The 72,089-nt window shown below is 43.5% G+C and overlaps 3 protein-coding genes across 3 annotated transcripts in view; all 3 read right to left on the reverse strand.

Moving 5' to 3' along the window:
• Positions 1-14,773: 14,773 nt before the first annotated feature.
• On the reverse strand, positions 14,774-32,894 carry LOC141182845 (uncharacterized). The gene is made up of 2 exons (XM_073660974.1): positions 32,783-32,894; positions 14,774-17,131 (listed from the first exon to the last, which is right to left on the reverse strand). The coding sequence occupies exon 2, from the start codon at positions 17,043-17,045 to the stop codon at positions 16,188-16,190; it is 858 nt and encodes a 285-aa protein (XP_073517075.1). The 5' UTR covers positions 17,046-17,131; positions 32,783-32,894; the 3' UTR covers positions 14,774-16,187.
• A 152-nt stretch (positions 32,895-33,046) lies between these two features.
• LOC141182908 (gastrula zinc finger protein XlCGF66.1-like) lies at positions 33,047-37,277 on the reverse strand. Its single transcript, XM_073661018.1, has 5 exons — positions 37,219-37,277; positions 33,768-33,911; positions 33,459-33,638; positions 33,252-33,375; positions 33,047-33,168 (listed from the first exon to the last, which is right to left on the reverse strand). Exons 2-5 carry the CDS (start codon positions 33,843-33,845, stop codon positions 33,047-33,049), a joined length of 504 nt encoding a protein of 167 aa, XP_073517119.1. The 5' UTR covers positions 33,846-33,911; positions 37,219-37,277.
• A 26,283-nt stretch (positions 37,278-63,560) lies between these two features.
• The window catches only part of LOC141182840 (uncharacterized), a 10,483-nt gene continuing 1,954 nt past the window's right edge, over positions 63,561-72,089 (reverse strand). The window contains exon 6 of the mRNA XM_073660971.1: positions 63,561-67,194. Within this exon, the coding sequence (XP_073517072.1) occupies positions 66,110-67,194 (1,085 nt within the window). The 3' untranslated portion in view covers positions 63,561-66,109. The remainder of the gene's footprint in view (positions 67,195-72,089) is intronic.

Consider the following 72,089-nt stretch of genomic DNA (forward strand, 5'->3'; position numbering starts at 1 on the left):
TGCTAAGCATCTCTGGGAACTCCTTCAAGATTGATGGAAGACCATTTCCAGTGACTACCTCTTGAAGCTCATCAAGAGAATGCCAAGTGTGCAAAGCAGTCATCAAAGCAAAAGGTGGCTACTTTGAAGAACCTAGAATATAAGACATATTTTCAGTTGTTTCACACTTTTTGTTAAGTATATAATTCCACATGTGTTAATTCATAGTTTTGATGCCTTCAGTGTGAATGTACAATTTTCGTAGTCATGAAAATACAGAAAAATCTTTAAATGAGAAGGTGTGTCCAAACTTTTGGTCTGTACTGTATATATATCAGATATCTGTACTCATGTGTCACTATATAAATATCCTGAAAGGATTAGTTGGAACTGGTTATAGAAGTAGACTTTAAAATTGTTTACAAGAAGGAGACGAGACAAAGGATTCAACATGACACCTCCCAAGACAATATCCTGACTAATGAGGAGAATATCTGGGGAGGAAACATTTAACCCCATAGGACAACATAATGAGACTTATCTATACCATGGGCCAGAGACTACTGTGATTGCTCAATTGCCTCAAGGCGACACCCTATTGGGACCTTCCTTTATACTGAACATATATATGTTATGCTGGAATAATAAACACATCTTTCCTGCGCCATTTCTCTTCAAGAGAAGTTCAGTATCTGACTCTATCTGTCCGATATCAAAGCTTCACGTATATGTAGCACCCCGAGGGCTCGGCTGCTACAGGGGTATTGCACCTCAAACCAGAGGTGTGATATCCCACTCCCGGGTAAGGACGGAGTATGGATCAAGGCTCAGTAGGCTGCATACAGCACACACACCCCATTTCCGAGGGACAGCTCAACGGTGCTCCCACTAGACAGAAGTGCAGGCACGACAGCATCTGTCCCTGGCTGGAGTGGGGAGGGGGGTGGAATACCCAGTGCTGTAGGGGCAGATAGCGGTTGTGTCCTGAGCATAGGAAGGAGCCCATTGGTTGCTAGTCACCTGGGCTCATGGTCTGAGGGAGGTATAAAAGGTGGGCACCATCTTAGATCAGTGTTCAGTCTGAGAGAGGAAGTGACAGAGCAGGGCCTTTGTGGAGCTCTGCTCCGGAGGCGGGCCTAGCCTGTGAGGCCCAGCCAGCACTGAAAGAAAAAGAAGAAGTTCAGTGTGTGAGGAGAAGTGGAGAAGGCAGGGAGCAGGGCTACTGCATGGGCTCTGCTCCCTGGGCAGGCCTAGCACAGAGGCCAGGGCCAGAGAGAGAGAGAGAGAGAGAGAGGAGAAGGAACAGTGGAAAGGAAAAGGGAACAAGACCAGAACAGAAGTAACAAGTGAAACAGAAAGGCTCAGGAACGAGAAGGAAGAGAGAACCCTAAGGACCCAGGAGATTGCGGGTGACGGGTTGGCAGAACAGGGTACCGGATCCCAAATTGGTGGAAGCAAATCATCTTCAGCCAAGAACCGAAGGTCGTGACCAGCCCTTGGTGCGACCCCTCGTTACACCTTGCTAGGAAGGCATACCATATAGGGTCAGGGACGTGGGCATGTAGCCCTCCCAAGAGAAGGCCCGCGGGAGCTGGACATAAGCTTGGTCACTGGTGGGGCACGAGCCAGAGAAAGGACGGAAAGGAGCTTTGAGACATACTCCAGAAAGACCTGGGAGTTGACCGAGTCCCTTGCCTGGTGGACGCAGCACGGCTTGGGTGGTCACTGCTTCGCGAGAGTGACCTGGAGAATACAAACTGTGAGTAAAGGACATTGGATTGCAACACGTTGTCTGTGACTTTTTGCTCCTCCGGCACTATTGGTATTGGGACTATCCGCACTATCACCCCCACCATCCACACTAACTGCCCTGGGGCTGCACTCTTCCCATGGGGAGTCACACTACCTAAGCTGCTTACACCATCAGCCCCAGCGGTCTGCCTTGCAGCGGCGGTCCGCAATGACCGCAATCCACGGGTGGCGTAGTCGGACTATTATCACACTAATAAGACTGCCACTGGTTTGACCGCCCTGGGCACGGACCGGGTCACAGCCACGGAGGACTACAACCCCCAGCGATCCGGCTCCGGGTATCCCCTGCACAGCACAGGCCCAGGGGGTGCGTCAACTTTGGCGTAGTCGGCAGGATTCAAACCAACCCGCCACCAACGGGTATTGCGTGCCTGAAAAAGACTTTTGCACTTACCTGAGAGAAGTTTCCCGCCATCGGACGCCATTTTCGGGACACCGCGCGGGAAGAAGAGGGGCGTGGACGCCGAAAGCGCGCGAGATCCGAAGCTCCGCCCCACGCACTGACGCTGCGTAAGGTCCTGGAAGGGAGAGGGAGCGACGCTGACGTCACAGGAGCGCGACGCAAGGTCCTCAACCCCTACGATCGACTGCGGAGCCGCGGCCTACGGAGGAAGATCATCGCAAGGTAGGCCACGGTCCACCGGGGGGAGGAAGACATCGGGAACGGAGAGCAAGATGGCGGACCGGCAGCAGACTAAGCTGCCCAGCATTGGCAGTGCCCCAGTCGTCGCAGGCCCCGACCAGCGCCAGTAGAAGACGCGTGACGCAGGAGCGGTCGCGGGAGCAGGTAAGAGGAGTCTCTCTGTCCCGGACGCTGCCAGCGTCAGCCTGCTCCCGGGCCCCCTGGTGGAGCCGCCGATCACGGGCGCCGCAGACACCGACCTGCTCCAGACCCCGCAACAAGCCCTGCAGCCGAGCCCTCCAGCCCTGGGCACCGCCACCACCAGCCCACGCCCAGGCCCAAAGTCGCACCCTCTGACCCCGGGCGTCATCAACAGCGGCCTTCTCCAGACCCCGCCGCAAGGCCTACTGCACAAGGGTGCCAAGGGACAGTACGCCCTCCACGTTTACCGGCTCACGGAGGAGAAGCTGCAGTACCACCAGTACGAGGAAAGCCAAGGGGACCCGGACGGGTCTGAAGACTGCCCTCAGGAGGGAGCTCAAGGAGGACATAGCTATTAAAAGAAAGTAGCGTGAGTAAGGAACTGTACAAAGTTACCCGTCAGGGTACAAGGACTGTTTTTCTTTTGAACTGTTAATAAGTGTGGTCCCCATTGGGACAGCTAAAAGACTGTTACCCGTTTCCAAGATACCCCCTTCCTTACCTGGTTGAGGACTGAGAACAGCCATTCCCCCTTTCCAACCGGCCGAGGACTGGGAACGGCCAATCCCTTGTAAATAGTTGCGCTTCTTAAAGCGCCCCCTACTGGTTTTATAATGAAACTGCACCTCTACCTCAAGCACCTTTGAGAACAGTGAATACCTGGTTGCCAGTTCCACAGCGGCCAGAAGTCAAAAATGTGTTTTTGAAGAATGTTTTACTTGCAAAAGTTTTATAATGTGTTTTATGGTAAAAGAGTTCCGGAAGTAATAACCAAAAGTGTTTCATCAGAGTGTTTCCCATGAAGGGAATTGTACAAGTGTGTCTGTTTCCTGATGTAAGCAGTTATTGAAAAAGTTTTTGCATACCCTGTGAATTGTTTTTGCTCTGTTCCAGCCCGAGGACGTGCTGTGCTTTACCAGGGGGGAATGTAGCACCCCGAGGGCTCAGCTGCTACAGGGGTATTGCACCTCAAACCAGAGGTGTGATATCCCACTCCCGGGTAAGGACGGAGTATGGATCAAGGCTCAGTAGGCTGCATACAGCACACACACCCCATTTCCGAGGGACAGCTCAACGGTGCTCCCACTAGACAGAAGTGCAGGCACAACAGCATCTGTCCCTGGCTGGAGTGGGGAGGGGGGTGGAATACCCAGTGCTGTAGGGGCAGATAGGGGTTGGGTCCTGAGCATAGGAAGGAGCCCATTGGTTGCTAGTCACCTGGGCTCATGGTCTGAGGGAGGTATAAAAGGTGGGCACCATCTTAGATCAGTGTTCAGTCTGAGAGAGGAAGTGACAGAGCAGGGCCTCTGTGGAGCTCTGCTCCGGAGGCGGGCCTAGCCTGTGAGGCCCAGCCAGCACTGAAAGAAAAAGAAGAAGAAGTTCAGTCTGTGAGGAGAAGTGGAGAAGGCAGGGAGCAGGGCTGCTGCATGGGCTCTGCTCCCTGGGCAGGCCTAGCACAGAGGCCGGAGCCAGAGAGAGAGAGAGAGGAGAAGGAACAGTGGAAAGGAAAAGGGAACAAGACCAGAACAGAAGTAACAAGTGAAACAGAAAGGCTCAGGAACGAGAAGGAAGAGAGAACCCTAAGGACCCAGGAGATTGCGGGTGACGGGTTGGCAGAACAGGGTACCGGATCCCAAATTGGTGGAAGCAAATCATCTTCAGCCAAGAACCGGAGGTCGTGACCAGCCCTTGGTGCGACCCCTTGTTACACCTTGCTAGGAAGGCATACCATATAGGGTCAGGGACGTGGGCACGTAGCCCTCCCAAGAGAAGGCCTGCGGGAGCTGGACATAAGCTTGGCCACTGGTGGGGCACGAGCCAGAGAAAGGACGGAAAGGAGCTTTGAGACATACTCCAGAAAGACCTGGGAGTTGACCGAGTCCCTTGCCTGGTGGACGCAGCACGGCTTGGGTGGTCACTGCTTCGCAACAGTGACCTGGAGAATACAAACTGTGAGTAAAGGACATTGGATTGCAACACGTTGTCTGTGACTTTTTGCTCCTCCGGCACTATTGGTATTGGGACTATCCGCACTATCACCCCCACCATCCACACTAACTGCCCTGGGGCTGCACTCTTCCCGTGGGGAGTCACACTACCTAAGCTGCTTACACCATCAGCCCCAGCGGTCTGCCTTGCATCGGCGGTCCGCAATGACCGCAATCCACGGGTGGCGTAGTCGGACTATTATCACACTAATAAGACTGCCACTGGTTTGACCGCCCTGGGCACGGATCGGGTTACAGCCACGGAGGACTACAACCCCCAGCGATCCGGCTCCGGGTATCCCCTGCACAGCACAGGCCCAGGGGGCACGTCATATACACTTGAATAAGTTAATTTGGCAAAAGGATAAGCAAAGGGTTGGGGTCCTTTGAACCTCACTTCCACAATTGGCGCAACCAACGTGGGGCACCACACGGGCACCACACCAGGGCAGACCGAATGAAGGTGTCCAGCTGTGGATCGTGGATGACTGGATGGGCCTGATCACCCCCATAACACGGTAAGTCTAGTTAATTACACTGTAATTACAGACTTGCTTGTGTTTCCAGTCGTTCATAGATTAGCAGAGGGCACGAGTCGGTCTGTTGTGGTAATCCTTAAGTGGGGGTAGGTGTGACCCTGCTGGTGTTATCGAAACCCACTTACATTCCAATCCACTGTAACCTTTGCTTATTCTAATTTGTTTGTGTTTGAGACTGACTTAGTGGATGGGCTGTCGTGTGTGACTTGTGAATAAAGTACTCTCCTAGGTGTAATCTCACATTGCATCTCCATATACCTCCTGTTCTTGAGAGAACGTAGGGAGGATGATGTGAGGGGAAAAAAAAAAAAAGTTTTGCAGTTCTGTATCGCTCCCTAGAAAACGTCCTGTTCTTGGAAGATAGAACGCACGAGGGTAGGAAACAGAAGCTAGGCTGGTCAGCTAGTATCTGCGGTTATTATAAGGAGATTATTCTGTTTCATTGAGTCATACTGACACAAGAATTCACTTTGTCTGGTCCGTCTTTCTGTTTGTATTGTGTCAACATTCGTCAGCCATGCAGAAATTCTTGAGACTGTTCACAAAGAAAGTTGGTGTCGAATAACAGCTATACGGCTCAGACACTGGTGGCTGGCCGACAGGGAAGGGGTTAAGTATGTTGCTAGAGTTAAACAGTTAATGGACATTGTAGGAATGAATAAGAGGAGAAGACTTCAGCGGGGGCTGTGGAAAATAGCTTTAAAGAAAAAAAAAAAAGTAGGGTAAACTAGAGGATACAGGTTTATTATCTGCGGCTATGTCCTGGGGTCGTATAGCAAATGACATAGCAAAAGAGGGATGGGAAGCGCAGGAGAGAACAGATGATAATGATGATGTATATTACATGTATGTTAAGCGCCATGTTTTTAATGTTGCTTTGAAAACTGTTGAGCCACCACCTTATAATGTTCTAGGAGTGATGTGCAAACTTTAGACTCTTGGGACAATGGTTTACATTGTGGAGTTCATAGACCATCCCCCCTCCCCAATGACTTTGTAGCCACAGCGCCTACTCTTGACTGCTCTCGGACAGACACACCACCCAGGTGCCCTCCCACCTTTGGAATGCATGACTCAAAGGAAGTCCCACCCACAGGTACTTCCTGTGGCGGCCATCTTACTCCACCTGGAAGGCCTGATAACAATGAGACAACAGATATTCCAAAGCCTAATGCCCAATTAGTTTCTCCACCAGTTTCTATATATCCGGTTGTGACTATGCAAGGACAATATTACACCCCACCTCAGCAATTTACCTCAGCATCTCCCCCACCTCCAACACCAATGTTCCCAGCTCTTACATCACCTGTCCCTCAGTCAGGTGAAGGGGCTCCATCTGTTGCCCCATCATATCAACATGTGGATAATGGTAGCTTTGTGTCAGGCCCCCTAGAGGACTGGGATCCTATTTTTGAGAAAATGATTACCCAGGGACAGACAGGGGCTGGGGTACTAATCTCTGTGGGTGTAGGGAACATGGTCACTCAACGGGTGGATGCTATAGTGAATGCTACCAATAGCCACCTGCAGCACAGGGGTGGCTTGGCTAGAGATATTGTTATGGCAGGGGGAGACAGTATTCAAAGGGAAAGTGATAATATTGTACTACGACATGGTCCTTTCCAGCCAGAAATGGTCACAGTTACAGAATCAGGCAATTTACCCTGTAATACTATTATTCATGCAGTGGGGCCCATCTATGACCCTTCCTATCCAGATAATAGTGCACTGATCTTGCGCCAGACTGTACATGCAGCATTAGACATTGCAAATAAGACTGCTGGCATTAAGACTATAGCACTTCCTTTAATTAGCTCCGGTATCTTTGGATACCCAGTCAGAGCATGTGCAAGGGAGATACTACAGACAGTGATAGAAGAGGCCTCTAAGCCTTCTTGCCATCTAACCGAGATACGTCTAGTCAGTAAACAGACTGACACTGCAAGGGCGATGAAAGATGCTTGTCAAACACATGTGACTCCCATCACATCAGTACCAATTAAAAATGATGGGGATGAAGAAGAGTTGCTGCCAGGCCTACCTAGACCACCATCTAATTTAACCCTTAAACCTATCACGCCACCACCTGCTCTTGGCAAACCAGAACCGATCATGTATGTAAAATTCACACCGACTCAGGCCATGACACTCTGCAACCAATTGCCAGACCCAGAGAAACAACCCATGCCTTTCTACCGTGCAGTTTTGGCTATTCAGAAGACATACTCAGCTACGTGGCAAGATTTGTCCTCTGTTGTGTCTATTAAAGCAGAAGAAAGCAGTCACTGCCATGTTAACTACAGATGAAGAAGATTATCCCATGATGCCCTAAGAGAAAGTAATCTTATCGCCTATGGTCATAACATACCCAGCCAGATGTATGACTCCTTTGAGAAGCTAAAAGAATCCATCGTATCTGCCCCAGCCTTGGGCATACCTGTTTATACCAAGCCCTTCTACCTGTTTGTACACGAAGTCAAGGGACATGCCTCTGGAGTTCTCGCCCAGAAACATGGAGGCAGCATGAGACCTGTTGCCTACTACTCAGCAAGGCTTGATCCTGTTGCCAGAGCTGCCCCCTCATGTCTCAGAGCTGTTCAGGCTGCACACTTGCTTCTTGACAAGACGGCTGATGTGATCCTTGGACATGAAACCCGTGTTATGGCTCCTCATGACCTCAAGGCTATCCTTGCTCAGACACAGCCAAGATTCCTATCTGTGCAAAGACATGTCCGTCTTGAGTGTTCCCTTTTGCTTCCTGAGAACATCACTCTCCACAGACGTACAGTACTCAACCCTGCCACTCTGCTGCCTCTTTCCAGGGGGGATGATGTGGACAATTCTCCTCCCGTTAATCTAAGGCCACATGATTTTGACCCAGACGGCCCGAACATAGAAGATCTTCTTGAGCATGATTGCATTGAACAGATGATGTCAGAAGCACAACATAATTTGAAGATCCAAGAAGAGCCCCTCCCCAATCCAGACCTCCAGATGTGGACGGATGGCTCTAGGTTTGCTGATAAAGCAGGAAGATTCCACACAGGCTACGCAGTAGTCACAATGGACCAGCCTGTCTCGGTAGGCCCATTGCCCCCGTCCATGTCAGCTCAGGAGGCGGAGCTAGTTGCACTCATAGAGGCTTGCAAGGCAGGGGAGGGCAAGAAGCTTAATATCTATACGGATTCGAACTATGCTTTTGGTGTGGCACATGATTTCTGTTATCTGTGGAAGAACAGAGGATTTCTTACAGCCACCGGGACACCCATCAAACATGCAGGTCTTGTAAAAGACCTTTTGGAGGCATTGAAGTTGCCAGAAGAAGTAGCTGTAATCAAAGTCCGAGCACACAGTCGCTTGGATACAGAAGAAGCCCTGGGTAATCATTATGCAGATGAAGCAGCCAAGGACGCGGCCCTTCAGTGTTGCCCAGGGAAAGAGACAGCAGAAGTGGCACGGCAGGAACAACAAATCCCAGCCCAAACAATGGTTATGACAAGAAGTCAGAGACAAATCCAAGACCAGAATGAGAGTGAACATATAACACCACCGTGGACCTTACTATACAAACATCAGGCAGAAGCTGGAGCAGAAGAAAAAGAAGAGTGGAAAAAGTCGGGAGCCAAGCAGGACAAGTATGGCCTATGGATGTTAGGTCCAAGAGTATGCCTTCCACGAACACTATATCCAGCGGCAATCTCATGGGCTTATGGAGCCACACACTTGGGAAAAGATCAGATGTTCCAAAAGATAAACAAATTATACTTGGCACCTGGAATATCAACACCCATTCTGCGATACACAAAGGCCTGCTTGATCTGTGCAACTTGCGATCCAGGAAAAACAGAGAAGACTCCACCCAAACATCTGGCAAAAACCATTGTACCCATTTCAGAGAATCCAAGTTGACTATATTCAGATGCCCAAAGTAGGGAAATATGAATATGTTCTGGTAATAGTGGATATGTTTTCAGGTTGGCCTGAGGCCTACCCAGTCACTAACATGACAGCCCGCACCACAGCTAGCTAAGAAACTGATGACAGAGGTTGTGTGTAGGTTTGGGGTACCAGAAGTAGTAGAAAGTGACCAGGGACCAGCATTCACGGCCCAACTCTACAGGGATCTGTGGAGTATGGTAGGAACTAGCTTAGGTCTTCATACGCCTTACAATCCCAAAAGTAGTGGGAAGGTTGAGAGACTGAATGGTACTTTAAAGTCCAAATTGTTGAAGATTAATCAGGAGACACAAATTCCCTGGCCAGATGGTCTTCCCATTGCCCTGTACTCAATCAGAAACACCCCGACAGGCCAACACAAACTGACTCTTTATGAGATTTTGTTTGGAGGAGCCCCAAGGTTGGGAGGGTATTTCCCCTAAGAGATGGTTGCAGGTAGCGATACTATTGTTAACTATGTAATACAATTGTCCAAAGAACTAACAATAACACACGCTGCAGTCTTGTCTTCCATCCCAGATCCTGACAGTGACGAGCATACTCACTCAATCAAATCTGGAGACTGGGTGGTTGTTAAGAAGCACGTCCGGAAGTCCTGCCTGGATCCCAGATACGAGGGCCCATTCCAAGTGATCTTTGTGACACCTACATCAGTCAAAGTAGAAGGGAAGGCCACTTGGATCCACTCTTCACATTGCAAGAAGACCCCAGCACCAGCACAGCCATGAGACTGTATATCCTTTACTGCATTGTTTTTGTGAGCGTTCAGAATCCCGAGTCTCAGGTAGCAATTACTCAGAAAAGAAGGGGGCGTATGTAAGATGTTCGGGGACTCTTGTTGTACCTATATTCCAGATAATGTTGGCCCTACAGGCAAAGTAACAATTGCTCTAAAGAAACTTACTAGTTTATCAGAAGAATTTAAAGAAAATTCAGGGATCAAGGATCCATGGGACCAGTATTTCTCATGGATGAGTGGCTGGCAGAAATGGTTAGTTCAGGTGGGGATGGCAATTCTTGTAATAATGATTATATTAGCGATGATGGCATGTTGTGTTGTTCCTTGTATACGGAAATTAATATAAAAACTGTGGATCCTATAATGGTAATGACTGATGAGGAAACTAATAACTGGACAAAAGAATCTTTGACAACAATCCAGATTAAACAGTCAGTCTTAAGTAATAAGTCTAAAGGCCCCGTCACGCAGTAGCGATTTCGCTGGCGATCTCGTTATGTGTGAAGGGGCCTTAACACTTGATTGTGGCAGCTGTATAGTTCCCTTGTTTGTCGTGGTTTGTGTGTGTTCATGTCCATCCGGCAGTGTAGCGGACAGGCTGGTCTGGGGAATCTGGCCTCGGCTGGCTCCTCCCACTAGGGGCGGAGCAGTACGTGGGCGGGTCTGTGTGTTTGCACTTCGGCTGGAGCGTTCACCCACTGCCAAAGGAGAAGGGAGCTGTGAAAGCCGTATTCATTTACTTATATCTAGAATTTATATTATTAAATGTAACCTCTAGATTCTTTTGTGTGGAATTTTTGCTATGTATTTCTACAAGTGCTAAGCAGAGAGGGGGTCTGATGAAGGGTTTCAAAAATGTTTTTAGGGGGGACTGTTAAAGATAAGATTCTAAAATCTACTAAAAAACATTATATGAAACTCTGATGTATACGAAATATCTATACTTATATTCTGTTATATGTTATGAATCTTGTTTTGCATATATCTGTTATATTGGATATCATTTAGTCATATATATACCCTCACTTTAATATATATTATGAGAACCTTGATATATATATATCAGATATCTGTACTCGTGTATATATATATAAATATCCTGAAAGGATTAGTTGGAACTGGTTATAGAAGTGGACTTTCAAATTGTTTACAAGAAGGAGACAAGACAAAGGATTCAACATGACACCTCCCAAGAGAATATCCTGAGGAATGAGGAGAATATCTGGGGAGGAAACACTTAACCCCATAGGACAAGATAATGAGACTTATCTATACCATGGGCCAGAGACTACTGTGACTGCTCAATTGCCTCAGGGCGACACCCTATTGGGACCTTCCTTTATACTGAACATATATATGTTATGCTAGAATAATAAACATATCTTTCCTGCGCCATCTCTCTTCAAGAGAAGTTCAGTATCTGACTGTCTGTCCGATATCAAAGTTTCACGTATACACTTGAATAAGTTCATTTGGCAAGGGATAAGCAAAGGGTTGGGGTCCTTTGAACCTCACTTCCACAATATCACCAACAACTCGGGGTATTCTGGTGCGGCCAAACATTTTACCATAATACATAAAGGGGACTCCTCGTGTTTATCATTTTTCAGACTCGAAAAAGTCAATTTTGTGGCCTGTGGTGGCAGCTGGAAAAAGCAGCCGGCCCTGAGGGAGGCGTATTGGATCTTGACTTTAAACACAAAGTACCACCATGGTGTGGACTTCAAAAATGATTTGTTTTTCATCTATGAACATTTTCCCCGTTTTTCGGCTCGGCGATGTATATTTAATTTCAATTTTATATCAAAATAATGTGTTTCCTTATTCAGGAATGTGGACATTTAATCTATATAATGTCTAATGATCAGCTGTGATTCACTATATGTATCTCACAGTCGCACCCTGTGCACACGTTCAGTTTTCTTCTGTAAATGATGTATCTGCTTCCTGTGAATCACTATCTGATTCACCAATCACACTTGTTTTTTCTCCTAATAATTATCTGGCAATGCGTTTAGTAAGAGATGATAAAACTCCCTTATGGACTTTGTATATATTTCCATCTGTGTCTATCGCAGTAGTGTAGACGGCCGGTCCATTGGATCGTTGGCTTTTGTTGTTTTACAATGATTCACATTCATTCCACTCACCTGCAGACAAGTTGCAGCATTCAGTTACATTGTCCGCCATGTCTGCTGGAATGGTTCGTCGATCAGGACTCCTGGGACCAGTTGTTCCTCCGAGGTTCCAGTATGGTGCCGGCAGATCCGTTCATCCAGGCCGCCGGTATAGATTGCTATAATCATTTTACTTACGTGTGGTGACGTTGTGGTATGAGTTGCATCGCTGGCCATGCTCGCAGTGTCCGCATTGGTGGACGTTTTGCTGGGACATGTTGTCCTTTAGTGTTTCCATCGCAGAGTCGGTGTATTTGGATGTAGTATCATGTGCCCCTATAAACCGCACTTTATTCCTCGTTGGCTTGGAGTTAGTTACCCTAATCTATACCGCTTATGTCAATACAATGCAGTCTTTTCTTCTAACATTGCTGGTTCTTCTAGTTCATTCTTTGCGTGTAACATGGCGTTTGGCACTTGTGTTGCAGTGTTGGCCGTGTCTGCTGTGTTCGTATTTGTAGACGGCTTTCCGGGATTGCTGGGACATGTTGTTCCTTGGTGTCTTCGGCGGGATATTGGTGGTTTTGTGTGTGGTGCTATGTGCCTCTTTGAGCCGCACTGCTTCTCTTGGTAGTTGTGAGTTAGTCAGCTAGGATCCATACTTCTGGTGTTAATACAATCTGCCCTTTTTCTTTCCCAAGATCGCTGGTTTCTTTAGTCCATTTTTGAGTGTGGCAGGGTGTTTGGTTTTCTTTGGTATCCAGTTGTGTGGTTTTTGGGATGGTGTTAGGTGGTGCTGTGTTTCCCTGCGGTAGTCTTTTTGTTTTTATTTAATATATCTATGTCATTCATGTCAGCTTATAACGCCATGTACTCACATTATGTGTATGCGAACACCTGATACCTCAGTATTGATTAATTCATTATCCAGTCAATGGACATTGTTCCTTAAGATATATAGCAGCATTTATGTGTTACCTCTGACATCCTATGACTAAGGGTGCGTTCTGCACCTGAAACGCATCAGGATTTCCTGAGGTTTCTGAATTTATTTCCATGATTTAACTTTTTTCTTCAAATAAAATTTTTTCCCTTTAATATGTCCTGGTTGGATGTGCCGGTTCTACTTTTTTTTTCTCCATTCATGGTCTGTAATCACCGATGGGTGCGGCGCCCTCAGGATTTCTCCAGCTGAAGTCATTCCTTCTCTCAACATGGTAAGCCTCCACATTCCCTCCTTCCCTATCCATTGTCTTTTCTCTCAGTCTATCATGCCGAGTCTAATGGTCAAACGGAATGAACCAGGAAATAGAGCAGTATTAGGGATGTTTTGTCTCCTCTAATCAGGAAGACTGACTGGAATTTTTGCCCCTTACCGAGCGTGCTCTAAATAACCGTTCCTCTAAGGTTATCGGGACTTTGCCTTTTTTTTAGCTGCGGTAGTTTTCATCCGGTGTTTGGGAATTTTTCAGGATTACAGTCCTCCATGCCAGAGGAGGAGAGATTTTGTTCCCAATTAGTCCACTACTATTAACATTGCCCCTATGGATTTAAATAGTGGCAACAAGTCTTTTTGTAAATACATTGCTTGTTCTTTATTGCCTGTGGGTGGCGCTATCACCAGGCATCACGTGACCCCAGCTGCAGCCGGCTCCGACATCCGCTGATGTCACGTCAAGTTCCGGCTGCAGTCGGGCGTGAGCAAGTGACACACTCCCCCTTGATTGATGGGCTGTGGACGGGATTTCACTGCACGTCACAGCCCAGCATCCACTGCGTGCTTTACCAACGAAAGCAGAGAGGGAAAGACCGCGACACCAGAACCACCACACCTATGAGGGGCAATTATTCTGCATGGAGGACTTTGTGGGGCCCATTATACTGTATGGAAAGCTATGTGGGGCCCATTATACTGTATGGAAAGCTAAGTGGGGCCCATCATACTGTATGGAGTATGGAGGACTATGTGGGGCCCATTATACTGTACACTGGTTGTCTGACGACTTTGTCCACATTTTTCATTTTGGCCGTCTGCATGTTTTGAGTTTTATATCCCTGATGTAGAGAGTCAGTCTGGGTAAATGTGCATGGAAATGGCAATAATGGAAAGCTGCTAATTGGACTTTGCCACAAGCCTCCTAATATAGCTGAACACTTAGAGGATGATATGCTGCAACAAGTTAAAAAGGCAACAAAAACATGTCATGGTCAAAAGTGTTGGATCCCTTGAAATTCTCCCAGAAAATTATTGCAATTACACGTTTTGTTATACACGTTTATTTCCTTTGTGTGTATTGGAACAACACAAGAAAATAGAGAAAAAAGGCAAATTGAACATAATTTCACACAAAACCACATAAAATAGGCCGGACACAATTGTTGGTAACTTGCCAAACTTGTGGGTAAATAACTTAGTTTCAAGCATGTGAAGCTTCTTAAAATGCAATTGCGGCAAGTAACAGGTGTGGGCAATATGAAAATTACACCTAAAACCAGATAAAAAAGGGAGACGTTGATTCAATCTTTGCATTGTGTGCATATGTATGCCACACTAAGCATGGAGAAAACAGATAAAGTAGAAGAGAACTGTCTGAGGAGTTAAGAACCAAAATTGTTGAAAAATATCAACAATTTCATGGGCCATCTTCAGAGATCCAGATGTTCCTTTGTCCATGGTGCGCAACATAATACATTTACAACCTATACAGTCAAATATGGTGGTTCAAAGATGTTTTGGGATTGGTTTGCATCATGAAATCTGAAGATTAGCAAAGGATTTTGGGTCACAATGTAGTGCCTAGTGTCAGAAAGCTGGGTTTGCGTCCTAGGTCATTAGTCTTCCAGCATGACAATGACCCCAAATATACTTCAAGAAGCACCTAGAAAATGGAAGGAAACAAAGTGCTGGAGAGTTCTGACCCTCAATGAGTCCGGATCTAAATCCCATTGAACACCTGTGGAGAGATCTTAAAATTGCTGTTTGGAGAAAAATATTAAAATTTGAGAGTCATCAGTGGTTGATACCATCTTTTCAGTTAGCCATTAAAAGGTAAGAAATTTCAAGCTTTCGAGACTACTCAGGTCTCTTCATCAGACATAGCATAACACAAAATCTGAAGAGTCACATATTTATACACAACAGGGCACAGGAATAATGCAATAGATAAGACAAGTGACGTGAAGCAGAACTAGGAAAAGGGAGAAGCAGTTGTGGCCGTAATTATTAGAACAGTTCAAAGATAAGGAGTATGAAAGTTTTATTGTCCTGTGTCTGAGGTTTGGTTCATGATTGTGATGCCCTTAAATGGTCTGAGGAGCACATACCTTAGCTGATGTAAAAAGACAAATCCATGTGACACATTCATTCCTGCTCTGTGTCAAAGGTTGTCATAACTCTGTCTCTCTGAGATTTGAAGTTACCTTTTAATACAATTAGTTTCATGTCCATGATGCTGTGATCAGGGATACAAAAATGTTTGGTAACAAGTAGGTCTATTCTTTAATTGTATGGTGATGAGAATTCATCCTTGTTCTAAGTTTTTACCCTGTCTCCCCTACATACAGACCCCAGTTGGACATTTGCTACATATAATTAAGTACACTACATTAGATGTGATGCATCTGAAAGTCCCTGGGATCTTGTGGTCCTGATGTGAGTTGGGAATCTTTATCTTGTACATGGTCATTATAAATGGACAGTTTTTACATTTACAGTTGGTGAGGATGAATTTTGTAAGTTTCCCAACAAAAGTGAAACTGTCCTCCCGGTCAATTTGCTTTACCTCCCAGTATCATTTCATTCTAACAATGTTAGGTTTCTGGGAGATTATACTTGTTCCTTTTATTTTTGGTTCTCCTTAGCTTGCCTTCTTTGCCCTATATGAATGTGTTTTAGTTTCTCACTCAGTGTTTTCATATATTTCTTCATACTTTCCTTTCCCCTTGTTCACAGTGTTGCGACCTCCCCTCTGGTTCCTCCGAAGGCATGAGAAACTCATCAACAGCCTATTAGGGAGTTAGGTCCGTGGTGGCGTTTTTAGTTGTGCAGCTAGTGCCTTTCTAGTCTGTACAGAGACTGGATGTGGCTGCAGAATTCTTACCTGGGTGGTTTCTCCGGTGGCTATCAAGATGCCCTTACGGGTTAAAACATTTTCCACATTCTGAACATGAAAAAGGCTTCTCTGTACGGGTTTTCTGGTGCTTAACAAAGTCTGATTTCTGGTTAAAACATTTTCAGCATTCTGAACATGAAAAGGGCTTCTCCCCTGTGTGGGTTCTCTGATGTGCAATAAGATTTGATTTCTTTGCAAAACATTTCCCACATTCTGAACATGAAAATGGCTTCTCCTTTGTGTGAGTTCTCTGATGTGCGATAAGATTTGATTTCTCTGTAAACCAGTTCCCACATTCTGAACATGAAAAAGGCTTCTCCCCTGTGTGGGTTCTCTGATGTTTATTAAGTTGTGATTTCTGTACAAAACATTTCCCACAATCTGAACATGAGAAAGGCTTCTCCCCTGTGTGAGTTCTCTGATGTCTGATAAAAGTTGATTTCACTGTAAAACATTTCCCACATTCTGAACATGAAAATGGCTTCTCCCCAGTGTGAGTTCTCCAATGTCTGATAAAAGTTGATTTCTGTGTAAAACATTTACCACATTCTGAACAGGAGAAAGGCTTCTCCCCTGTGTGGGTTCTCTGGTGCCTAACAAGATCTGATTTCTGGTTAAAACATTTTTCACATTCTGAACATGAAAATGGCTTCTCCCCTGTGTGAGTTCTCTGGTGCCTAACAAGATCTGATTTCTGATTAAAACATCTCCAACATGTGGAACAAGTAAATCTATTCTCTGCTGCGTGAATTTTTTTATGTTTATGAAAATACTTTTTAAGGGAAAAACTATTTCTATATTCTGAACCTAAAAATGAGTTATTTGCTTTATGAGCAGTTCGTTTTTTAATGCTTATTTTGTGACTCTGATTTTCCTGAGTAGTCGGTAATGAATCAGAAGATAGAACCTGTTTCATAGGATCAGATGACAGATCTTTGCTGTGAAGGGATGATGGTAAATCTGGAGAAATGTCATTCATTTCAATTGTATTCTGTTGGATATCAAAATTATCTGATTTGAAAATTGAAGATGTCAGCTGTCCCTCTGATCTCCTGGTACAGTCATCTGCCAAGAATAAAACCAATTATTATTTTTTAATAAAAAATTGTTGAATTTTATATTTTTGAACATTTCTATTTAAACTGTCTGAAAAATGGCAAGTTATATAAAATATTGAATTATTCATCAAGACAATAACAGTTCACAGTCTAATAGAAACCTCATAGCATGAACCAGTATAGCGTGGTGTTCAATTGTTTGTTCATTCTGCCTCCCAAATATGGAATAAAAAGCCACCAAACAATGTTATGTAGGCGAAAATAATACCAATAAAAACTTCTACTCATCAATAAACCGATCCAGCAATATCCGCTCTCCCAAAGTCAAATCTCCCGCTCGTTCTGAGCCTTGCAGTGTGTCCAAACCACATTTAATCTCCATGTATTTGGCATTGATGTAGTGAGAAGAACCCACTTAATTTACGGTGTATGTCTCCTGGAGCACAATCTGAGCATAATGTGTTGGGTTATAAAACGGCAAATGTGTAATTTTCACTCTCTAACGTCCATTGCGTGGTAATTTCAGGAAAGTGACTGTGAAGTCAAAATAGTCATTACTCCGATAGATTAATTCACTGGGGGTTATAATTTCCAAAATGGAGTCACTTTATGGGGATTTCTACTGCTCTGGTTTTCTGCCATTTTGTAACAATAGGGCTTCTGAAAATGTGTGTGTCTCATCTCCTCTGGGAACTGCTTGAGCGACGTCTGTTTCTGTCACCAGGAGCCGCCTTATTCAATATGTAGGCGGCGCTGGAGGAGACATCAGAAAAAGAAGCTCTGGGCGGTGCAGGCTCTGTTCAGCCACTAATAGCCCCAGGCCCCTGAGGAAGCCAGACATGGTGAAACTTGTTGGGGATGATATGTATATATTTTAGTTAGCACTAGGGAACCTGTGTATGTCCTAAATAATCTGACCAACCAATCTATGAACTACAGGCATAGAGTAAGACTATAATGAATATAATGAGCTCATGATATCAGATGTATCCTAATACTATACAGTTTCTAGAGACTTATTATTATAATAAGGGCACAGACAAACTAGTGTAGTTTTAATTTACTTCTTTACCGCATTTTAGTAAAACAGTAATAAAAGTAATGTTTTAATATACCCATCAACCATGTTTTTTTTACCCTCTGGTTAATTTGTCAATATGTATATGACCGAAAATACCCAAAAGTGACACCATTCTAAAAACTGCACCCCTCAAGGTGCTCAAAACCACATTCAAGACCTGCATTAACCCTTCAGGTGTTTTACAGGAATTAATGGAATGTGGAAGGAAAAAATGAACATTTAAGTATTTTTCACAAAAAATTTAATTTACACCCAATTTTTTTAAGTTTTACAAGGAGACAGGAGACAATGGTTGTGTAAACATAAATCCTCTAAAACGTATCATTTTTATTGAGATACTATTAAAAATACCAAACCCATGTGATCAAAGGGATAAAAATCATGTCACTGTATGGTGGTCCTACTAAAAAAACAATGTCCCCATGGGACTAAATAGAGTCAATGCAATACATAAAGACATGAACACAAGTGTACTATATATGATAATCCCCTTAACTTGCCTTCTCTGTAGCCTGTTCTGATACTGCCTATCATGGCGGTTGGCACCCTAGAGAGCGAGTTTGGCGCCCTCGTCCCTCACTATCCCAGTCTTGCCCTGATGGAGTGAGCTATATACAGGAAATGAGTGACGGCCTGCTCTAATACATATATAACACTAAACTACTGCATAACAATAAATATATCCAGATAGTAAAACTTATCTCTTATTCTGGAAACCGCCTAACGCGTTTCCCTGTTCGGTCGGTTCATCAGGAGGCCATATAGTGAGTGATCCAGAGAGGTGTCAATCTAAATGCATGGTAGATGAAGGCAAGCTATATTGATTTGATGGAAGGCGGTGTTTAAATAGGTTAATCCATCCCTCTTTAGTGAGTCCCACATACTCATTCTCTCTAGCTCTCCCCCTTTAAAAAGGCAGTCTCCTGTCCTCATATATGGACTGCGCATATCACATACCTTTGGGCACTAGAGGCTGCAAATTCAAAAATGTTTTTAGCGCATCCATGTCACTTCCGGTCCATTCCGAAAGTGACGGTTGCGTCTCACATTGGCGCGCACAGAAGAGATACTGCACATGCACTAGAACGTCACCTCCACCCCGGAAGTGACACGTGTGTCTCACAATAGAGCGCAGAGAGAGGTACCACGCATGTGCCATCGCGTTATCTCCGGGGTGTGACTTACCAACGTGGGGTCCGGATTAGACCAATGCCCCGCATTTGCATACACACAACCCCGCCAGGATATGGTGTATATATTTCAAATCACGGCACAGCCTGGATACATTGAGATTAAGACTTGAGTTGCAGTATTCACCAGCGCACCATATAAAAACATATCATTCACTACCCCCGCTGACATAAATATATATACAGTTTCATTACAGTGAAATTCATATAAAGATTTAGACCTTTAGTATCATAGCAAAACATAGTCTTCTGAACAAATGAATAAATCCCCTCTCTGAGAATTAATATGGACCTTGCATGTATTTTGTATAGGATCCCAGTCTGTCACATGTCCCTAATGTTATACAGGGATCAAAGTCAATTTAAAGGGGAGGATGGGGCTTGGGCAAAAACAACTCCAAAGGAGACTGGTGGCAGATTCTTGCCAATCTTAAATAGATATAGATAAATCAGATACAGGATAAAGTTATTTCCCAATGGAGAATTCTGCCAGATTGGAGGAAAAAGAATGGCATCCCGTCACGAGTACACCCATATTGTCACAAGGGTAAAGGAGGCAAAAATTCAGGAAGTGCGAAGCGAGGGGGGCGACAGGTATACATTCAGATGGTATTTATATATCATATAGCCTTTTACAGAAAGCACAAATATGAGAGCTGCTCGTTTAATCCTCTTGGGGATACCGATTGTAGTCTCAATATCCATTCAGATTCTTTTCTAAGAGGTGTTTTATCTAATTCCCTCCTCTCATTTAGGTCTTATGAGTTCAATCATGTTAAATCATACTTCTCTAAGTCGGCCCTCATGGATTTCATTCATGTGATGTGCAGTGGGAGTATCCCGCTTATTTCTAATTTCCCCTAAATGTTTCCCCACACGTTCATATCTCCCTCGTGGTTTTAACCACGTAGTCTTTCGGGCATGTACATGTAGCTTTGTATACCACCCCTGATGCCCTGCAATTACCAAAATCTCTCAGAGAATAAAGCCTGCCCGTTGTCGAGCTGCTAAAAGGTTTTAAAAACAACCATCCAGTCGCGCCTACTGCAATTGCCACATCTATAATAGCCACAAGGTTTTCTATCAAGCCAGGTTCCTGGTTCAGTAGGTCTTTGATATAGACTATGCATCAGATGGTCGCCAATAGGCCTACCCCTTCTGCATCTAATGCTTGGAACAGGAGGAATCAACCTCTTGACATTTGGATCCGATAATAGGATACCCCAGTGTTTTCTTAGAATATGAGAGACTCTTTCAGACTCATTATCAAAAGTGCCTATTATCCTTGCAGTCTCTTTTTCCTGTCTTTTACTATTGGGGTTGACTAGAAGCGAACGTCTGTCCCTTCCCAAGGCCTTCGAGTAGGACATCCCTGTCACGGAACCTATGGTACAAATCATTGGCCTGTTCTCTAAAGGTGCAGATGTTAATGCAATTTCTCCTTATTCGTAAGGACTGGCCTTTAGGAATACCCCGCTTTAGATTCTCAAGACGATGACTATTCCAATTCAAAAGGCTACTTGTTGCAGTAAGTTTGCGATACGTGCATGTGCCTATGGAACCATCCTTCTCCTTTTTTATTTTAACATCTAAGAATATTATGCTGTATTTATGGTATTCAGATGTAAACCTGAGTCCAAAGGAGTTTATGTTGATGGCTTCCATAAATCGCCTAAAGTCGACCTCTGAGCCAGACCAGAACACCAGTTTGTCATTGAAGTATCTGGTCTAATGGCCAACATGGAAGTGCAGCCATCTCTCCTCATCCCCAAAAATGATGGTTTCCTCCCAGCAGCCCAGGAACAGACTGGCGTACGTGGGGGCACAGGGGCTCCCCAACACTTTTACCCTGAGCTGGTGGAAGTACCTACCATCAAAGACTAAGTAGTTATTGGTAAGTGTGAACCGCAACAATTCCTCCACCAGTCTGTTGTGATTGTAGCACTCCACTGCCCTCGATTTTAGGAAATGTCCAACTGTCTGTATCCCCGCCTCATGAGGGATGCTGATGTAGAGGGCCTCCACATCAATGGAGGCCAGATAGGTGTTCTCCGCCACAGCAACACCCTCAAGTTGAGTAAGCAGGTGAGGTGTATGCCGAATATATGAAGGCAGGGAGATCTCAAAAGGACACAATATTCAGTCAATGTAAATTCCGACATTTTGTGATAGCGAATCTATTCCAGCAACCATAGGGAGACCCTTTAATGGACTGAGGACCTTATGGACCTTCGGGAGGGAATAGAGGGTAGGTACTGTTGGTGTTTCAAGTTTGAGATATTCAAATTAATAATTTGATAATAGACCTTTTTCTGCCCTCTTCCAAGTTATCAAGCAAGATAAACCTTCAGGTGTTTCACAGGAATTAATGGTATGTGTAAGTAAAAAAAAAAGAACATTTAACTATTTTTCACAAAAATTTTAACTTACATCCAATTTTTTTTAGTTTTACAAGGGTAACAGGAGAAAATGGACACCAAAATTAGTTGTGCTTTTTCTCCTGAGCACTCCGATAACCCACATGGGGGAAACAACTGTTTGAAGTATGGTGAGCACCTTGAACCCCCATGTTCTTCACAGAAGAAGTTTATAATGTTGAGCCGTGAAAATACAGAAAATATAATTTTTCCCACAAAAATTGTTTTTTTTGGCCCCAAATTTAGCTTTTTCACAAGGGTAAAAAGAAAAACTGCACCACACAATTTGTTGTCCAATTTCTCCTGAGTACGCAGATACCCCATATGTGGGGGGAAACATGCCATGCCCCAGAAAGGAAGGAGTGACGTTTCTTTGATGGAATGGTCTGCGGGTGTCATGTCGTGTTTGGAGAGTCCCTGATGTGCCTAAACAGAGGAAAACCTCCACAAGTGACACCATTTTGGAAACTAGACCCCTTAAGGAATTTATCTACCATATTTTTTGGACTATAAGATGCAATTTTTAACAAGAAAAATTAGTTAAAAAGTGTGTGCGTCATAGTCCGGAGGCAGCTTCCTATGATGGATGAGAACTCTGACACCGCGTTCTCCCCGATCACAGAGAGAGCTGCTGTCTACTCTCCTTCTCTGCACTAATCTATGTGATTGTTGCAGAGCAGGAGAGGAAGCTTACCGACAGAACAGAGGCTGCAGGAGCTGAAGTACCTTCTGCAACAGGAATTCCAACACCTTTCAGGTCATGTGACTGATCACATGTCCTGAAAGGTACTTAACTTAATCAAGTGGAATGTCCTGCAGATGTTCTTCTGTTGTAGCCGCCTCCATACAGGTCCCGATCAGGAACTGCAGGATGTGGTAATGTATAGTGTGTGTATATGTGCACGTAGCAGAGCTGTTTGTGTGTGTATATGTGCATGTAGCAGAGCTGTTTGTGTGTGTATATGTGCATACAGCAGAGCTGTTTGTGTGTGTGTGTGTATATGTGGATACAGCAGAGCTGTTTGTGTGTGTGTGTATATGTGGATACAGCAGAGCTGTTTGTGTGTGTGTATATGTGCATACAGCAGAGCTGTTTGTGTGTGTGTATATGTGCATACAGCAGAGCTGTTTGTCTGTGTATATATGTGCATACAGCAGAGCTGTTTGTCTGTGTATATATGTGCATACAGCAGAGCTGTTTGTCTGTGTATATGTGCATACAGCAGAGCTGTTTGTCTGTGTATATGTGCATACAGCAGAGCTGTTTGTCTGTGTATATGTGCATACAGCAGAGCTGTTTGTCTGTGTATATGTGCATACAGCAGAGCTGTTTGTCTGTGTATATGTGCATACAGCAGAGCTGTTTGTCTGTGTATGTGCATACAGCAGAGCTGTTTGTCTGTGTATATATGTGCATACAGCAGAGCTGTTTGTCTGTGTATATATGTGCATACAGCAGAGCTGTTTGTCTGTGTATATATGTGCATACAGCAGAGCTGTTTGTCTGTGTATATATGTGCATACAGCAGAGCTGTTTGTCTGTGTATATGTGCATACAGCAGAGCTGTTTGTCTGTGTATATGTGCATACAGCAGAGCTGTTTGTCTGTGTATATGTGCATACAGCAGAGCTGTTTGTGTGTGGATATGTGCATACAGCAGAGCTGTTTGTGTGTGGATATGTGCATACAGCAGAGCTGTTTGTGTGTGGATATGTGCATACAGCAGAGCTGTTGGTCTGTGGATATGTGCATACAGCAGAGCTGTTGGTCTGTGGATATGTGCATACAGCAGAGCTGTTTGTGTGTATATATGTGTATACAGCAGAGCTGTTTGTGTGTATATATGTGCATACAGCAGAGCGGTTTGTGTGTGTATATATGTGCATACAGCAGAGCTGTTGGTCTGTATATATGTGCATACAGCAGAGCTGTTTGTGTGTATATATGTGCATACAGCAGAGCGGTTTGTGTGTGTATATATGTGCATACAGCAGAGCTGTTTGTGTGTGTATATATGTGCATACAGCAGAGCTGTTTGTGTGTGTATATATGTGCATACAGCAGAGCTGTTTGTGTGTGTATATATGTGCATACAGCAGAGCTGTTTGTCTGTGTATATATGTGCATACAGCAGAGCTGTTTGTCTGTGTATATATGTGCATACAGCAGAGCTGTTTGTCTGTGTATATATGTGCATACAGCAGAGCTGTTTGTCTGTGTATATATGTGCATACAGCAGAGCTGTTTGTCTGTGTATATGCGCATACAGCAGAGCTGTTTGTCTGTGTATATGCGCATGTAGCAGAGCTGTTTGTGCGTATATGTGCATGTACCAGAGCTATGTGTGTACATGTGCATGTATTAGAGCTATGCGTGTGTGTATATGTGCATGCAGCAGAGCTATGTTGTGTATGTAGCACTGCAGAGAGACACTAACAATAGATTTATTACCTCCCTATTCTACTCTAGTACATAAAATTTGTGATACTGACCCCTCCATTTTACACCACCAGGGAAGTTTTAATTAATAGGAAAAAAATTATTTCCTATTATATTATTATTAATTATTATAGCACCATTTATTCCATGGCGCTTTACATGTGAAAAAGGGGTATATATAGCAAATACACTTACAATAATCTTGAACAAAATGAGTCAGCGACTGGTACAGGATGAGAGAGGAGCCTGCCCGCAAGGGCTCACAATCTACAAGGGATGGGTGAGGATACAGTAGGTGAGGGTAGTGCAGCGTATGGTGGAGAAGTGGTTTTCTTTTTTCTGCTGTCTAAAGCGGAGGTGCGTCTTATGGTAAGGTGCGTTTTATAGTCTGAAAAATATGTGTGGTGAGCACCTTGAGCCCCCAGGTGTGTCACAGAAGTTTATAATATTAAGCTGTGAAAATACAGAAAATCAAATTTTTGCCATAAAAATGTTTTTTTAGCCCTAAATTTTGGATTTTCACAAGTGTAACAGGAGACACTGCACCATGCAATTTCTTGTGCAATTTCTTCTGAGTACGCCGATACCCAATATGTGGACGAAAACTAATGTTTGGGCGCACGGCGGGACTTGTAAGGGAAGAAGCATCATTTGACTTTTTGAATGCAATATTTGCTGGAATAATTAGCGGATGCTATGTCACGTTTGGGGAGCCCCTGATGTGCTTAAATAATGGAAATTCCTCACAAGTGACACCATTTTGGAAACTAGATCCCTCAGGGAACTTACTATATGTGTGGTGAGCACTTTGAGCACCTTGAACCCCCAGGTGCTTCACAGAAGCTTATAACATTGAGCCATGAAAATAAAAAAAAAAAATACCAAAATGTGTTTATTTTAGCCCCAAATTTCTTATCTTTTCCAGGGTAACAGGAAAAAATGGACTCCAAAATTTGTTGTACAATTTCTCCTGCATATGCAGATACTCCATGTGGGGGAAACTACTGTTTGGGAGCACGGTAGATCTCGCAAAGGAAGGAGTGACATTTTGGAACACAAACTTTGATGGAATGGTCTGCGAGTGTCATGTCGCATTTGAAGAGCCTCTGATTTGCCTAAACAGTGGGAAACTTCCACAAGTGACCCCATTTTGGAAACCTGACCCCTCAGGGAACTTATCTAGATGTGTGATGAGCACCTTGTACACACAAGTGCTTCACAGAATTTTACTTTGATCTGTAAAAATGAAAAAAAATATATTTTTCCCACAAAAATGTTTTAACCACAAATTTTTTTTCATTTTCACAAGGATATATCAGGGGAAAATGGACCAAAAAATGTGTTGTAAAATTTCTCCTGAGTATGCCAATACCACATATGTGGAAGAAAACTACTTTTGAGGCACAGTGCAAAGCTCAGAAAGGAAAAAGTGCCATATTGGATTTCAGATTTTGCTGGACTGGTTCGAAGGTGCCATATCACATTGGCAGAGCCCCTGAGGTGCCAGAAGAGTAGAACCCCCCCCCTCCGTAAGAGACCCCATTTTACAAACTAAACCGCTCAATGAATTCATATAGGGGTGCAGTAATCATATGGACACCACAGGTGGGTCACAGAATTTAATACTATTGGGCAGTAAAGAAAAAATAATTAAATTTTAGACTCAGATTTTACATTTTCACACTGGGAATGGGTAAAAATTGTACCAAAATTTATCCCACAATTTCTGCTCAATGTAGAAATACATTGTGCAAGACTCCATATAAAGAGCACCTAAGTACTAGAAGAGCAGAATCCCCCCATTTTGGAAAATATACCTCTTTTGGAATTTATCTACAGGTGAGGTGAAGATTTTGACTCCATGGATTTTTTCCAGAAACAAGCAGCAGTGGATGTTGCTGAGTGAAAATTGCAAACAGCAGTTGTAGTGACCAGTACGTTGCAGTGCCTAGTACATTGTAGTGCCTGTACATTGCACCTAGATCATGCTTCTGGAGACATGCACCCGTAAATTAGGTCGACTCTCTTCACTACAGAAACGCCAAACATATGGACGCTAACTGCAGTTTTGGCACAATGTGGTGCTCACTCAGAAGGGAGGGGAGCCTTTGAATATCGGAGAGCAGAATTTGCTGAATTTCTTTTGGGGGGCGAGGAGCCATTTCACTTTTCCAGAGCCTCTGTGCTTCCAGTAGCGTGGAAGCTCCAATATTTCCATTGACAGATAATGGACCTGAGTGAGGGCTTTTTTGTGGATTGATTTGAATCTTTTATTAGGAACATGTTACATAACATTTGGGATCACATTTATCCTACATTCTACACTGAGCACTCACATCGGGGTTTCCATATAAATCTCTGAGTGACGGGATTCAGATGAAACCCCCAAGGGATCCATTAACTATAATGAGGCAGCAGAGTTACTCTGGACTCCGTCTGGCGTCTATTCAGCGTCATCCCTTCTTTTCAGAAGTGTACAAAACTGTGGCCGACTGTACTTTTACGCACGCCTAAATAGACAGGACACTGTCGGATCATAGGCTAGACTGCATTCACAGTGCCATCATCTACTTCATTACATTGAGTCTTCCGCCGAGAGTTCTGTCTGTATCACATATTTCAGAGACTTACATGGAAACCCTGGTATAAGCGCTCAGTGCAGGATAAATGTGAGCCGAGCTTTACTGCAATCTTTGAGAGGCAGAATGAACAAATCAGCAGATGAAGAATTAGTTTTATTTATTTTTGCATCGCGCAGCATGAGTGACTAAACGACATTATTCTTTGGGTCGGTGCGATTACATAAATACCATATTTATATAGTTTTTTTTAAGTTTGGCTTTTGTCACACACTAAAAGATGATTATTTTGCAAAAACTAGTATCGCCATATTTTGAAAGCTATAATTTTTCCATATTTCTGCCGACAGTCATGTAATGGCTTATTTTTGCGGAACGAGTTGATTTTTTTTATTGGTACCATTTTTGGGCACATAACATTTTTTGATCGCTTTCTATTGCAATTTTTGGGAGGCAGAATCAATAAAAAACAGAAATTCAGGAATTGTTTTTTTTTTAAATGTTGTTCCGTATGTGGTAAAATTGATAAGGTAGTATTATTCTTCGGGTCAGTACGATTACAGCGATACCACATTTATTTCTTGTTTTTTATGTTTTGGTGCTTTTACACAATAAAAACTATTTTATAAAACAAAATATTGTTTTTGCATCACTTTATTCTAAGAGAGCTATAACTTTTTTATGTTTCCACTGAAGGAGCTGTCTGGCAGCTTGTTTTTTGCAGGACAAGATGACGTTTTCAGAGATACCATATTTATTTACATTTCTATTTTTGATCACTGTGAAGAAACAGCACCAGGGGGGCCCCGCAGAATCCTGCTGTCGCCGCTTCTTCTGGTGGATCCACACCCAGCCATCCACCTGATGTCACACTACGCCAGACGGAGCACATGATACGGATCTACCCTTTGCACCGTGACATTCCGCACCCCCCCCAAGGACGCGTAAGGTCAGATCGGCACAGTTCTACACCATCACGTCCTGTCCACGCGGGTACAGAGAGGCACCAGGAAGTGGGACAAGGTGGTCCACTCAGACGCTGATGTGGCCCCACACCCTCCCACACTCTTGACAGGCTGAGAGGCTATTTCACTACTCCAGTGAAGCAGAGCCTTGTTGGCCTGGATAGAGCTGCCACTAGTTTCTATTTGATATAACAGACTTATATCGAGCTAGAAACCAGCCCGGTAGTGCATTCGTCGGACCAAACAACAGATGTAAGGTTCATGGTTCGAGATAAAAGAACAGCCCAAGATTAAATTATATATTTAATCGCCATAAGGGCTCACTAAACAATCTACTATATACATCAGGGTTTATATATACAGCGGGCAGAGTTACAAATACAAAAACATGGTACATCAAGCATAACAGATCTTAAAGTCAATTACTGGTTAGATGGAAAGCATGGCTCAGGGATTGGGTGACCACATGGGGAACAATGTGTGCCCTACTTGTCCCTCAAGTCTGCATGTCACAAGCTTCCCCAGGGAAAAGACAATAGGCTTTTGCTACACAGACCTTCCAACTCTCTGGGAACTCCCATTACCTGCCCCTGTTCATCCCAAGTCTCCACCCCCTGTTCCTTCCTGACTAAGAGACTCCCAGAACTAACGTGGCCCATACCTCCTTACTGGATGGTCCCAGGGAACAGATTCTGGTGTCAACGGACCCGGCCGGGCCCCTGCTACGTGTGGGTACCAAACACAGCAGTTGTAGGAAGGTTCCAAAAGGCTAAGACGTGTATCTCCTCTTCCCTACACGCTAGAGTGGGCTAGGAAGCAGACTGGCATTCACTATCTTCCCCTGAGCTAGAAAATCCATTTTGTGAAGAGCTGGGACATATAGTTCTTCCACTCCACAGCCCGGTATTGAAGTATAGTACCTTACACAACATAGGACATGTTCAGAACAAAGAGAGGATCTCAGCAGGAAGCCTGCCTGTCAGCTCAGCTCACAGCTGCCAGGGGAGGGGGGATTTCTCACCCCCCTTTGCTGGCTGCAAAGGAATTCAAGAGAGTCGGATTACACTATGCCTGGAGACCTGACAACCAGGGCACATGTGATTATTCTAGAATATTCTTCACAATCACATTTTATTCCACTTTTTGCTTGGCAGTATGATAAAACATTTTTTGCCTTGTTTTTTTTACATTTTTACGGTGTTCAATAAAGGGGTTAACTGGCGGGAAGTTTTATAGGTCGGGTCGTTCCAGACGCAGCAATACCAATTATGTGTACTTTATTTGTTTATTTTTTTATCATAAAAATATTTATGTACAAAATATATATATATTTTTTTATTATTTTGTGATTTTTTTTACTTTGTTCCACTATGAAACTTTCACTTTTTGCAGTCTGATCGCTTATAAAGAATAGCAATGCAATAGCTTTGCTATGCTTTACAAACTGTCAGCACGGCACTGGCAGACAAACTTGCTCTGAGCATGGTGTAATAAGTTTGCTAGCTCTGATGACCCGGATGTCGTCATGATGACATCGGTTCAGCATGGCGCGGGGGGCGCCGATTGGAGGGCAGTGGGGGCTCCCTCCTAAATGCTGCGATGGATATCAATAGCTTTAAGAGGCTAAAGTAGCAGGAGCAGTGCATTGAGGGCCGGGTGTCAGCTGTCAAAACAGTTATTAACTAATTGCAATAAGGAAAATGATCCCTAACTCAAGATTCTCTATTAATATATAACGTTTATTTACCAATAACAATAAAAGAAAAATTGTGCAATTTTTAAATGACAGTGAATGTGTGGTCTTTATATAGTCTTGATGTAAAGCGTTCTAATTTATTGATTTGTCACCAGTGAGAGAAACTATATTATTATCTTTTCCAACTTATCGCCTATATTCATTGATAATGAACACATCCACTAGAGGACGTCTCCTACTAGTTTGACGTTGTCTCACTGCCAAAATGTATGATTTTTTTTAAGTATGATTGTTTTGCACATTCTGCACTTTAATATTATATTTTATATTGGAGTTGTTGTGCATGCACTATTCACTTTATGTATTATATCTCATACATCACGTTGCACTTTTTTTTTTATCATGTTTAACCATTGCACTATGCACTTTACGAACTGATCTAATGAACACTCAGCTATGCATATCTTGAATTTTTCTTGCATATATTTTGCACATTTAAGTGCACCATAATGTCTATTCTTCAGGCAGTTATGTACGTGATGAATTCTTCTCAAATGCATTCAGTTTATTTGTGTCATTCGCTCACTCTTGACATATTTGGGCTGGTTTCCCTGGCTACGTGTCCTGCTTTGTCTCTCTCCTCCCGCATTGTGTTTATTGTGGGCAGGCGAGGGGTGACAACTGCTGCCAGTATTTTAACGGTCCTGGTGCCCCGTCACACATAACGAGATCGCTATTGAAGCCAAGCCCTCCCTCCCTGAAGAGCAATGATAGCAGATAATTGGTAGATGTCCTATAAATGAATTAAAAATGGAAACTCATTTGAGACCCCAAACAATACCTACTTCGCTAAAGATGTCTGATTTGTTCAAAGTGGAGTCACAGCCGGAGAACGCTGGTGGGATCTGAAAAAAACAAGGACGCAGTAGCGACCACCAATCGGGGACGATGAACGCAGAAAAGTCCAATTTATGCACCTCTACGTGTCTCAGTTCTGAATCGCTAGCGAGGTCGTTGACAAGGTGTCAAATACAGCGATGCACACTGCCCAGTGGGAGCGCAACGACCCAGGAATGGTCCAGGAAGCTTTGTAACGATCAGCGATCTCACAGCAGGGGCCTGATCGTTGCTACCTGTCAGACATAACGAGATCGCTAGCGAGATCGCTATTGCGTCACCAAACCGTGACTCATCAGCGATCTCGCTAGCGATCTCGTTATGTGTGACGAGGCCTTTACATTCCAAGGTAGACAAAGGGCTGCTTCATTACCAGTCCAATCTTTCTCCCCTTGACCTTCAGGCCCTCAGAAAGAGAGTAATCTTATCATCAAACTGGCATACAAAGGGGACACCATAGTAGTGATGAATAAAGGGGATTATCTCCTGGAAGTCAATAGACAACTTAACTCCACATACCATAGACTACCCCATGACCCAACACACCAAGTCAGGACTGCAGTAGCATCTGTGTTGGAACATTTTCTCACCAGAGGAGTGATTGATAGTAATACAAGTGATTTTCTCACTAAGCAACATCCTATCACACCTGTCTTTTATGTACTCCCCAAAATTCACAAAAGCCTTGACCATCCTCCCGGTCGTCCTATAGTAACCTCAACAGACTTGCTTCTTTAACCTTTATCAATTTTCTTAGAGAAAATATTGATAACATTGATTAAAAAAGTCCCTCCTTTTTACTAGATACAGGAGCTTTTCTCAGTTTTATCACTGACCTAAAATGTGTCCCCCCTGAATTCGTCTTGGTTTCTTTTGAAGTCAACACACTCTATGTGTGCATTCTACACTCCGAAGGTGTATGTGCTGTACACAGTCTGTTGCTTGAGTCACAGACAGATCCCCTTATCATTGAACTTTGCATTGAACTCCTGACATTAGTTCTTACCAAAAATAATTTCTTGTTCCAAGATACTTTCTTCCTACACACTAAAGGGACAGTGATGGGCTCTAACGTGGCCCCCGCTTATGCAAACTGTTATATGGCCACCTTTGAGGCCCAAGTAGTTTACTCCAATCCATTCTTTCGTAATCACTCCATCTCATGGAAACATTACATCAGTGACATTTTTTGCATATGGGGGGTGTCCACAGGAATCTCTAAATGAGTACTATGACGTCCTGAATTCCAACCCTGGGCTTTACCATGACTCACAGTTCTCATCAAATCAGTTTCCTGGATACCATAGTCCTCAAGGACCAACAAGGATTACTAACCACTGACTTTTACACAAAACCTACCGATCTAACTGATCTCTTACACTTTACGAATAATCACGCTTTACAAATGAAACGGTCAATTCCAAATCCCAGCTCCAGCGGGTAAATAGGATAATGGCAATGATCAATTACTCTCAGAGAGGCTACAGGAAATGTGCCACAAATTTGAGAAAAGGGGCTATTCCCCCGAAATCCTACACCAACATAACACATCTTTAGCCCACACCAGTCCTAAACCCATGAACCGGAGTCTATTTGTCCACACTTACTATCCGTTCCCATACATCTTGCACAAAACAATCCGGAGGCATTGGAACATCCTACAATCCACTTATCCCCACATCCCAGAGTTCCAGCAACCATTTTTTCCGTGTTTCAAACGGGTGCCCAGTCTCAAGGATTCATTACTTCGTGCCGACGTGAGCCCCACACATACAGGGGTCAAAAAACGTTTTTTACTAATTCCTAAGAGGGGGACCTTCCCCTGCTTGCAGTGCCACCAATGCAACAATGTCCTACATGGGAACACCATTTACCATCCCCATATCAGTAAACAATACCAGGTCAAAGGGTATTTTACGTGTTACACCAACTTCGTAGTATACCTCATTAAATTCCCTTGTGGTCTGGCATACATTGGTGAGACAACACAACCACAAGCATAAGTCCACAATTGGATGTAAGAATCTACTACTACTCTTGCTACAACATTTTGTTACATTAGGCCATAACCAATCTCCAATGAATTTCAGAAATACCTTATGACAGTTTGTTTCTAGTACTTTTTATGCTTTTGTCTGATATATGTAGTTTTTACTTTTTTTGTCTTTATGCTGCAGTACACACTGATGAAGGTCTTGAAGACCAAACCAATTGTACCTGTGTTGGTCTGCAATTAAATACTTTAGAATTATGCCTGTTTGAGTGCCAAGTTTCAGTTGATATTGAATGGCTTTGGGCCCTACTTGTGCACCTATTCCACCAGTGTTGCGGTTTTCTACACTATTATCTGAGAAGAATCTGTGACTTCTCTGCATTTAGTGGTTGCTACTCACTTTGGCGGTTATCGGTAGGAATCTCCTCTTTACAGCGCTCATCATCCCTCACATATGTGTCTGTAGTATTAATATGGGTCAGATCTTCACCCTGAAACAAATATTGTAAAAGTCACAGACAGATGAGAAGTCCCATCTATGATCAGTTCTAATCCTGCCATCTCCACCGTTCTCATTACACAAGTATAAAATATATAATACTGGTGGATAAAACAAGACTGAGCACAAGACCTTCACAGCCGTCTACACATCATAGGGGGGATCTCATGACACCTTCTCTCCATCTACCTGATGATCCTGAGGAACATTGGGATCTTCTTGTTTACAGTCCTGTGGAAGAAGAGGACGGGGACATCTCTCTGGTGTTGTCCTCTTACTGGATAGATCTGGAGGAAACACATACAGGGACTGAATTCATTCTTTACATACGGATAATTATAGGCCGTGTGTATTTAGTCCTCTCTATTACCTAGTGATGTGAGGGGCTGGGGAACTTCCATCATGACGTTCTTGTACAGATCTTTGTGTCTTTCTAAATACTCCCACTCCTCCATGGAGAAATAGACAGCGACATCCCGACACCTTATAGGAACCTGACACATACAATGGTAGAGTAATTCCCCCGATCCCTTCATAGCGTTACTGTATAATGTCCCAGCATTCCCAGCAGTGTCACCTCTCCAGTCAGCAGCTCAATCATCTTGCAGGTGAGTTCTAGGATCTTCTGGTCATTGATGTCCTCATGTATCAGGGGGTGAGGTGGAGGCCCCGTGATTGGACTCAGGGGTCTTCCCCATCCCTCAGACACAGGGTCCTGACAGCGCCCACTAGAGGTCTTCTTCACTACTCTGTAATCCTGGTTATAGAGAGACACATTAATAAATATGACTCCAGACATTTCCAGAGTCCTCACCTCTCCAGTTCTGTCCATCTGTTATTCCCATAGATAAGAATGATGTAATGTGACGTCATCAGAATCCCTCACCTCTCCAGTAAGCCGGAAGAGGATCTCTAGGGTGAGGTGTAATATCCTCTCCGCCATCTTGTCCCTGTCCATATCCATGCTTAATGAATGAATCAATGAATCAGAAAATTTTTCTTATTTAGGGGATCCGATTATTGTAGAGACCTGAATAGGAAAATGATGAGCCGATGTAAATTCATAAAAATCCTGTGTAATAATACAATCACTGGAGATAATAAGGGGAAACATATGAGATTTACTATTTTATACTATTTTGTTTTCTTCTTTACATCTAGTAATAAAACCTGTATATTTTAGGCCACAGACAACAAGCAGTTTCTTCCTTGGAGTCTGCAGCTGAATACTTTTCTCATAGACTCCTCTACCTTATTGCTAATTCTCGTCTCATTTACAGACACTGGAATCGGCATTAGCAATACTGCAGGAGATATTCATTACACGTGACATGAGAAATAACTACTTCATGATGAGGACGACATTTTGATCTTCAACTACGGCTACATATTTTGCCAGAGCCCTGTCACTGACTACATCACCACCGGCCGTCTATATGAATGTTTCCGGACTGTAATCTTCTATCACGTTAGATCTCAGGTCTGATTCACACACAGAAGGTTGAGACATTTAGAAAAGCTTGTTTGTAAGAACATCAAGATAGGAGGTATTTGTAGCTAAATTCTCCATGTACAATGTATTTTTTTTCTCTGGATAGGATAGGATTTTTTTTAGCATTTTCATGTAGGTTTCCATATATTACATGAAAAACATCCCAAAAAATACAATTGGGGATAGAGATACTGTGGGAACATTATACAGAGTGTGGGTGGATGGCGATACTAGGGGAACAGTATACTGTGTGTGGGGGCCAAGAAAGGGGCACTGTACTATGAGAGCAATACAGGATTCCTTCACAAAAACACCCTAAATATAACATTTTTTAAAACCACCCCACAATTTGTGAATCTTCAGGGTAAATCGCTATATAACCATTTGATTAGAGCTGATACTATTAAGCTAAAGTGTCTAAACAGACTTTCTTTCAGATCCATAAAGGGGCACTTTTCCGTGTTTGTCATGTCAGAACTGTGCGAGGATTATTACAGGTGACAGTTTTCCCACCAATTAGAAGGGACACCTGTGGATATTGGTGTTTTTTTACCAGCTACAGTTCTGATGTGATTTACTCGGTAAAGTGCCCTTGTGGTAATGTGGACAAATGTCACGATCAATGAAATCAGCCTGAAGGAACATCGTCCTCTATTCAGCTCTATGAGTCTAGGATGAAATCCACTGCGGCCCCTGCAAGAAAAAGAATGAGGAAGAGCAGAAGTTTGGTGAGACCACCGTGGCCAGACATTTCTCAGAGTTGGTGATAAAAGTTCTGAACTCCGACGGTCGGTGTTAGAAGAAACGACCGCAGCAGATTCACAATCACAACGCTGTAAACTTCTACAGAGACTAGTTCTGGATTTACTCCCTGGAATCACTTTCTCCCAAAGGGTTAAATGACGTCTGTAACTTCATGGTCTTTCTATGAAGCTTCTTCTCTGAACTTTATTCCTCTGTTGTCTGTCGGGGAGTTGTTTTCTAAAAAAATATATTTGTGTTTTTTTTTCTTTTAGTTTACTGGGTTAGTAATGGGGGTGCCTGATAAACGCTTCTACAATACTAACTCTTGGGACTGATACCAGCTGAGAATACACAACTGACGTAAACCCAAAAAATATTACCCTGGTTGCCAACATACCAGGGCTATTGGGAAGAAGACGGCAAAGTGCCAAAATTTGTCGCATCTAATGTGATTTGCAAATTCTGGGGCTGCTGCGGACTGGTATTTTTAGGCTGGAAGGGGCCAATATCCATGGACCTTCCCAGCAGGATAATATCAGCCCCCAGCTGTCTGCTTAACCTTAGGCGGTTATCAAAAATAGGGGGGGGGACTCCACATAATTTTTTTAAATTCATTATTTATTTAATAGGTTTAAAAAAGGTGAAATACACCCTTTACTGCCACATGGAAGGCACTAAAGGGTGCAACTTTGTAATATTTAGGGGGAGGGAACAGACATTATTCTAAGCATTCACTCCTATTAACAACTCTCCTTGAACAACCGTACTTTCTGAGGACAGTGGGCCGAGCATCGCATCACAGGGTCTTCTGTAAGACCCAATAACTAGTGATCAGGGAATGGTCTTTGGATAAGGGGTTAACCAAGCACGTTCAAGCATAACTGAGTATCATCGGAGTGCTCGTATATCATGTTCGAGTCCCTGTGTCTGCATTATATGCGGCTGTTAGACAGCCTCAACACATGCAGGGATTGCCTGTTTGTTAGGGAATCCTCACGTGTTGAAGCTGTTTAACAGCCGCAAATCATGCAGACACAGGGACTCGAACATAATATATGAGCACTCCGATGATACTCAGTTATGCTCAAGTGTGCTCGGTTAACCCCTTATCAGAGCACGTTCACTCATCACTACCGATAACAAGATGTGGCCAGCCAATCGCAGTAATGCCAGTAGAAAACATGGTTACAGCACTACAGTGTATGGCAGCCAATCCCCAAATGTACAGGGTGGGCCATTTATATGGATATGCCTAAATTAAATGGGAATGTTTGGTGATATCAACTTCCTGTTTGTGGCACATTAGTATATGGGAGAGGGAAAACTTTTCCAGATGGGTGGTGACCATGGCTTCTGAAACAATGGATACTGGAAGCCTGTGCTAGCATTTCTTCTGCAGTGTTGCTATCAGTGTGTCAAGAGCAGGAGAAGAGGGTTGCATTGACAATCCAACACAATGGGCAGCACTTTGAACACATTTTATAAGTGGTCATAAACTTGTAAAAAAACTCATGAAAGAATAAAGTTACGTTAAAACCAAGCACACCATTGTTTTTCTTATGAAATTCTCAATAAATTTAGTGTGTCACATGACACTCTTCTCATTGAAAAAAATAAAGTTGGATCCAAAATGGCCGACTTCAAAATGGCCACCATGGTCACCATCCATCTGGAAAAGTTTTCTCCCTCCCATATACTAATGTGCCACAAACAGGAAGTTATCACCAACCGTTCCCATTTAATTTAGGTGTATCCATATAAATGGCCCAACCTGTATATTGGCTTCATAGCAGACACAAGACATAAGGGGCGCAGTCTAGAACTCCCCCGATACTCGATCCAGTAATGGAGAGAAATCACCAGTATCTACATTACTGTGCTGGAGCTAGGAGAGGAATAATGGCGTTGTGTGAGGACTTCTCTGGGCTTCTGTCCTTCATCCTGCAGTCGTCTGAATGGATCTAATGGGGACGGGAACCAGCTAAGCCGCATTCTGTCCACAACTGTTACCTCACTGTTCACACCACACAGAGACCCCAAAAGAGTCTCCGTGTTGAAGGGGTTAATGCCCCCTGCGCCCAGTAATGGGGTCTCCACATACCTCCACCTGCAGAGCCGCCACCACATATATGGCTGCTCTGTGCCCACAGGAGCTGTGATGAGGTCACAGGAGGGGAGGAGTCAGGGGTCACATGATCAGGGGCCTCAGTGGATGCAGGACTCTGCTGTGCTGGTTGTCATGGTGCTGGATGAGCTGAAGTTTATGTGTGGGGTCAGGAGGGGTTTACAGTGTGGATGTAGCAGAGCCGCGTGTGTACGAGGTGTACGGAGCGGAGCCACGTGTGTACGAGGTGTACGGAGCGGATCCGCGCGGGTACGAAGTGTACGGAGCAGAGCCGCGTGTGTACGAGGTGTACGGAGCAGAGCCGCGTGTGTACGAGGTGTACGGAGCAGAGCCGCGCGTGTACGAGGTGTACGGAGCGGAGCCGCGCGTGTACGAGGTGTACGGAGCAGAGCCGCGCGTGTACGAGGTGTACGGAGCGGAGCCGCACGTGTACGAGGTGTACGGAGCAGAGCCGCGCGTGTACGAGGTGTACGGAGCAGAGCCGCGCGTGTACGAGGTGTACGGAGCAGAGCCGCGCGTGTACGAGGTGTACGGAGCAGAGCCGCGCGTGTACGAGGTGTACGGAGCGGAGCCGCGCGTGTACGAAGTGTACGGAGCAGAGCCGCGCGTGTACGAGGTGTACGGAGCAGAGCCGCGCGTGTACGAGGTGTACCGAGCGGAGCCGCGCGTGTACGAGGTGTACGGAGCGGAGCCGCGCGTGTACGAGGTGTACCGAGCGGAGCCGCGCGTGTACGAGGTGTACGGAGCGGAGCCGCGTGTGTACGAGGTGTACGGAGCAGAGCCGCGCGTGTACGAGGTGTACGGAGCGGAGCCGCGCGTGTACGAGGTGTACGGAGCGGAGCCGCGCGTGTACGAGGTGTACGGAGCGGAGCCGCGCGTGTACGAGGTGTACCGAGCGGAGCCGCGCGTGTACGAGGTGTACGGAGCGGAGCCGCGCGTGTACGAGGTGTACGGAGCGGAGCCGCGCGTGTACGAGGTGTACGGAGCGGAGCCTCGCGTGTACGAGGTGTACGGAGCGGAGCCTCGTGTGTACGAGGTGTAAGGAGCAGAGCCGTGTGTACGAGGTGTACGGAGCGGAGCCGCGTGTGTAAGAGGTGTGCAGAGCGGAGCCGCTTGTGTACGAGGTGTACGGAGCAGAGCCGCTTGTGTACGAGGTGTACGGAGCAGAGCCGCATGTGTACGAGGTGTACGGAGCAGAGCCGCGCGTGTACGAGGTGTACGGAGCAGAGCCGCGCGTGTACGAGGTGTACGAAGCGGAGCCGAGCCTGTACGAGGTGTACGGAGCGGAGCCGAGCGTGTACGAGGTGTACGGACCGGAGCCGCGCGTGTACGAGGTGTAGGGAGCGGAGCCGCGTGTGTACGAGGTGTACGGAGAGGAGCCGCGTGTGTACGAGGTGTAGGGAGCGGAGCCGCACGTGTACGAGATGTAGGGAGCGGAGCCGCGCGTGTACGAGGTGTTCGGAGCCGCGCGTGTACGAGGTGTACAGAGTGGAGCCGCGTGTGTACGAGGTGTAGGGAGCGGAGCCGCGCGTGTACGAGGTGTAGGGAGCGGAGCCGTGTGTGTACAAGGTGTACAGAGCAGAGCCACACGTGTGCGAGGTGTACGGAGTGGAGCCACACGTGTACGGAGAGGAGCCGCGTGTGTACGAGGTGTACGGAGCGGAGCCGCGTGTGTACGAGGTGTGCAGAGCGGAGCCGCGTGTGTAAGAGGTGTGCAGAGCGGAGCCGTGCGTGTACGAGGTGTACGGAGCGGAGTCGCTGTGTACGAGGTGTACGGAGCAGAGCCGCATGTGTACGAGGTGTACGGAGCAGAGCCGCATGTGTACGAGGTGTACGGAGCAGAGCCGCATGTGTACGAGGTGTACGGAGCAGAGTCGCACGTTTACGAGGTGTACGGAGCGGAGCCGCGCGTGTACGAGGTGTACGAAGCGGAGCCGAGCGTGTACGAGGTGTACGGAGCGGAGCCGAGCGTGTACGAGGTGTACGGAGCGGAGCGGAGCCGCGCGTGTACGAGGTGTACGGAGCGGAGCCGCGCGTGTACGAGGTGTAGGGAGCGGAGCCGCGCGTGTACGAGGTGTAGGGAGCGGAGCCGTGTGTGTACGAGGTGTACGGAGTGGAGCCGCGTGTGTACTAGGTGTACGGAGCGGAGCCGCGTGTGTACGAGGTGTAGGGAGCGGAGCCGCACGTGTACGAGGTGTAGGGAGCGGAGCCGCACGTGTACGAGGTGTAGGGAGCGGAGCCGCGCGTGTACGAGGTGTACGGAGTGGAGCCGCGCGTGTACGAAGTGTAGGGAGCGGAGCCGTGTGTGTACGAGGTGTACAGAGCAGAGCCACGCGTGTGCGAGGTCTACGGAGTGGAGCCACACATGTACGAGGTGTACGGAGTGGAGCCACGCGTGTACGAGGTGTAGGGAGTGGAGCCACGCGTGTACGAGGTGTAGGGAGCGGAGCCATGTGTGTACAAGGTGTACAGAGCAGAGCCACACGTGTGCGAGGTGTACGGAGTGGAGCCACACGTGTACGAGGTGAACGGAGCGGAGCCGCGTGTGTACGAGGTGTACGGAGCGGAGCCACGCGTGTACGAGGTGTACGAAGCGGAGCCGAGCGTGTACGAGGTGTACGGAGCTGAGCCGCGCGTGTACGAGGTGTAGGGAGTGGAGCCGTGTGTACGAGGTGTACGGAGCGGAGCCGAGTGTGTACGAGGTGTACGGAACGGAGCTGCGTGTGTACGAGGTGTAGGGAGTGGAGCCGCGCGTGTACGAGGTGTAGGGAGTGGAGCCGCGCGTGTACGAGGAGTAGGGAGCGGAGCCGTGTGTGTACGAGGTGTACAGAGCAGAGCCACACGTGTGCGAGGTGTACGGAGTGGAGCCACACGTGTACGAGGTGTACGGAGTGGAGCTGCGCGTGTACGAGGTGTAGGGAGCGGAGCCGCGCGTGTACGAGGTGTAGGGAGCGGAGCTGTGTGTGTACGAGGTGTACGGAGCAGAGCCACACGTGTGCGAGGTGTACAGAGTGGAGCCACACGTGTACGAGGTGTGCGGAGCGGAGCCGCATGTGTACGAGGTGTACTTTCATTTCAGCTCCCAATGCACATTTCGGCTTGGCTTTGATGAGAGAAAATTAAAATGACAATTATTTTGTTGTGTATTTAATATACAGTGGGTACGGAAAGTATTCAGACCCCTTTCAATTTTTCACTCTTTGTTTAATTGCAGCCATTTGGTAAATTCTAAAAAGTTAATTTTTTTCTCATTAAAGTCCACTCTGCACCCCATCTTGACTGAAAAAAAACAGAAATGTAGAAATTTTTGCAAATTTATTAAAAAAGAAAAACTGAAATGTCACATGGTCACAAGTATTCAGACCTTTCGCTCAGTACTGAGTAGAAGCACCCTTTTGAGCAAGTACAGCCTTGAGTCTTCTTGGGAATGATGCAACAAGTTTTTCACACCTGCATTTTGGGATCCTCAACCATTCTTCCTTACAGATCCTCTCCAGTTCCGTCAGGTTGGATGGTGAACGTTGGTGGACAGCCATTTTCAGGTCTCTCCAGAGATGCTCAAATGGGTTTAGGTCAGGGCTCTGGCTGGGCACATCAAGAATGGTCACAGAGTTGTTCTGAAGCCACTCCTTTGTTATTTTAGCTGTGTCCTTAGGGTCATTGTCTTGTTGGAAGATGAAGCTTAGGGCCAAGTCTGAGGTCCAGAGCACTCTGCAAGAGGTTTTCATCCAGGATATCTCTGTACTTGGCCGCATTCATGTTTCCTTCAATTGCAACCAGTCATCCTGTCCCCGCATAAACACCCCCATAGCATGATGCTTCCACCACCATGTTACACTGTTGGGATTGTATTGGGCAGGTGATGAGCAGTGCCTGGTTTTCTCCACACATACCTCTTATCAAGACTTATCACCAAAAGTTCTATCTACGTCTCATCAGACCAGAGAATCTTATTTCTTATAGTCTGGGAGTACTTCATGTGTTTTTGAGCAAACTCTATGCGGACTTTCATATGTCTTGCACTGATGAGAAATGGAGTATGTAGCGCCAACCCTGTTCGTGGTATCCATCTTTTCAGCTGCCAAGTGACCATGAACACTGCCCCCAATACATTGTGTCTGTAAACTATTCCAGCAAGATCTGCATTCCTAATAGCTAAATGTTGCTCCTTCCTTTTTTAACCTGCCATGTGCCCAGACAGTAATGTACAACCGTATATAGGGTAGTGTCGGATTTAAGAGAAGTTGGAAAATAATTTGTAAGGTCCATTTGTTTCCTATTATCCTTTGCGAAGAATTACAAAGTTATCACCATATAAAGTGACACACGTCAGATTTGAAAAATGATTAGGAACAAAAAACTGGCTGCGGGAAGAGGTTAAATCAGAGGATTTTGAGCGTTAACTACTGTAGTCAAAAACTGTGAGTATAGACAATAACACATCTACTGAAATGATCAAACTCAACAGTCTCCATCAGTAAATAGTGAGTAACTAGTGGTGAAACCTCTCTGGGGTAATTGGAGTATGGGGCTCGGTGGCTCTTGGCAATCTAAACTATCGTAAGGGCCAATATTTTCTGTCAGAAATATTAGACATTCAAAGAGAACTTTTTACAATAGTGCAGTCCCGACCAGAAGAGTAGAGAAAGTATTAGTGCCCCCATTTCAGGAGAGATTGTGCAGTAATCTGAATTCCTTAGGATTGAAAACATAATGGAATTTATGACGTGGAGTGAATCCATGAAACCAGGGCTGGAGCCATGCCACCACATCTCCTGCAGGCGTGAATAAATGTATATTACAGCCATCAGCCACGCACAGCTTAGAGATATATCATGGCACAGGTGTAATGTTTTCTGTATAGTTTATCACAATCCTGTTTGAAGTTAGTTGGTTTTAAAATAAAGTGTAAAGTCAGGATAAAGGGAAACTCTGTTGTTATTGTACAGAAATTCACACTTGGCCCTCACTGCACATTTAATGTTGTCGATCATAAAAGTGAAGTTTGGCCAGAAAGACTGGACCTGGTCTTGTAGGGACCATATGAGGATATTCAGCCGCACAGAAGGGAGAGAAGGTAGATTCATCCAATAAGATATCAGGGATCTAGGAAGCCAACAGCATAATTTTTTTAAATCAAATGTTTTTTATTCATTTTTATAACATTTTCAGAGGAAGGCAGTCCTCTACCCCTCAACAGTAACAAACATTTGACATGTAGTGTTTATGTTTCTTGGTTCTGCAAAATAAGGATATTCTTTTCCAGGTGTAGATAGCAGTATGCTGGGTCACAATAACATTTTAGCTTTTTATAGTTTATGAAAATAATATGAAAATACTTGTTTATTCTTAGGGAAGTCTAAGGTGTCACATAAAACGTGGAGTCAAACAGACCTATGCGGAATCTCTGCAATTCCGTAGACCCCAAAAACGGAGCCATCAATCCATAACTTATCTAATTTAGAGATAGAGTCTCTTTTTAGGTATATACCTTTTTCCATATTTACTATCCTATTAACTTTGTCTATAAATTCTGATGTCATAGGTTCCTGATCTGTTATCCATTTTTGGCCTGTTAACTTCCTCGCCATATACAACCCCTGGCAAAAATGATGGATCACCGGCCTCGGAGGATGTTCATTCAGTTGTTTAATTTTGTTGAAAACAAGCAGATCACAGACATGGCACAAAACTAAAGTAATTTCAAATGGCAACTTTAGGGCTTTAAGAAACACTAAAAAAAAAATCAAGATTAAAAATGTGGTACTCAGTAAGGGTAATTTTTTTCAGACCAAGCAGAGGGAAAAAATTATGGAATCACTCAATTCTGAGGAAAAAAATTATGGAATCACCCTGTAAATTTTCATTTCCAAAACTAACACCTGCATCAAATTAGATCTGCTCGTTAGTCTGCATCTAAAAAGCAGTAATCACACCTTGAAGAGCTGTTGCACCAAGTGGACTGACATGAATCATGGCTCCAACATGAGAGATGTCAATTGAAACAAAGGAGAGGATTATCAAACTCTTAAAAGAAGGTAAATCATCATGCAATGTTGCAAAAGATGTTGGTTGTTCACAGTCAGCTGTGTCTAAAATCTGGACCAAATACAAACAACATGGGAAGATTGTTAAAGGCAAACATACTGGTAGACCAAGGAAGACATCAAAGCGTCAAGACGAGGAAACTTAAAGCAATATGTCTTCAAAACAGGAAATGCACAACAAAACAAATGAGGAACAAATGGGAGGAGACTGGAGTCAATGTCTGTGAATGAAATGTAAGAAACCGCCTAAAGGAAATGGGATTTACATACAGAAAAGCTAAACATAAGCCATCATTAACACCTAAACAGAAAAAAAACAAGGTTACAATAGGCTAAGGAAAAACAATCGTGGACTGTGGATGACTGGATGAAAGTCATATTCAGTGAAGAATCGCGAATCTGCATTGGGCAAGGTGATGATGCTGGAACTTTTGTTTGGTGCCGTTCCAATGAGATTTATAAATATGACTGTATGAAGAGAACATGAAAATTTCCACAGTCATTGATGATATGGGGCTGCATGTCAGGTAAAAGCATTTACATCTTCAATAAATGCCCAAGTTTACATTGATATTTTGGACAGTTTTCTTATCCCCTCAATTGAAAGTATGTTTGGGGATGATGACATAATTTTTCAAGATAATAATGCATCCTGCCATAGAGCAAAATCTGTGAAAACATTACTTGAAAGAAGACACATAAGGTCATTGTCATGGCCTGCAAATAATCCGAATCTCAATCCAATTGAAAATCTTTGGTGGAAGTTGAAGAAAATGGTCCATGACAAGGCTCCAACCTGCAAAGCTGATCTGGCAACAGCAATCAGAGAAAGTTGGAGCCAGATTAATGAATAGTACTGTGTGTCACTCATTAACTCCATGCCTCAGAGTCTGCAAGCTGTTATTAAAGCCAGAGGTGGTGCAAGAAAATACTAGTGATGTATTGGACTGTTCTTTTGTGTTTGTTTTTCATGATTCCATAATTTTTTCCTCAGAATTGAGTGATTCCATAATATTTTCCCTCTGCATGGTCTGAAAAAAATTACCCTTACTGAGCACCACATTTTTAATCTTGATTTCTTTTAGTGTTTCTTAAAGCCCTAAAGTTGCCATTTCAAATTACTTTAGTTTTGTGCCATGTCTGTGATCTGCTTTTTTTCATCAACATTAAATAACTGAATAAATATCCTCCAAGCCTGGTGATTCCATAATTTTTGCCAGGGGTTGTATAACATACGTGCCACCGCTATTTTGTCGTGCTCATCAATAGTCAGATCTTCAACATATCGTAGTATACATACTAATGGTGAAAGTTCTACATTAATTGAATAAACCCTGTTGATGATTGCTACAACTCCTTTCCAAAAGGACATTAGGTTAGGACAATTCCACATTATATGAAACAACATGTCTGCTGAGTGAATTTTGCACCTAGGACAAGAATGATATAAGAATTGAGGCGTCCTATATACCTGGTGTATCACATATATATGAGACAGTCTGTGGGATTCGCTTAAAGATAATTGTGTTGCTCTTTCCAATATATCTAACCAATGGTTTTCTTCTATAGGGCGCATCACACTCTCCCATTTTTCCACTGAACGTATAGGATGATTTGTCAATATCTTTTCCAGGACAATGTTATAAATTATTGAGATCAGTCCCTGAGAGCTATGTAAATTAGCTATTCTCTGTTTTATTATATTTTGAGGAACCCCTCCAATCTAAATTAATGCCCTCCATCTCATATGCGTGCCGAAATTGTAATATTTATAGAATTCAGAATGTAATAGCCAACATTAATTTTGCAATTGTGAGAATTCCTTAATTAAATCACCTATTAACACCTGATTAAATCTATTTAAACCCCTCGAAGTCCAGGATTTGAATCCCACCAGTTGGTATAAATTGGGGAGCCACAGAGTGTTCCATAATGAAGTGAATTGTGAAACTCCTTCTGTATCCTGTAGTTTTTTCACCGTCCCCCAAAGCTTGTGAATTAGTAGTATTCCTGGCATTCTACCCCCTAGTGTCATAAATTTATTTGCCTCCAGCGCCTCATAGAGTTTGTCCGATTGGAGATAATGTTGCAGCAGCAAACGTTGAGCTCCCCCTCCCCCAGGATCGTCCATCCCCAAATATGCTGAAACTGAGATGACACATAATAAACCCATGGATTGGGGACTTCAATCCCTCCCATTGTTTTGTTTCTTTGCAGTATTTCCAGTTTAATTCTCGGAGTCTGTTTGTCCCGTATTCATTTTCTAAACTCCTGACTGACTTTAACCCCTTAATAACATCTGACGTACTAATACGCGTCTGTGCCCTGGGACTTAAGAGCCAGACCCGTATTAGTACGTCATGGCGATCGCGCGCGCACACAGGCTGTGCGGGCGCGATCGCCGCCGGGTATCAGCTGATTGTCACAGCTGACACCCGTACTATGTGCAGGGAGCGGTCCTGCACCGCTCCCAGCACATTAACCCCCGCGATGCTGCGATCGAAGTCGATCGCGGCATTGCGGGGGCAAGGGGAGGTGATCGGCAATACTCACCTCCTCTTCCGGCTTCCAGCGCAGTCTGCAAAGGCTTCCCGGGTGTTGCCATGACGACCCGATGTCGTCATGACAACATCCGGGTCACCAGAGAGCAGGAAGATTGCTTGGGCATGCGCAGTGCATCTCCAAGCAATCTTCACACTGTGCACTTTTGACAGCCTTCATGGCATAGGGATGGTGCTTCATTCCTGTGCCATGCAGGCGATCAGAAAAAAAAAAGTGAAAGTCCCAGAGTGGGACAAAGTAATAAAGTGTATAAACTGTGTGAAAGTGGAAAAAAAAAAAAATGTGCAAAAATATTATAAAAAAATAAAAAAAATAATACACCAAAAATAAAAATATAATGTACCCATCAATAAATATTATTATAAAAAAAAATTAAAAAAAAACAATAAAAGTACACATATTTGGTATCGCCGCGTCCGGAACAACCTGACCTATAAAACTGTCCCACTAGTTAACCCCTTCAGTGAACACGGTAAAAAAAAAGAAGCAAAAAACAATGCTTTATCACCATACCGCCAAACAAAAAGTGGAATAACACGTGATCAAAAAGACGCATATAAATAAAAATGATACCGCTGAAAACGTCATCTCGTCCCGCAAAAAACAAGCCGCCATACAGCTCCATCAGCCGAAAAATAAAAAAGTTATAGCTCTCAGAATAAAGCAATGCTAAAAAATATTTTTTTCTATAAAATAGCTTTTATTGTGTATAAGCACCAAAACATAGAAAAATGATACAAATGTGGTACCGCTGTAAACGTACTGACCCGAAGAATAAAGCTACCTCATCAATTTTACCACACGCGGAACAGAATAAAAAAAAAAAAAAAAAAACAATTCCTGAATTGTTGGTTTTTGTTTATTCTGCCTCCCAAAAATCGGACTAGAAAGCGATCAAAAAATGTCACGTGCCTGAAAATGGCACCAATAACAACGTCAAGTCATCCCGCAAAAAACGAGCCATCACATGACTGTCTGCCAAAATCTGGAACAATTATAGCTCTCAAAATATGGCGATGCAAAAACTAGATTTTACAAAAAATGCGTCTTTTAGTGTGTGACAGCTGTCAGTCATAAAAACCCCATATGATTCTGGCATTGCTGTAATCACACCGACCCGAAGAATAAAGTCATCTAATCACTTATACCGCACAAGGAACGGCGTCAAAAATAAACTCTTGGGTTAGGATTGGGCTAGGGTTAGGGCTGGGTTTGGGGCTAGGGTTGTGCTGGGGCTAGGGTTGTGCTGGGGCTAGGGTTGTGCTGGGGCTAGGGTTGTGCTGGGGCTAGGGTTGTGCTAGGGCTAGGGTTGTGCTAGGGCTAGGGTTGTGCTAGGGTTAGGGTTGTGCTAGGGTTAGGGCTGGGGTTGGGATTTTTTTCAAAAGTAAGAAAAAAAGATGACGATATGGCGACTAGTGTTGAGAGCAAGTGCTCGCTACTTGAGTTTGCATCGGGTGCTCTGGTATGCATTGAGTATCGTGGGTATTTGAGTGACATGCTCGAGTCTCTGCCCCATATGCTTCGCGGCCAAAAAATTTTACGGGGATTGCCTGCCATGCACGAGCGATCCCCGCATGTTTTTTTTTGGGTGTCTAATAACCGTGAAACATGCGGAGCAGGGACTCGAGCATGTCACTCGAGCACACGCTGTACATGGTGCATACCTGAGTACGGCTCAATTTGTTAGCGGATATCATGTTGCATTTGGAGAGTCCCTGTGTGCCCAAACATTGGAGCTCCCCCACAAGTGACCCCATTTTGGAAACTAGACCCCCCAAGGCACCTATCTAGATGCATAGTGAGCACTTGGAACCCCAGGTGTTTCACAAATTGATTCATAAAAATGAAAAAGTGTTTTTTTTTTCACTTTTTCATTTTTACGAATCAATTTGTGAAGCACCTGGGGGTTCCAAGTGCTCACTATGCATCTAGAAAGGTGCCTTGGGGGGTCTAGTTTCCAAAATGGGGGTCACTTGTGGGGGAGCTCCAAAGTTTGGGCACACAGGGGCTCTCCAAACACAACATGGCGTCCGCTAATTATTCAAGCAAATTTTACAATCAAAAAGTCAAATGGCGCTCCTTCCCTTCCGAGCCCTGCCGTGCGCCCAAACAGTGTTTTTTTCCCCAAATATTGGGTATCTGCGTGCCCAGGGGAAATTGCACAACAAATTTTGGGGTCCATTTTTTCTTGTTACCCCTGTGAAAATAAAAAAAATTGGGTCTAAAGTAACATTTTTGTGAAAAAAGTTAAATGTTCATTTTTTTCTTCCACATTTAAAAAATTCCTGTGAAGCACCTGAAGGGTTAATAAAGTTCTTGAATGTGGTTTTGAGCACCTTGAGGGGTGCAGTTTTTAGAATGGTGTCACTTTTGGGTATTTTCTGTCATAAAGACCTCTCCAAGTGACTTCAAATGTGATGTGGTCCCTAAAAAAATGGTTTTGTAAATTTTGTTGGAAAAATGAGAAATCGCTGGTCAACTTTTAATCCTTATAGCTCCCTAACAAAAAAAAAATTTGGTTCCAAAATTGTGCTGATGTAAAGTAGACATGTGGGAAATGTTATTTATTAACTCTTTTGTGTGACATATCGCTCTGATTTCAGGGCTTAAAAATTCAAATTTTGAAAATTGCAAAATGTTCAAAATTTTCGCCAAATTTCCGTTTTTTTCACAAATAAACGCAAGTGATATCGAAGAAATTTTTCCACAATCATGAAGTACAATATGTCACGAAAAAACAATCTCAGAATCAGGGGGATTCGTTGAAGCGTTCCAGAGTAATTACCTCATAAAGTGACAGTGGTCAGAATTGTAAAAATTGGCCCGGTCATTAACGTGCAAACCACCCGCGGGGCTTAAGGGGTTAAAGAAATACCTCTGATTTATCCATATTGGGGGTTGTGTAGAACATACAGCAACTGCAGCATCCGAATCATTTTGATCAGATTAGCACGGCCCACAACCGCCAAAGGTAACTTGGACCAAGCCCCTAATTTACTTCTAAAGTTTGTTAATATTGGGTCAAGGTTCAGCTTCTCATAATCATCTATTTTAGCCGTTATGTTAAAGCCTAAGTACTTAACTCCGATACTACCTGGAGGCCCCAGTTAGTGTAGTGGGAATCATTCTCATTTGTATTATCTAACGGAAGTATAACTGATTTGCTCCAATTTATCCCTAGACTCGAATTTTTTCCAAATGTTTCAATCGTTTTCATTGCTATAGGAAGGGACTCAGAAGCTTTAGCCAAGAACAGCAAAGTGTCATCGGCATAGAGAGCAACCTTCTCATTTCTACTCCCCCTATGGAACCCAATTATAACTGGATGCTCCCTAATAATCGCTGCCAGGGGCTCAATGGCCAATGTAATGAGCAGGGGAGATGGGGAGCATCCGTGCCATGTGCCCCTACTTAACCCAAAGGTCGAGGTGAGATGTCCAGTCACTCGTATTCTGGCCACAGGCCTACCATATAGTAATTTAACCCATGATATGAAGCCAGACCCTATACCAAATGTTTCCATTCCTGCAGAAAGATATTCCCATTCAATAGAGTCAAACACCTCAGCGGCATCTAGTGAGCATACAGCCCTATCCCTATCACCATCCACCAGCAATTGAAGGTTAAGAAATAGTTGTTGAATATTGACAGCTGTGGATCTAGCAGGCATGAAGCCTGACTGGTCAGTATGGATTACTGTAGATATTACTGTATTTAATCTAGAGGCCAGAACCTTCATTATGATCTTGGTATCTGTTGACAGCAAAGATATTGGCTTGTATGAATCGGGAAGTAAAGGATCTTTACCTGGCTTAGGTATGACTATAATCACCGCCTTCTGCATTGAATGAGGCAAAGCTCCTTCCTTAATTGCATCCTGAAAGGTAGTCAGTAAGTGAGGAAGTAGGATGTTTCCAAATTTCTTATATACACTGCTCAAAAAAATAAAGGGAACACTCAAATAACACATCCTAGATCTGAATGAATGAAATATTCTCATTGAATTCTTTGTTCTGTTCAAAGTTAAATGTGCTGACAACAAAATCACAAAAATCATCAATGGAAATCAAAATTTATTAACCAATGGAGGCCTGGATTTGGAGTCACCCCCAAAATTAAAGTGTAAAAACACACTACAGGCTGATCTTGTCCTTAAAACAAGTCAAAATGAGGCTCAGTATTGTGTGTGGTCTCCACGTGCCTGTATGACCTCCCTACAACGCCTGGGCATGCTCCTGATGAAGTTGCGGATGGTCTCCTGTGGGATCTCCTCCCAGACCTGGACTAAAGCATCCGCCAACTCCTGGACAGTCTGTGGTGCAACGTGACGTTGGTGGATGGAGGGAGACATGATGTCCCAGATGTGCTCAATCGGATTCAGGTTCGGGGAACGGGCGGGCCAGTCCATAGCTTCAATGCCTTCATATTGCAGGAACTGCTGACACACTCCAGCAACATGAGGTCTGGCATTGTCCTGCATTAGGAGGAACCCAGGGCCAACCGCACCAGCATATGGTCTCACAAGGGGTCTGAGGATCTCATCTCGGTACCTAATGGCAGTCTGGCTACCTCTGGCGAGCACATGGAAGGCTGTGCGGCCCTCCAAAGAAATGCCACCCCACACCATTACTGACCCAAACCAAACTGGTCATGCTGAAGGATGTTGCAGGCAGCAGATCGCTCTCCACGACATCTCCAGACTCTGTCACATCTGTCACATGTGCTCAGTGTGAACCTGCTTTCATCTGTGAAGAGCACAGGGCGCCAGTGGCGACTTTGCCAATCCTGGTGTTCTGTGGCAAATGCCAAGTGTCCTGCACGGTGTTGGGCTGTGAGCACAACCCCCAACTGTGGATGTCGGGCCCTCATACCACTCTCATGGAGTTGGTTTCTAACCGTTTGTGCAGACACATGCACATTTGTGGCCTGCTGGAGGTTATTTTGAAGGGCTCTGGTAGTGCTCCTCCTGTTCCTCTTTGCACAAAGGCGGAGGTAGCGGTCCTGCTGCTGGGTTGTTGCACTCCTACGGCCCCCTCCACATCTCCTGGTGTACTGGCCTGTCTCCTGGTAGCTCCTCCAGCCTCTGGGCACTACGCTGACAGACACAGCCAACCTTCTTGTCATAGCTCGCATTGATGTGCCATCCTGGATGAGATGCACTACCTGAGCAACTTCTGTGGGTTGTAAAGTCTGTCCCATACTACCACGAGTGTGAAAGCACAACCAACATTCAAAAGTGACTAAAACATCAGCCAGAACGCATTGGTACTGAGATGTGGTCTGTAGAACCACTCCTTTATTGAGGGTGTCTTGATAATTGCCAATAATTTCCATCTATTGTCTATTCCATTTGCACAACAGCATGTGATATTGATTGTCAATCGTGTTGCTTCCTAAGTGGACAGTTTGATTTCACAGAAGTTTGATTTACTTGGAGTTATATTCTGTTGTTTAAGTGTTCCCTTTATTTTTTTGAACAGTGTATTTCAGTAGGGAGCCCATCCATCCCTGGCGACTTATTATTTGCCATAGAAGCTACTGCCATTTGTAATTCTTCCAGCTGTAGAGGACTATTCAGATATTATCGATGCTTAACAGAAAATGTCAGCAGGTTAATCTCCTTCAGATAGGGTGAAATTTGTTCTCTTTTGAATTGCAATTTAGATTTGTATAGGTCTTTATAGAATTCTAATAAAGTATTTGAAATCTGGTCAGTCTGGTTTACTACCACGCCCTCCTTGGTTTTTTTAAAAAAAAAACTCCCCGTCTGGGCCCTTGTTATCACGGCCATTAAATGCTTCGCTTTTTCCCCCTCCTCAAAGAATTGTGTCTGGTAGAACATGCGTTTATTTTTAGCTTCTTCGTTGAAATGTCAGGGAAGCGCTTCCTGCGCCTCCCCCCAAATCATCAGATCCTCGCTTGTACCAGTTAATACAAATTTCTCTTCTGTAGATCTAACTCTATCCTGTAAAAACTCTCCAAATTGTTTGGTCTTAGTTCTAGATCTATTAATGGACTGTATTGAGACTCCTCTTAAACACGCCTTCATAGCGTTCCATAGTGAGTTTTGTGACATCAGTTTAATATCTATAATTTGAAGCCAGAAGGGATTCATTGCCCACAGTCAGAGATGTCTGCGGCCTGGGCAAGAGTCAGATGGTGGTCAGCAAGGGTGGGTGGTCTTATAGCACTCTGGGCAAATATTCCACCGTCTTCAGCAAGGGAGAAATATGTTCTGTACCCAAGACTAAACCAATGCATGACAATGTATTATGCGTGTTTGAATAACAAGAGAACTGTCTAGTGTTAGGGTGTTTGAGACACCACATGTCTACTAATGACAATTCTGACAGTACTTCACAAAATTTAAATTTAGCTATGGGGCAGTTTTTGTAGCAGTGCCGGATTTGTATCTATCCCAATATGGATGAACAATATTGGTGAAGTCTCCCATGCATTAAGTCTGGAACTCCCGATACCTTATTCGTAAGTGAAGCAATGTTTTTCACAATGGCATTGTTATAGAGAGGAGGAACGTAAACTGCCATAAGTAGAATTTCTTTTGTAAATATTTTACAATGAATACCTAAAAATCTCCCTTCCCCATCTATCTTGGAATAAATCAGTTCAAAAGGGATAGTCCTATGTACTAGGATGCTAACCCCTCTAGGGTATGTATAAAAAGTGGAATGGAAGTTGTGGCTAATTCATGAATATTTCATGCCTGCATCACTGTTTTTCCCAAAGTGCGTTTCCTGCAGACACACCACTGCAGACAGGTGGTCCCGGATATGTTCCATGACTGCCGCTCTCTATAAGGAGTCTCCCAGATCTCTGACATTCCATGAAAGGAATTTTACTTTATCAGTCATTATATCTAATCATGTAGGTGATGTAAAATACCAATGATTTGTAGAGTATCACGCCCTCAGCTTCATTTTCAAACCAGTTTTGCAATATTTCCACTTAATCAATTTGACTATTGTTAGTTGCAGAACTGAGTGGCTTATTTTAGAAACAGAAACCCTAAAAACTCACTCAAACAAATAAACATAAATCCATCCAAGCTGGGGGAAGGAAGGCACCAGCCCACCCTGTAGCCGTGTACGAGGCAAGCAAACAACCTAAAATAAGAAAGGTAAACATTTCTGGGGGCTTGCAATAGTAGGATGTAGTACAGGATAAGTGTGTCCACTGGGCCGTGGGTTAAATAATAAAGGATATGACCCCAACAGTCAATCGGGTAGTTACTGATGGCATAAATCTTAAGTTATTCAAGTTCAACGTTGCTGACTTTGACGGATCCTCTGCTCATTTAGGTTAATCCAGTGGAGTACATCTTTCGGATGTTCAAAGAAACAGGTCTGTCACAGAGTCGCCACCCTAAGTTTCACAGGGTAAAGCATTGAGTATGGCGTTTGCAAACTACACAATCGGCGTTTTACATCTTGAAACTGTGCCCTGCGTTTTGAAACTTCAATGGAGTAATCCGGAGAAAATGAAATTCTTTGGCCATTGATGGAAATGCCTCCTTTATCACGGGAAGCTTTAAGGATGGTGTCCCTGTCTTTATAATGCAGCATCTTCATTAAAACTGGACGTCGAGGGGCCCTTGGTGGCAGTGGCCAGGATGGCACTCTATGCGCCCTCTCAACAGCAAAGAGACAGGCAGTCAGTCCCAAACAGAGTGCAGCCATTTCTCAAAATACTCAGTAGGGTTACTGCCCTCAGTTTTTTCAGGGACACCGACCACTCTTATGTTAGTTCGCCTCAGTCTGTTCTCTAAATCATCTGTCTTAGATAATAAGGCCAAATTCTGTTGATCAGGTCTATGAGTGTACTGGATAATTTGAGGTTGTTTATCCTCCAGATCACCAATTCTGCTGCTGTGGTGCGGTCATTAACTTTTTGTAGCCTTTGCCTCATATAAGATAGTTCCTCTTTGATCTCCCCCATCTGGCTGCTGAGTGACGATAGCGCAGATCCATACTGTGTTACAGCCATAAATACATCCTGTATTGTAGGCTCAGTTATGTGCTGATCTGTGTTCTGATGGAGAGTAGTGAGTTCTGACTGAGGCTGCAGGAACTTTCAGAGTCATTTTCAGCAGTATTATTAAATTCCTCTGAGAGTGCAGAGAAGCGGTTAGATACCTCAGTAATTTGTATATTGCCGGTACAGGCTTCCGTGCCTGGAACTCTAGCAAAGCCAGCCTAAGTGCTTTCCCACTCTTGTACCTGCTGAAGAAGCACCAGCACCATCTTGGATGACTCCATTCACTACTTATCCCCGGTGTTCTTCTGCCGCACATCCTCTCACATGTCCGGCCAGGCCATGCCCCTGACCCACAGGGAAACTAAACCCCTTTTGGATGCAAGTTATAGACTTTTAAGGGAAAATTGAAGGGGAAATAGACAATCTTGTGATTAATAAAAATACAACTTCTCTTTTATATGTATGGGAAGCCACGAAGGCCGACCTTAGAGGAATATTTCCAAAAATAAAATCTCAGCAGCTAAATCCCGGACTAAGCAGCAGGATCAATTGGTGTTTCAGGAGTTGGGAGATGCAGAGAGTGCGATGATTACAGATTCAACGCCGGCTGCGCAAAACAATCTGAAAGCAGCTCCGGACCTGCTGAATCAGGTAACATTGCAGCTGCAGGAAGGAAGAAGCGGTTTCTAAAGCTTCCGGTCCTTTCCTGAGACTCTCGGAATTTATTAGATGAATTACTTGATATACAAGATCTAGAATGGGCACTGAGCTCAATGACCAAGGATAAAGCACTGGGAACAGATGGTCTTCCAGTGGAAGTATATAAGAGATATAAGGAAGTATTACTACCACTGCTATTTGAGGTATACAATTCATGTTTGGAGGGGATCATTGCCCATGTCCATGCAGAAAGCCATAATTACGGTATAACCTAAATAAGGCAAGGACCCCAGCTTTCCGGCATACTATAGACCCATCTCTCTTTTAACACTAGACGTCAAACTTCTTCCTAACAAACTCTCAAAAGTAATCTCAATAATACACCCCGCTCAGTCTGGATTTATGCCCAATAAGTCCACCGTGATCAATCTCAGAAGGCTTTATATTAATATGCAAGCAAGTGCTGATAATATTGGTCAGAGGGTGATCCTGTCTTTGGATGCAGCCAAGGCCTTTGACAGTGAATGGCAATATTTGTCGGCTACATTGCAGCAGATGGATTTAGGTGACAAATTTATAAAATGTGTGCAATTGCTTTATTTGGACTCAAAGGCCAAAATAGGAGCGAATGGCTCTATGTCTAATCATTTTTTGCTGCACAGAGGTACAAGACAAACGTACACCCTGCCTCCCTTATTGTTTGCAATAGCAATTGAACTTCTTGTGGCAATAATTAGTAAAACGTCTGAGATTTAGATATGGGACCAATGAAGAGAAGGCGGCATTGTATGCTGATGATTTACTCTTATTCTTAGGTGATGCTTTGGGGTTTCTGGAGAGCACGATGGTGACTATCTCTAGATGACTTATTCCATCCATAGTTCAAATATGATTAATCGCACACTCGGGAGGTGAAGATGCAAAAATTAATTTATTAACATAAGAAATAAAGAAATAGAAGTATCAAACCAATCGTGGATGGCGACAATACAAGACATTAGTTGGCCTTAATCATTTTGGTCGCTACTGTAAAAAAGAACAGAAATTATCAGGTACATTGGCCACAGGAATTACATGAAAATAATTATAAAAAATTCCAAACAGAGTTTGACACCAGGGTATGATGAAGGAGGGGGGTGGGGGTTGGACAGGAGTGGGGAGGGGGAGGGAGAGATAGGTAGATACTAGGGTCTATACAATATATACAGCAAACATATTTACAGCATATTTAAAAAAATACCATTTAAAGCCCGGTAGAGAATACGTAATTGGGCTTGCAGGCAAGTCAGACTTAAATAGAAGGCAAAGGGGGAAGATCCACAAGGGTGAGGGACTGCAATGTAAAGGGAATATGATGAGAAACACACAGGCTGCACACAGAGAGCGAGAAGTTATATGTAGATAAATACCTTGTACTTGTCCCATATAAAGGTAGGGCTATTCAGGCCTGGAAAGACAGGTCAGAGTAAAAGGAGACCTCCGTGAACAGGGTGCCTCCACCAGGGGGCGTCCCTGCCCTGGAACTCTCCATAGCAGCTCTAGGTTTATGCAATACAATTTCCTTTAATCCTCCACATACGAATCACGCAGCAGAGACCATGATAGCCTTGATACATAGGGACATCAAGAGCCTATTGCATCAGCAATAACTAGGCTTCTTCCCCACAAATCAAAATCTTTCTGGTGAGGAAAAAAGGGCCCGCAAAGCCTTGCAGAACAATAAACACATAGTAATCAAGCCATCTGACAAGGGGGGAGCTACGGTTATCATGGACCGGACATTCTATGTTGAGGAAATTAATCGCCAATTAGCCAACACAACTACATATAGGAAGATTAGCCATGATCCCACCAGCAGTATCCGCTCTAAAATCCGAGAGGTTCTCAATCGACATCATGATGTAAATACTATAGATTCTAAGACTGTGACATTTCTGACCAACCCCCACCCGACAACCCCTGTGTTCTACATTATACCAAAAATCCACAAATCACTGACGAAACCACCTAGCCGACCAATTGTGGCCTCCACTGACACTATCTTGTCACCTGTAACAATATACCTTGAAAAAATTCTAACACCAGTAGTCCAGAATACACAAGCTTTTTTGCTCGATACAAGTCAATTCCTAAGCATCATCATGAACATTTCAGGCATTCCCACACACAGTTTATTGGTCACATTGGATGTTAATAGCCTATATACATCCATCACCCACACTAGAGGTTTGGAAGCCTCTTCGCACCTCCTTTCACAGTCCAACCTTTCATCTAACTCTGTTGATTTCTGCCTCGAACTCCTCTCATTAGTACTCCACGAAAATTTCTTCATGTTTGAAGACGACTAATACGTACAGGAGCGGGGAACCGTGATGGGCTTCAATGTGGTGGTGGCCTATGCAAATGCGTATATGCATAGGTGTGAGGAAGAATTTGTCTATACTCAAGAACTCTTGTCGCTACATCGATATTTTTTGCATCTGGCAGAGACCAGTTGAGACACTCAATTGCTTTTCAACTCGCTCAATTCCATTAGAACAGAGCTGTAATTTACACTCAATCATGACCTAAAACAAATCTCCTTCCTGGACACCCTAGTTGTAAAAGATGAAAATGGTAATCTCATGACCGACCTATTTTCCAAACAAACTGACTGTAATGTAAGTCTGTTACACTATTCTAGCTGTCACCCTAGAACTACCAAGAATAGTCCCCCTCGCTCTCAATTCCACAGAGTCACCCGCATTGTCACCAATCATGACCTCCAATCCCAACGCCTGCAAACCATGTCACAGAAATTCCAGGAGAGGAGCTATCCCACCAAACTACTTGATATAGAAAGAACCAGAGTGCTAGAATATAGACAGGATACCTCACCCCCTCCTACCTCTAATGTTGAACATGTCCCTTTTGTTCACACATATCACCCCCTGATGTCAAAAGTCCATACTACCATTAAAAAACATTTGCCCCTTCTCACTAGGGCCTACCCCGAGATTTTTCAAATCCAGCCCTAATGTGCACGAAGAGTGACCCCAACATTAAAGATAAAGTCATTAGAGCCGACATAGGCAGCTCCCATACCGCTCCATATCAACGTTTACTCCTTCCCCTGTCTCGGCCGTGATGCCTTTTCAAACATTATCAAATTTGAAACCATTAAGGGTTATTTTACCTGTGACTCCAACTTCATAATTTACGTTGTAAAGTGTCCATGCGGCCTACTTTATGTAGGCGAGACCACACAACACATAAGAGATCGTATAGCAAGCCACAAATCTACCATTCGCTGCGCTAAACATTGGCTACCACTCCCAGACCACTTCTCCTAAGCAAAACACACAGTGGCCAAACTACTTTTCCAAGTGATAGAGCATGTAGCTAGACCAAGGAGGGGCGGGAATCATGTCAAATTATTGAAACAACGAGCGTCACACTGGATATACACCTTACAAACGTCATCTCCCAAAGGCCTCAATAGGGAGATTGAATGGATTTACTAATACATTCCTTTTGTCCACAGACACAATGCATCCTATTGTACAACAGGGTGAGTGCCCACCTAGCATAATGCAATAACCAATGCCCCACATAGTGTATATCCTCTTTCTTCTCTGATAACACCATACCCCCCTATTACTCCATCACCATCCCTGACAACTTTATCTTCCAAAAGGTAGGGGAGAAAACAAGGGGATCTGCTACTTTGGATCTAATCCTTATAAACAGGGAGGAAATGGTTGAGGAGGTAAAGGTGGCTGGGGCCCTAGGAGGCAGCGATCATGCTATTATAGAATTTTGGATAACTAGAGGAGGAAGACATGTGAAGACTCAAACTTCAAGGTTAGATTTTAGAAAGGCAGATTTTAAGAGACTCAGAAAGAGAATAGGAGGGATCCAATGGCTGGATGTCCTTAAGGACAAAAATGTCCAGGAAGGATGGGAAATTTTTAAAAATGAGATTCTCAAAGCACAATCGTTAACAATCCCGAAAAGTAGGAAGAATGGGAAGCATTTAAGGAAACCAGGATGGATGAACACAGAACTTAAACACATGCTAAAAAGAAAGAAAGAAATGTTTATTAAATGGAAAGAGGGAGGCATATCTAAAGAAGATTATAATGCAGTCTGCAGATCCTGCAGGGCACGTATCAGGTTAGCTAAAGCTGACAATGAATTAAGGCTTGCAAGAGATGTCAAAAGCAATAAAAAAGGATTTTGGGGGTATGTCAAAAGTAAAAGAAAAGTCAAAGATGCTATAGGATTTTTACAGGATGAAAATGGAGAAATGGTAAGAGAGGATGTTGAGAAGGCCGAACTTTTTAATTCCTATTTTGCATCTGTTTTCTCTCAGAAAGAAAATGTAACATCAACTGATCTTCACTGTCCTTTTAAAGGAATAGAGGAATCCAAGTTATCAGTAAAGAGAAAGATTGTGAGGGAATATTTAGCTAACATAAATGAGTTCAAGTCTCCAGGTCCAGATGAATTACACCCCAGAGTACTGAAGGAGATTGTAGAAGAAATTTTAGAACCACTCTCCATAATCTTTGAAAATTCTTGGAGAACAGGAGAAGTCCCAGAAGACTGGAGAAGAGCAAATGTTGTTCCTATCTTCAAAAAGGGAAAGAAGGTGGACCCAGGGAACTATAGGCCGGTGAGTCTGACTTCTATACCAGGAAAGATCTTTGAACAAATTATTAAACAACATGTATGTAAGTACATGGATAAGAATGAAGTGATTAACCAGAGTCAGCATGGGTTTGTAACTAACAAGTCATGTCAGACTAACTTAATTTCCTTCTATGACAGAATCACTGACTGGGTGGATCAGGGAAATGCTGTAGATATAGTATATCTTGACTTCAGCAAAGCATTTGACAAAGTATCTCACATCATCCTTATTGAAAAAATGACCAAGTATGCAATGGACCAGGCAACTGTTAGGTGGATTCATAACTGGCTTAGTGATCGGACTCAAAGGGTGGTTGTAAATGGCTTCACATCCAGCTGGATGAATGTCTCAAGTGGGGTACCACAGGGCTCTGTCCTGGGACCTGTATTGTTCAACATCTTTATCAATGATTTAGATGAAGGAATTGAGGGTAAACTGATTAGATTTGCTGATGACACAAAGCTAGGAGGGATAGCTAATACTAGAGAAGAGAGAGAGAGGATTCAAAAAGACCTAAATAAACTGGAGCAGTGGGCAGCAACCAACAGAATGGTTTTTAACAGGGAAAAATGCAAAGTACTACATCTGGGCAATAAAAATGAAAAAAGCATATACAGAATGGGAGGAATAGAGCTAAGCAACAGTACATGTGAAAAACACTTAGGTATACTAATAGATCATAGACTGAACATGAGTCAACAGTGTGATGCAGCAGCAAAAAAGGCAAATACAATTCTGGGATGTATTAACAGAAGCATACAGTCTAGATCACGTGAAGTCATTATCGGACTTTACTCCTCTTTGGTCAGACCTCATCTGGAATACTGTGTACAGTTTTGGGCACCACATTTTAAAAAAGACATCGACAAACTGGAGCAAGTTCAGAGAAGAGCGACCAGAATGGTGACTGGTCTGCAAACCATGTCCTATGAGGAACGGTTGCAGGATTTGGGAATGTTTAGCTTGCAAAAAAGAAGACTGAGAGGAGACTTAATAGCTGTCTACAAATATGTCAAGGGCTGTCACATTGTAGAAGGATCATCTTTATTCTCATTTGCACAAGGAAAGACTAGAAGCAATGGGATGAAACTAAATGGGAGGAGACACAGATTAGATATTAGAAAAAACTTTTTGACAGTTAGGGTGATTAATGAGTGGAACAGGCTGCCACGAGAGGTGGTGAGTTCCCCTTCAATGGACGTCTTCAAACAGAGGCTGGACAGACATCTGTCTGAGATGATTTAGTGAATCCTGCTTTGAGCAGGGGGTTGGACCAGATGACCCAGGAGGTCCCTTCCAATTCTACCATTCTATGATTGATTCTATCATCCTATCCTCACCCTCTGCGGCAGATGTACCTCTTCCAAAATTACTATTTCCCTATCATTGGTCTCTCCATATAATATTTTCCACTCTCCCATAATCAGTTCTGGTACTATCACCCCCATGCAGCACGTCTCAATTACTCCTGACCCCATTTACATATCATCATCTCCATTTGGCACCCCCCACATGTGTTCTGCACATTGCTATATTTCCAATATGTCACATATCTGTGCTATTATTACTTCCTATTAGCATGTCTCATGTCTGTCATCAGCTCATTGTTATATTCAGTTTTCTACTCAGTGTAATTCCCAAGCATTCACAGATGCCCCTAGCTTGCCACACTCCTAATGAAGGCTTTTACTGTTTTCCCCTGTGACATCATGCAGAGTTATCACTGCATACTAGCCTAAGAACATTGTGCGCTCTGCTTACCCTCATCACCATAACAACTGGCATCTCTCTGCATTGTGAGAGCACCAGCACCTTGTCACTTCCGGCGCCATGCCCCCAATGATGCCACACTTCCATTCCAGCAATCAGCCACCAAAAAAGGCCCCCAGGCCAGTGTAACACCAAAGCCTGAAGCAGCAAGGCACGGGAGCGCCCCTCTAACTACCCCCTCACTCACAGGATGCTGGATCTCCATGGCTCACTGGACCCAGGTGAAATATATCCTCATTTAAGGTACTGACATGCTAATCAATGGATTGTGCGCTGCTAGTATGCAGAACCTGTTAGCACACTGATCTCTAAGTTGCTCCTCATTTTACTCTGACCTGTCTTTCCAGGCCTGAATAGCCCTACCTGTATATGGGACAAGTACAAGGTATTCATCTACATATAACTTCTCGCTCTCTGTGTGCAGCCTGTGTGTTTCTCATGATATTCCCTTTATATTACAGTCCCTCGCCCTTGTGAATCTTCCCCCTTTGCCTTCTATTTAAGTCTGACTTGTCTCTACAAACCAATTTATAAGTAAGGAACTTACGTATTCTCTACTGGGTTTTCTATGGTATTTTTGTAAATATGTTTGCTGTATATATTGTATAGACCCTAGTATCTATCCTTCTCTCCCTCCCCCTCCCCACTCCTGTCCAACCCCCACCCCCCTCCTTCATCATACTCTGCAGTCAAACTCTGTTTGGAATTTTTTATAATTATTTTCATGTAATTCCTGTGGCCAATGTACCTGATAATTTCTGTTCTTTTTTTACAGTAGCGAACAGGCCAACTAATAGGCCGAAACGTCTTGTTTTGTCGCCATCCACGATTCGTTTGATACTTCTATTTCTTTATTTCTTATGTTAATAAATGAATTTTTGCATCTTCACCTCTGGAGTGTGCGATGAATTATATTTGAACTATTGGAGCCCATGCCCATTACATCAGCACCTCAGCTGTGACAGAGTGCTCGCCAATCATCTCCTCTCTATTATTCCATCCATAGACCATACGAAGAACTAAGGGGCACTTATTACAGGTGGAAGAATGGCTATTCTGGCAAGCGGGAAAGGGTTCTTTACAGTTAGAGCAGTCATACTGTGGAACGCTCTACCATAAGAGGTAGTAATGGTAAACACTAACAAATTTAAAAAAAAGGGCTGGATGATTTCCTCAGTACACATAACATTGTAGGTTATAGATAATTTAGTGACAAAAATTTATAATTGGTGGACAAAGGGTGAACTTTATGGACCTAGGTTTTTTTCAACCTACTCTATGTAACATCCCCATGTTTCTGTAGGACGACCTCCACCCCAGGACATTCAGAACTTATCTTAGAAAATTCACCAAAATGGGGATGAAAATCATAACATAAAAACCTTCCCTGGATCCATCTTAAACCCATCAGCTGATAAAATGAAACCCATGAATGAAACTTCCTGGACAGAAAAAAAAACACATTTCTCAAGTTTAGCAAAAATTTTAGAAAAAAATATGTTTTAGGCTGCGTGCACACGATGCGTTTTTCATGCGTCTCCGCAGCAGAAACGCATCAAAAACGCATGGTAATCCGCACCCCATGGTCCCCAATGGCATTCCGCAATGTCAATGCACATGCTGTGGATTTTTCCGCAGCGTTTCTGTAGCGCTCATAAATCCGCAACATGTTCATTAATTTTGCGGAAGCGCAGCGGAATGGCCGCCATTGACTTGCATTGAGACGCATAGAATCCGTGTCTGTACATCTGTACAAGCGGATAATATGCATTTCAATGTGCGGATGGTACCCAGGTCTGGAGGAGAGAAGACTCTCATCCAGACCTGGGTACCATTGTACCTGTAAAAAAAAGAATAAAATAAAAAATAAAGTTTATATTCACCTGTCCGGCGGCCCCCGCAGCGCTTCTCCTTCCAGGACCTGAGATGACGTCGCGGTCATGTGACCGCAGGCTGTCTCGCGAGATGCCGGCAAGTCAGGAAGGAACCAGGAAGGAGCGCGACAGCACACGCGGCAGCATCGGAGGTAAGTATAGCTTTATTTTTCTATTTTTACGGTCACACTATATAAATCCATGCCGTTTGCATGGATTTATATAGTGTGACCTAGTTCTCAAGCACTTTCCAAGTGATGCTATCGCCTTGAAAGTGCTTGTCAGCCCGTATGCGGAAACACATGCATTAACGCATGTGGAAACGCATGTGAATCCGCATGTATTCTGCAGGAAAAACGCATGCACAATCTACATGCGTTTTTTCTGCCAGGGAGATGCAGAAATGCTGCAGAAATTTTCTGCTTCATTTCTGCATTGTGTGCACGCAGCCTAATTGTATCGTGTTAGCCAGTAGATAGAAAAATATTAAGATTTGAGAGCCCTCAGTGGTTGATACCTTTTAATGGCTAACTGAAAAGATGGTAAATTGCAAGCTTTCAAGACTACTCAGGTCTCTTCATCACGCATACTATATCACAATCTGAAGAGTCACATATTCATACACAGCAGGGCACAGGAATAATGCAGTAGATAAGACAAGTGATATGAAGCAGAACTATCAGTATTGGAGAGGGAGAAGCAGTTGTGGCCGTAAATATTGACACAGCTCATACATAAGGAGTGTGAACGTTTTATTGTCCTGTGATTGAGGTCTGGTCCATGATTGTGATGCTCCCAAAATGGTCTGAGGAGCACATTCCTTAGTTGATGTACAAAGACATAAATACATGCGATATACATACATTCATTGCTGCTCTGAGTGTGTGAAAGACTAAGATGTAGTCTTTCCCAGATGTGGGAACGACTAAGTGAACACAGAGGGAAGAGGGAAAGGGAGCCCAGACACTAGGGAAAGGGGGAAGTGGAGATCTCCTAGTCTGGTCACCCTGTCTCAACTACCGTCACTATATTGGCTCCTCGCTAATTGCCGCACACGTGCCTCACCCTGGCGTATGGCTAAGGCTAGGGAAGGGAGGAGATGAGCACTAGTCGATCTCACTAAACTCTATAGACAACAAGGGTAAACAAACAGGGGGGAGATTGCTTAGCTTTAGATGAAGTCTAGACAAATGTGCACTTGGCCTCAAGCTCCAGAGATGACGCAGTACTTCTCTTGCTAAGCCTTCACAAGTAGAAATGAATATAGCCGGCACCTCCCTCTCAGACACACCAGGTATTTATACACCCAGGCCAGAGAGCCAATTAGCTAGAGGGAGGTAGCCGCTAGGTCTTAGAGACAGCCTCTCATCTAAGATGTCTGTAATGCCAAACATAGAGATCTCCTGCAACCAACTGCAGGGCGACTACCTGTCACCTCTGATACACCCGTGACAGTAGGTCAAAGATTGTCATAAGATTGTACTCCCAAATTTTTTTGTCTCTCTGAGATTTGAAGTTACATTTTAATACAAGTAATTTCATGTCCACGATGCTGTGATCAGGGATAAAAAATGTTTGGCCACAGGTAGCTCTATTCTTTTTTCTTTTATTGGGTGGCGATGAGAATTCATCCTTGTTCTAAATTTTTGCCCTGTCTTCCCTACACACAGACCCCCAGCTGGACATTTGGTACATATAATTAAGTACACTATATTAGATGTAATGCAGCTGAAAGCACCTGGGATCTTGTGGTGCTGATGCGGGTTGGGAATCTTTATCTTGTCAGTGGTCATTATAAATAGACAGGTTTTACATTTTTTCTGGCTGCAGGGAAAAGTTCCTGTAGCTGTTGGAGAGGACTGCCTAAATCACAGAAGTGGGGAGTCTGGAAATATAGATTGTTGTAATTTCCATGCAGCTCCCATTAGCACCTCCAGATTTGGATTTTAGGTGACTACGAGAGGCACCCGGTTACTTTCTTGTTTAGTTTTGAAATCTAGAAGATGATTCCTTGATATTCTGGTGGCTCTTGCAATCTGGTTTTCAATTCTTGTTTGGTGGTAGCCCTGGTTCAAAAAGGTGTTTCTGAGGCCACCAAGGTGTTTGCCTCTGTCCATAGCGTTGGAACATATCCAATTGTATCGGATGGCCTGGCTGTAGCCAATAGAGGTTATGTGTTTTGTATGGAAACGGACCCATTTAAGGGATGTTGGACGGTCAACTGGCTTCTGGTACATGGACGTCTCTATTTCATTGTTCTGAAACTTAATGATGGCGTCCAAAAAGTTCATTTCAGTACAGAAGTAGTTGAGTGTTAAGTTGATGGTGGGATTAAATTGATTAAAGTGTTCAAGGAACTTCTTTAGCTGTTGCTCAGATTATGTCCAGATGATTAAACTATCGTCAATGTAACGGTAGTAGGCCAGAGGCCTGATGTGACATGAGGACAAGAAGTCACATTCAAGCTTGGTCATGAAAATTAAGATACTGTTAAGCCATTATACTTCCTATTTCTGTATCAGTCTCCTGTAGATATATGTGGTTATCAAATTCAAAGTAATCGTGGGTGAGGATGAATTTTGTAAGTTTCACCAAAAAGGTGAAACTATCCTCTCCATCCGTTTGCCTTCTCTTCCATCAACTTTTCCTTCTTCCACAATTAGGTTTCTGGGAAATTATACTTTTTATTCCTTTTATTTTTAATTCTTCTTAGCTTGACTTCTTTGCCCTATATGAATGTGTTTTAGTTTCTCACCCAGAGTTTTTGTATCTTACTTCACACTTTCCTTTCCCCTTGTTGACAGTGTGTTGTGGCCTCCCCTCTGGTTCCTCGGGAGGTACAAGAAACCCCTCAATGGCCTATTACGGAGTTAGATCCGAGGTGGTGTTTTAAGTTGGGCAGCTAGGGTCTTTTTAGTCTATACAGAGACCAGTTGGGTGTAGTTGCGGCGTTTTCCCGTGTGGGTTCTCCGGTGGCTATCAAAATGCGCTTTCTGGTTAAAACATTTTCCACATTCTGAACATGAAAATGGCTTCTCCCCTGTGTGAGTTCTTTGATGTCTGACAAGATCTGATTTCCTTGTAAAACATTTTCCACATTCTGAACATGAAAATGGCTTCTCCCCTGTGTGAATTCTGTGGTGTATAACAACTTCTGATTCATGGTTAAAACATTTCCCACATTCTGAACATGAAAAAGGCTTCTTTCCTGTGTGAGTTCTCTGATGTTTGACAAGATTTTATTTCTTTGCAAAACATTTCCCACATTCTGAACATGAAAATGGCTACTCCCCTGTGTGAGTTCTCTGATGTGCAATAAGATTTGATTTATTTGCAAAACATTTCTCACATTCTAAACATGAAAAAGGCTTATCCCTTATGTGAGTTCTCTGATGTTTGACAAGATTTGATTTCCTTGTAAAACATTTTCCACATTCTGAACATGAAACTGGCTTCTCCCCTGTGTGAGTTCTCTGATGTACGATAAGATGTGATTTCGCTGTAAAACGTTTCCCACATTCTGAACATGAAAATGGCTTCTCCCCTGTGTGAGTTCTCTGATGTGAGATAAGATATGATTTATTTGCAAAACATTTCCCACATTCTGAACAGGAAAATGGCTTCTCCCCTGTGTGAGTTCTCTGATGTGAGATAAGATATGATTTATTTGCAAAACATTTCCCACATTCTAAACATGAAAATGGTTTCTCCCCTGTGTGAGTTCTCTGATGTTTGTTCAGATCTGATTTCCCTGTAAAACATTTTCCACATTCTGAACAGAAAAAAGGCTTCTCCCCTGTGTGAGTTCTCTGATGTACGATAATATTTGATTTCGTTGTAAAACATTTTCCACATTCTGAACAGGAAAAAGGCTTCTCCCCTGTGTGAGTTCTCAGATGTTGGGTTAGCCTTGATTTCGCTTTAAAACATTTCCGACATTCTGAACATGAAAATGGTTTCCCCCCTGTGTGACTTCTCTGGTGACTAACAAGATCTGATTTCTGGTTAAAACATTTCCCCTGTTTGAAACAAAAAAATCTATTCTCTGCTGTGCACGTTTTTTGAGGTTTAAGAAAAGACTTTTTGAGAAGACTATTTCCATATTCTGAACGTGAAAATGGCTTTGTTGCTTTAGGTGCAGTTTGTTTCTTAATGCCTCTTTTGTGACTATGATTTTCCTTAGTAGTCAGTAATGAATCAGAAGACAGGACCTGTTTTAAAGAATCAGATGACAGATCTTTGCTGTGAAGGGATGATGGTAAATCTGGAGTAATGGCATTCACTTCAATTGTATCCTGTGGTATCTCAAGATCATCGGATTTAAAAATTGAAGATGTCAGCTGTCCCTCTGATCTCCTGGCACAGTCATCTGCCAAGAATAAAACCAATTATTATTTTTGAATAAAATATCCTTGAGTTTTATATTTTTGAGCATTTCTACTTAAAGTGTCTGTAGAAATGGCAAGTTATGTAAAAACATTGAAAGATTTACCAAGACAATGACAGTTCACAGTCTAATAGAAAACCCCACCAAAAAAAAAGCCACCAAATGATGTTATGTAGGTGAAAATAATACCAATAAAAACTTCCACTCATCTTACAATAAACAAGTCCCCACTCAGGTCTATCATCTGTCAGTGGAAAAACAGAAGTTTCCACATTATTAGGGTCTCAAAGGCTCTTGAAAAGCAACATGGCTTCCATAAACCAATCCTGCAATATCCACTCTCCCAAAGTCAAATCTCCCTCTCACTTCTGAGCCTTGCAGTGCGCCCAAACCACATTTAGCATCCATGTATTTGGCATTACTATAATGAGAAGAACTCACTTAATTTACGGTGTGTGTCCCCTGGAGAACAATCTGGGCACTATGTGTTGGGCAATAAAATAGTATATTTGCAATTTTCACGCTCCAACATCCACTGCGTGCTAATTTCCGGAAAGTGGTTTTGCAGTCAAAATAGTCACTACTCCTATAGATTAATTCACTGAGGGTTATAATATTCAAAATTGAGTCACTTTATGAGAATTTCTACTGCTCTGGTTTTCTGCCATTTTGTCATATTAGGGCTTCTACAAATGGTGTGACCCATCTCCTCTGAGATCCGCTGCTGCGACGTCTGCTTCTTTCACCATACCTGTCCTCATTCATTCTGCAGAGAATCTGACTTTAAGGTGTATGTAATCAAATGCCCATGTTGTCTACTATTCGTAGGGGAAACTACTCAACACATCAGGGACCATATTGCCAGCCATAAATCCACGATTCATTGCGGCAAAACCTTGTTACCACTATCCCATCATTTCTCCAGCGCCAGGCATGCAGTATCACAACTCAGGTTCCAGGTGATCGAACAAGTACCCAGACGAGGTGGTAACCATATTAAACTCCTTAAACAACGGGAGTGGTTCTGGATACACACCCTCCAGACACTGACAGAGGGTCTCAACCATGAAATAGATTGGCTAACCTGATCATCTTTTTTTCAGACACACTAGATCAGCTCTACAACCTCTCCTATTCCTCCTCTCCAGGTGAGTTCCAGAAACCCCCTTCCCGTCTCCCCTGGCTTCCCCCTCCTATCTCCGTCTCCACCCCTTCCCCTCACTCTCTTACACACAGCTCCCATATATCATTCTAGCAAACCTAATTACATACAAGGGGCATGGCCTCACACTATTTAGTTTCATACAGGACTCCATACATTCCTTACACCCCCCTCCATTATTCCTTTCATCCACAGCACCAATTGACCAAACCAGCACAATTTTATTCCCCCACCCAGATCAACCTCACTTTTGCCCCTCATCGATACACCATGATGACAACATAACAGAACTGAGTATGTATAATAATTCACTAGCGCAGGAATAAGGCTGGAGATATACTAATGAGATACTAAAAAATTTGTATATTTTATCGGTTTAAAATGGATTACACCACGAATGTGCCATAATAAGCACTTTTCTCTCCAAGTCATCCCTGGACTGTTTCCAGAGGTAATTGATTTAATTAAAAGTTACAATTCCTAATAAAATTATATGTTCTTTATTCTAACCTATTTTACCTTACCTATATTGTTTCTTTGATTCTCCAAGTCACCGGACCAAAAAGACCACTTGGACAATAGTAACTCGCTTCCTAAAAAGCTATTTACCAACATCCTCTTTTTCTTCCCGGTAGGTGTGGTACCACCAAACCCTTACCTGTAGACATGATTTTGGAATTAACTAATTTTCAATATTTTAGCTTTCTCTACCACCGAGAAAATACACCAACACAGAGGACCACTAACCATCCTTCCTTCCTCACCAGCAGGTAAGATCGGTTACTCCTCAATCAGACCTGCTATCTTCACACCACATTCTAAACCATTTGTCTTCTAATTAGGAAAGAAACTACTAAACCTCAACCGGACAAATTATCTGAAATACAGGAGGAAAATTACTATCCCACCACTCTTCCCTCCTTTTTTAGACCGTATCTCCGACAGGCTATATTTTATCCTATTTATACCCCTGATTTTACTTTTGTAATGTATTTTAAACCAATACTAATACATTTGTATATTTTATCTCATTAGTATATCTCCAGTCTTATTTCAGCGCTAGTGAATTATTATACATACTTTGTACATTCACTTTCCCTGACAGTGTGAGGATACTGTCCCACTTGCAGCAGGAATAATAGGCCTACCTGCCAGCGCTACTCCTCTCTAAAAAAAATTAACATAACAGAACTATCGCATATAGCCTAAAGCGCATGCGCAGGCTTCACCAGACGCCATGGATGTGCTACACATGTGACACGGCCATACGGGGGGACAGGTCCGCCTCAACAGACCCACTCTCCCTGCCACATCACCTGCCTGTGATGCAACTTCCAGGGGGGGTCGAGTTTGAGCGCATGCACTTACGGTCTGGCGGTAATCGCGGAAACATACATAAACCCCCAACCGCAACTAGAGACAGATGCACAAGATGAAGGTGCGGCGGGAGCGCCTGTTCACAGCTCCATTAAAGGTACCCACCCAGCACATTTTGAGCAGTCAGGCAAGCCAACTGGCCACATGCCTCTATACTGATCTGTTTGGAGACCTGTACTCCCTATATGTCTCTGCCCTGTTACTTAATAAGCTTTATTACTTACCTGAGTGGGGACCTATATTCCTCATATGTCTCTGCCCCGTACCTAACATAACTTTATACTCATCTATTTGGTGACCTATTTTCCTTATGTCTCTGCCCTGATACCTAACTTCTTTACCACCTAAGCTCTATCATTCTTCTCCTTGGCCCTCCTCCGGCTCCTTTGCTCCTCCACTTAATCATTAATCTTTTTGCTTCCATTGTCCCATATTTTTTCCAATGACTTACCATGAGGCCAGAATATCAGCAATACTTATCTGCAGGACGGATGTCCTAGAAGCCGCTGAAGATTGTCGCACAATTACAAGTAAATTCATGATGAGCATATGAAAGGCTCATGTATATAATTTCAGTATATATGTACAGTACAGACCAAAAGTTTGGACACACCTTCTCATTTAAAGATTTTTCTGTATTTTCATGACTATGAAAATTGTACATTCACACTGAAGGCATCAAAACTATGAATTAACACATGTGGAATTATATACTTAACAAAAAAGTGTGAAACAACTGAAAATAGGTCTTATATTCTAGGTTCTTCAAAGTAGCCACCTTTTGCTTTGATGACAGCTTTGCACACTCTTGGCATTCTCTTGATGAGCTTCAAGAGGTAGTCACCAGAAATGGTCTTCACTTCACAGGTGTGCCCTGTCAGGTAAAACCAGATTTACCCCGTTTTAGCTGTCAGCTCTGTCAAGACTGCTGACATAGTTGAAATTGTCTCTCACGCTGATCATACCCACACACGTGTTGACAGCGTGGGAGAGGCCGATAGTGGCACATGCTAGCCGCATCGGATATCTAAATCGGCAGAAAGCACAACCAGGAGATCGTGACTTAGTGGGATCGCTTGCTTCTCCTGCTGACCGTCAATTCTTGTGCGGACAGCGTGAGAGAGACGGTCAGTGGCATAGCTGAGCTGCTTGTGCTCTTAAGCTGGCTAAGTCTGTTATTTTGCCGGAGTTATTTCACTGCCGACAGCACTACTGGAGATGCGAGTGGAATTATTAAGGATCCATTACACAGATTGTGTGACAGGTGCAATAGTGTGCCCTGATAACCTCTGTACAAGGGCTCATTACACTTATATCTATCAGACCGGCCACACTTTTGAAGTCACTTTATAATATGGGGAGTGTATCCAACGGGCTAGGAGAATTTTTTACTATTGAATTCACACTGGCAAATTGAGCCTTTATTTAATAAATTCTCTCCTGGCTGAGGATACTATCATAATTCAGCACACCCTTGATATAATTTATGGCATTCATTTTATAAGCATAAACCCAGCCATCAATTCTAAGGGACATTGGCTAGGGGCTTATTTTATTAATAATTTGATTCACCGTCTGACTATCAGTAATTTAGTGGATCATGACTCCATTTATATAATCATGATCCATGATACATCCCTAATGGGATGTATGATTTACCAGGTTTTAATATTATTATTTAACAAAGAATTTCACTTTTACTCACACCCTTTTCCCTTTCCTAATTGTTAACTTGTAATATGGAGGTGTTCACCTTTGTGAGCACTGTCTGATGAGATCAGACAATACTTTGACTATAGAATTGCAGCCTTGCAGCGCTGGGGTCCTGGGTTCAAATCCCACCAATGACAAAAAATGAGTTTGTATGTTCTCCCTGTGTTTGCGTGGGTTTCCTCCAGGTTGTCCGGTTTCCTCCCACACTCCAAAGACATCCTGATAGGGAATTTAGATGGTCAGCCCCAATGAGAACAGTGCCAATAAGGTCTGTAAAGCGCTGTGGAATTAATGACGGTATATAAGCGAGTAAAATAAATAAATAAGCTGGAAAATAATTAGTAAGGTCCATTTGTTTCCTATTATCCTTTGTGAAGAATTCCAAAGTTATCACCACATAAAGTGACACACGTCAGATTTGAAAAATGGCCGCGGAGTGAGAAGGAACCTGTGAAAAAAAAAAAAAATTCTATGTTATATCCCCAACAACAACCTATGTATAAGGGGAGAACTCCAACACTAAAATGGAGTTGCACTCATTTATGGTGGAGCCATTGGAGCTACTATGAGTCCTAACCAGAAGAGTAGAGAAAGTATTAGTGCCCCCATTTCAGGAGAGATTGTG

Source organism: Phyllobates terribilis, unplaced genomic scaffold (assembly GCF_046119375.1).
Source record: "Phyllobates terribilis strain yellow unplaced genomic scaffold, ASM4611937v1 Scaffold_36__1_contigs__length_13169755, whole genome shotgun sequence".
NCBI classification, from domain to species: Eukaryota; Metazoa; Chordata; class Amphibia; order Anura; family Dendrobatidae; genus Phyllobates; species Phyllobates terribilis.

Coding starts and splice junctions, on each gene's coding strand:
- LOC141182845 (XM_073660974.1), bottom strand. CDS start 17,045: ATGAATGACATTTCTCCAGATTTACCATCATCCCTTCACAGCAAAGAT.
- LOC141182908 (XM_073661018.1), bottom strand. CDS start 33,845: ATGGATATGGACAGGGACAAGATGGCGGAGAGGATATTACACCTCACC. Junction 33,639..33,767: donor TCTTCCGGCTTACTGGAGAG/GTGAGGGATTCT, acceptor CTCTATAACCAG/GATTACAGAGTAGTGAAGAA. Junction 33,169..33,251: donor CCAGCCCCTCACATCACTAG/GTAATAGAGAGG, acceptor TGTTTCCTCCAG/ATCTATCCAGTAAGAGGACA.